Source organism: Helianthus annuus, chromosome 13, assembly GCF_002127325.2.
Source record: "Helianthus annuus cultivar XRQ/B chromosome 13, HanXRQr2.0-SUNRISE, whole genome shotgun sequence".
NCBI lineage: Eukaryota > Viridiplantae > Streptophyta > Magnoliopsida > Asterales > Asteraceae > Helianthus > Helianthus annuus.
This window is the reverse complement of record NC_035445.2, coordinates 63,825,849-63,897,937: the sequence shown is the minus strand read 5'-3', so window position 1 is coordinate 63,897,937 and position 72,089 is coordinate 63,825,849. Positions and strand designations below refer to the sequence as shown.

Here is a 72,089-nt window from a genome sequence, read left to right as displayed (position 1 = left end):
GCCGATACGGGTCAAACTATATTATTTTGACCCCAAAATACAGAGTGTGAACATTGAACCCATATAAAACAAGTCTCTGAACTTGTTTGGGGCAGAATCACATTCCATTCTCGGTTTTCGCCTTTCACGCGATTAAACCATATCTATATATCGGAACCAACCGGTCTAGGCTACGCCTAATATAAGACCCGTTAGGATTCTAAGAGGTTAATTAAAACCTTCGTTCCAGATTAGGAGCCCCAGTAAAAGCTATCGGTGATTTAATCAAATTAAGGAATATACTTGCAAAGGTAAATACTTTTAACTTATTTCCCCTATATGGGCTTGGGATACGGTATAATATTTACCGCTTGATTGAGCATCATATCTTCCATCGCTTAGGTGGTTAATTAAATATTATGGTCGGCTCATTTAAACAGTTTTGTTTCTTAAAAGCCTTTGGGGGGTTAATGACCGTTGTCCCGGATATCCTTGGCATCATTTTACGAAATGGCCACGACCTCGACATCCCGGTGTAGGCGTACACCCGGTATATATTGTCGACACTTAATTAAAAGACGTAGCCGTTGGTTTCTATACTACGGTTTTACGCAATGTGGTGTGTCTATTAATCTTTAACCCGGCACGATCCGGGCTACTGAACGCATAAAAGAACATGTAATACGTTCACAAGATTTTAATAATTTTCTCAAGTTATAAAAGAGTTTGTGCCTTGTGCATTCAAATCAATTTTAATAAACATTTTCAAATGTGTCAGTTGAATGTATTTACCAGTGTAAACTGACGTATTTTTCCCAAAAGATTAAGTGCAGGTACTATACGAAATGGGCTGGTAATAGCTTCCTAGGCATCACGAATAGTCTCGCAAACTCGATGCCGTATCTGAATGAACAATATTTTATTATTATTTTGATCCGCTGTGGATACATTCGACTTCTGTAATACATTTGATATTACCACCAGAGGTTGAAGTATATATTTATCTTTAAAGCTTCCGCTGTGCATGTATATAATTGTGTGGTTTGACTATATTGTTGCCAACTACGTCACGGTAATCCCCCACCGGGCCCACCGGTGATACACGTGGAAATCGGGGTGTGACAAGACTTGTCAATTGGCGGCTTCACTGGTCCCTGCGAACGCGTGTGGGGCATGAACTGCAAAACCAAGAACAAACAAGTAAGAAAAATCCAACAAAAGACTCGAAGAATACAAAAAAGACACTAAAATTACTTGGACTCCTACGACTCACAAACACACAAAAAGCACGTAACGATATTAGTTGAAATCCAAACGAAGCAGTTAACGTAATTGCCAAGAAATCCCCGGCAACGGCGCCAAAAACTTAATGTGGAAAAAGTAGTTCAACTAAATAAACTAAAATAACCCTAAATTAAGACTCAAGTAATAATAATCTAGACTCTCTAACTTGACTAAATTACTCACCGGCAAGTGAACCGGCCGACTCTAGCAAAGAAAAGTAAGTCCGGATGTCGGACCCACAAGGACTCTAATTAATTACGTTAACGACTATATTTGGACTAGACACTGACACGACTTAACAATTGTTGTGTTTTAAGGGGGGTTTTACTAAAATCCTAAAATTGAAATTAAAATGAAATTAGACTATGAACGAACAAGAACTAAGGTTTAATTCAGATGAGATTAACGACTACCTAGGCTTGAATCCAGTTTAACTAGGAATGGACTTCTAACGGCATAATTGTTGTATGAAGTCGGGATCGTAAAATACTAAACCTTAATGTATTTCAATGCTAAGACTTCCTGACCCTTCTCAGGAAGAAACCTAGGAAACCTTACAAGGCTGTTTTGTATACGATTGTTAGACTTCCTCTCAGTCCTCTAACGACTCTAAAAGTGCCCTAATACGACTATCTACCTCTCAGCGCGACAATCTAAGGCATATCTAGGTTCTAACTTGGTTTACTAGACACAAATGCAATCAGGGAACTAAAACCGACTTCTCTCAAAATCTATCTTAGCTATATATATCGCACTGAGACCTAATAACTAACTCGAGCCTCTCAGCGACAAGGTAAACAGAATATTTAATTCTAATTGTATTTTAATTACTGTTTCTAAGGCTATTGGCCAATTTACCCAAAGATCCCTCGAACCCGCAAGGATGCAAATAATTAACACAAATTTATTATGTGAAAGACATTCACCAAAATCTATGTGAAACAGTAAATAATCAACAATCAAAAGTAAATACGCATACGCACCAAATTAGAAATTCTAGAACACTTTACTTTTAAAGATCAATCCATAAACAAACAATAATAACCGTTAAAAATCCAAACTTCATCAAACCATCATCTTGTCTAGGTAGTATCTAAGGTTTAGCCAAGAAACATGTTGTCTATAGCAAACAAATCAAGTTCAAAACAAGAATTCATTAGAAAAGTATTGAAACACAAAAATAAAGAAAACCGAGAGATAAAACCCGAACAATCTTCACTTCCACGCTCCAAGCTTCAACCGGATGATTCCCGCTAGCCAAAATGCTCCGAAAACCGTAAAATATGCTCTGAAAATCGCCTCAGGGTTCTTCAGTTCGTAACTAGGGTTTTGTGGAAGTTTATGAGGTATATATATATGTTTGGAATAAAGATCCAGCAACAAAAATCAACTTTTCCCGGAAAGTACCCCTAGGTGATACGCGACGGGTATTGAGTACAGGCTCCGCGCTACACCTAGACCCTAAAACTCAGCAAATCCTTCCCAAGGGTCTAGGTATTGCATGTAGCTCCTTGCTTGAGGGGCAGGTGTACCACCTAGGCCCCATTTTCACAGAAAGTTCCGAATTTTCACAAGCTTCAACATCCTAAAAATTCCAGAAATTATTCTAACTCTTTTTTACTTGTTCCAAGACTTGGTGTTTCATCATTGTAGCTCGTTTTCACTCCATTTTCATCAACTCTTAGTACCAAGACCTGGAAAAACACAATCTAATCAATAGCACGCAATTTTAACTAAAACGAAACTAGAAATAACGGAAATATATACAAATTATACACGAATAAAGGATGTATTTTGCAATACATCACACAGCGCCCGGTGTCACGGTAGTTGACACATCGTTCCTTGCCGTTAAAAAAAATATGGATACCTCTAATTTAGACGGTGAGCATTTATGTGGGCAGTTGGGCTATAGGGAACTTGGGTCACTAGGAGATGTTTACTAAATAACTTAAAAGCATTTGAACTGCCACCCTAAATAGGTTGTGCATCCACCACTGATAATATATTATGCATCATAACGTTTTTTCTTTGACATTCTTTTATAACTAGCACCAACATATATTACTTGTACACTCATTCCCCTTGATTAATTAACATAATTGCATTTTTTAAATACCCAAATACGATTGAATTTATTGGTACAAATTGAATTGATCCATCAGTACTTAATGAAACATTACTTAGGTGTTGTTTGTTTTTTCAGATGTAAAACATCTGCAGTCTGCGGACTACATCTACAGACGTTGAAGAGGTGGACCAAACCTCTGCAGTCTGCAAGGAGAAGACTGTTTGTTTTTTTAACTTTTGCAAGCTATAATCAACTTATTAACATAATCAAAATTTAGAATTTTTTTTATAATCAACTTATTAACATAATCAAAATTTAGAATTTAAACACCTATAATCAACTATTAACATAATCAAAATTTAGAATTTAAACAACAATAATCAACTTATTAACATAATCAAAATTTAGAATTTAAACACCAATAATCAAGTTATTCACATAATCAAAATTCATAATTTAAACATAAACCTAATTAACACGAATAATTCCTAACATTAAACAAAAAAAAAATCTTAAACATACCTGTTAGCATTAACGTGGAGCAGGCATAGGAGGAGGAGGATTGTGGCCAGCGGAGAGGAAGGAGGATGAGGGGTGGCCAGCGGAGAGGAAGGAGGAGGAGGTCGGTCGGCAGAGAGGAGGAGGAGGAGTGGTGGTGGATGAGTTGGATGAGATGGAGAAGGAATTAGGGTTTCAGTGTGTTTGTTGCATCTGGGGAAAAAAAGAATGGAGGAGAGGTAAGAAGATATTGATGGGAATCAGGGTATCAAAATAATAGCAGAAGCGGTTTATATAATTTACCAAAAGCCAATTATATAAATTTGATTTATTAATCCGATTAATAAATATTCCCAATCAGGATCAAGGTTATACGCGTATAAACAAATAAACGGAATAAACAACCATAGAGGGTTTTAGTAATCAACATTTGACGACTACACCGGAATTGTAACACGCGGGTTACAACGAATCCTCGCTAGTAGGAAGTTCACAACCGAGCACAAGATACCCGAGAGTAGAACCGGCCAAGAAGGAGGCGGCGGTGATGCTTGGTCGACGGCAAGAGGATGGCGGCCAAGCTTATGAGGGTGGCTAGGGTTTTGTGTTTTATAAAAGTGTGTCTAGGGTTTCCACCTTAAACATCCTTTTATAAAACCCAATCTTACATTAAGGCCCTTTAAGATTATACAATTATAATCCTCTTAATAATAATCTAATTAATATTAAGTTCCTCAGGTTTAAACTATTATTATTTCACAAATAATAATCTACCTACTCGTGAACATATACGATTCGTGTACCAACGTGTAACTCATCGGATCGTACCGAGTTAGTTACGTTGACTTTAATTACGGTCGGACATACATATATCCAACAATCTCCCACTTGGACGATTTTAATTAAATGAGTCAACGTGTGCAGAGTTGGACGCCTAGCTGCATCGCACTGCTCTTAACACGGCATGACACTTTACAGTCGTCAACTAGTTCTTTGCGTTCAAGTAACACTTTACTTAACCAAATACTATAGCCCTGATAATTCTATCGATAAGTCCCTTCTGTATAGAACATTCGTTGATCATAAGACATGGATCATTCATTCTTATATAGTGATCAACCATTCTCTATTCTCGTCTTTAATTCAAAGTGGTCTAACGAACTACTTTTAGTCCGAGCATGGCCACGCGTTTATTCCATTTTGAGTTAACGAGGGCGCCAGAATGTCTAAACTTCTAATCCCATAGAAGTACAGAATTCCATCAGCATCATACAACTCCCACTTAACCTTGGATTCCTCCCAATGCTACCCGGATTACTACCCATGTTTCAGGACAATGTTAGATAACATCAAAGATTGTCCTTGATCAATGCAGTTTAATATGTGCCTAAGGAAAAATGACAGATTGAACATATCAATATCAAAACATCTCATGACTTAGATCCATGGAGATCGTTTTGAAGCGAGTCACATCCAATATCATTCCCTAATGATATCAGTGAATTTTGATTCTCAAACTCTTGAGTTATTCATCTCATGAATACAATCATCTCAATTCACAATAGTCTTACATTCAATTCATTCCCATGTAATTTGACCGATTATGGATATTTTAGAATACGCTTATTCAAGGATATAAACATACAAATAACGAACACAGTTACAAAATAATTAAACTTTCATTTAACCAATAAATCAAATAATGATTTTAGTGTAACTGTTGTAGTTCAAAATTAAAACACCAATACTAACTACAGATCATTCCCACTGTCTAGCAAATCTAAGCCCTATTTTTCCAGCATGCTCCTCATGTTTAGCTTGAGGTATAGTCTTAGTAAAGGGGTCAGCCAGATATAGATCCGTATGAACTTTGCTTATTACGATGTCTCCACGCTCTATTATCTCTCTAATATAGTGGAATTTTCTAAGTATATGCCTTGTAGTTTGATTCGACCTTGATTCCTTTGCAAGAGCAATGGCACCAGTATTGTCACACAGCATCTCGATTGGTTTCTTTATGCTAGGCACAACGTCGAGATCAGTAATGAACTTCTTCATCCAGGCAGCCTCCTTAGCAACATCCGATGCAGCATTGTATTCTGATTCACAGGTGGATTGAGCAACTACACTTTGCTTCGGGCTCTTCCAAGTAACAGCCCCACCATTCAGAATGAAAACATATCCCGCTTGTGATCTTGAATCGTCACGATCAGTCTGGAAACTTGCATCAGTATAACACTTAACTGATAGCTCCTCATCCAGTCCTCCATATATTAAGAACATGTCCTTAGTCATTCTTAAATACTTAAGAATGTTCTTCACTGCAGCCCAGTGACTCTCTCCTGGATTCTGTTGATATCTACTCGTCATGCTAAGAGCATACGAGACATCAGGTCTGGTACATAACATGGCGTACATGACGGAACCGATAGCAGAAGCATATGGAACTCTTTCCATTTTCTTCTTTTCCTCTTCGGTCTTAGCACACTGCTCACCATTAAGAATGGTTCCATGTGCCATGGGCAAGAGCCCCCTTTTTGAGTCTTGCATTGAGAAGCGTCGTATGACCTTATCAATATATGTACTTTGACTTAAACCTAATAACCGCTTTGATCTATCTCTATAAATCTTTATTCCTAGAATATAAGCGGCTTCACCAAGATCTTTCATTGCGAAACATTTTCCCAACCAAGCCTTAACTTCTTTTAGCATAGGGATATTGTTTCCAATGATTAGTATGTCATCTACATACAGAATTAGAAAAGTGATATAGCTCCCACTGGATTTCTTGTAAACACACGGTTCATCTTCGTTTTTAATGAAGCCAAACTCTTTAATTTTCTGATCAAAACGAAGATTCTAGCTGCGAGATGCTTGCTTCAATCCATAGATGGATTTATTTAGCTTGCACACCTTATTAGGATTATTTGGATCGACAAAACCTTCAGGTTGAACCATATAGACATCTTCAAGTAAGTGTCCATTAAGGAACGCGGTCTTGACATCCATTTGCCATATCTCATAGTCATAATATGCAGCAATGGCAAGTAGAATTCTAATAAACTTAAGCATGGCTACTGGCGAGAAAGTTTCCTCATAATCAATTCCTTGAGTCTGAGTGAACCCTTTCGCTACGAGCCTTGCTTTGTAGGTTTGCACATTTCCATCCATGTCGGTCTTCTTCTTGAAGATCCATTTGTTTCCTATAGTCTGACCTTCGGTAGGAAGATCAACCAAAACCCAGACTTGGTTATCATACATGGATTGCATCTTTGCATTCATGGCTTCTTGCCATTTCTTGGATTCTGAATCCAACATTGCAGCTTTGTAAGTAGCAGGTTCAGCTTCATCAATCATGAAGATATCGTCATACCTTTCAGGGGCATGACGATCCCTAATACTTCTTCGAACACTTGGTGTTTCTGTTGTTTCTTGAGTCCTCTCAGGCTCAACTTCAACAACTAGATCAGTTACTTCTGGTTCTGTCTGAACAACTGGTTCAGTCACTTGTGATTCTCGAATTTCTTCAAGATCCACATGGTTTTCTCCAATCCCTCATGCCAGAAGCTCTTCCTCCAAGAAAGTGCCTCTGCGTTTAGTGAAAATCTTATTTTCAGTGGGGTGGTAGAAAAGGTAACCGATCCTTTTAGCGTATCCGACGAAAACCACTTTTTCGCCTCTGGGATCTAGTTTATCCGAAGATTCTAGAGTGACATAAGTGTTACATCCCCAGACCTTGAGATAGGATACTTTTGGTTTCTTTCCATGCCATATCTCATAAGGCGTTTTGTCAACCTTCTTCGTTGGAGCTATATTCACAAGTTTTGCGGCAGTTTCCAGAGCATAACTCCAAAAGGAGCGTGGGAGGGTTGTTCGACACATCATTGATCGAACCATATCTAATAGAGTTCGATTTCTCCGTTCAGACACACCATTATGTTGTGGCGTTCCAGGTGGAGTGAGCTATGAAACTATTCCACAATCCTTTAGATGGTCGATGAACTCCTGACTAAGATATTCACCGCCTCGATCTGATCGAAGCATCTTAATAGTTCTATTTAGCTGATTCTCTACTTCGTTTTGGTACTCCTTGAACTTTTCAAATGTCTCATGTTTATGCTTCATAAGATAAACATAACCATATCTACTGAAATCATCAGTGAATGTAACAAAGTATCTTTCTCCATGTATTGACTGTTCTGAATGGACCACATACATCTGTATGTACAAGTCCCAACAGATCATTAGCTCTTTCTCCAACATTTGAAAAAGGTGCTTTTGTTAACTTTCCACTTAAGCATGATTCGCATTTGCCAAACGTTTCTGAACCCTTAGAATCTAAGATTCCTGCGGTTTTAAGTTGTTTAACACGGTTCTCGCTTATGTGACCAAGTCTACAATGCCTCATATACGTATCGTTGAAGTCCAACTTATTACGTTTATGGGAGATGTTGTATAATATGTTATTGTTTTGGATTTCTATCTCATAGATTCCATTGTTTGGTTTTGCATCAAAGTAAAATACATCATTAAAATAAGCAGAAATAAATTCACCATTAAAATGATAATTGAAACCTTGTCCATGCAAAGCAGAAACCGAAACAATATTTCTAGTAACACTAGGAATAAAATAAACATTGTTCAAAACAAGTTGTAAACCAGAAGGAAGTAAAAGAACATATTCTCCAATCGCCTTCATAGCAACTCTTTGTCCATTGCCAACATGGACCTCCAAGTCGCCTTGTTTCAGCTTCTTAATCTTTCTTAGTCCCTGCAAAGCATTACAAATGTGAAAACCACATCCTGTGTCAAACACCCATGTTTTGCCAGAAAAAGAAAAGATTTCAATAACATATATACCTGAGGACTCTCCTCCTAAAGCCTTGGCTTGCTTCAGTTCAGCTAAATACTTAGCACAGTTCCTCTTCCAGTGCCCAATTTCATTACAATGAAAACACTTGGCATCCTTCTGAGGCTTCTTGTTTGCAACTAATTTGCCTTTGCCCTTCCCTTTGCCCTGATTGCCCTTTTTCTTGGTGTTAGGTTTCTTAACATGAACCTCCTTGATCATCAGCACTGGTGCAATCTTGCTGGGTATATTCACCTCAGCAGTTTTAAGCATCTGATGCAGCTCTGCAAGTGTCTTCTCCATCGCATTCATATTGTAGTTCATAGTGAACTGATCATATGACTTAGGCAATGAGTTGAGGATGATATCCCCAGCTAATTCATCACTCAAGGGGGATTCGAGACGAGCCAAGTGATCAACATATGCCTTCATTTTTAGCACATGAGCGCTAACTGATGTACCCTCTTGCATACGAGTGGTTATGAGTGATCTCATCACATCAAATCTCTCATGACGAGCCATCTGTTGGAACATTTCAACCAGGTGCTCATTCATCTCATATGCCATCTTGTCATCCATGGTCCTTTGAAGTTCAGGAATCATGGATGCTAACATTAAACATGAGACTTTCATAGAGTCATCAAAGTGCTTTGCATAGTTTCTATATGCAACAGTTTGCTGATTGATGGGTTCATCAGGGACTGGTGTTTCAAGAACATACAGTTTGTTCTCCGCCTTGAGAACAATTTTCAAGTTGCGGTGCCAGTCCATGAAGTTGGAGTGGTTCAGTTTGTCCTTCTCTAAGATGGACTTGAGAGAGAATTGGGAGGAATTGTTTTCAGTTGACATCTACAAAATTCAAAATTAATTAATTAGTATTTTATGTTTTTAATATCTTAATTTAATTTTATGACCCAAAAACAAAATTTTAATTAAGATGAGATCCCGATTCGTCATATGACAGTGAATTGGCTTAAGCACTATCCACTGGTATGATTATGTAGGTAAACAAAGATTGTTAATTGTGTCCACTACACAACTCTCCATTTGGGGTTATCGCTTAAAACGATGTATGTTTAACCCCAACTATGCCCACTTGATGAACAAGCGATGTTTTGTCCTTTACTGGTAACTGTAACACCGGCCTATGTTACACAGGAAACGCGATGATTACCTTCTTTCATGATGGACGCCCAGATGCAGGGTATAGCACTAACATTTGGGTTCGATTTAGAATGAAGTGTTAACTCGTTAAGGGTGGCATAAAACATCAATTTAAAATTTGGGATTTATTTTAATATTTACAAAAATATTTTGAATAACTCGTAGCATGAGGCTAGTTACACAATTATTTATAAAATCCGATTTTATATAATTCGTGATAATAGAAACTCCTTTCCACGCTCGCACGATATAGTTTTAAATACCCTATTAAACTATGTCGATCGTTTTATCGCGAATGATCTTGTTTTAAATATTAATAAAAACCTTTTATTAATTATACTTTTCAGTTTTATAAAACTTGTTTTAATAAAACCGTTGTCTTGATTGTGAAAATTTTATTTATTTTGGGTTATCTAGATTATTTACAATAAATAAAACACAATAAAAAAAACGAATCGAGCCCCTAACAGGTTGGCCATTTCGTTTTAGCCAGAAACGAAACGAACTAGTCAAAAAGGGTTTCAAAAGCTAATTTTTGAAAGCTCCCACTTGACCCGCGATCTCTATCTTCATGGTACCTGTTTGTCATTTATCTTGATCTTGATCTTGTACTCGAAGGATTATAATAATAAATTTGAAAATACAATAAAACCAAATCTATTCTAATCCTATCTATTACATCGGATCCAATATCCGCAACAGAATACAAATAAAAGATACTATTACATCGGATCCAATATCCGAAAAAAATACAAATCAAAATAAAACCATAACCAACACAACCATGACAAAGGTCATAATCTAGGGCTCGATTCATATCACAATCCATAGACAACCAAAAGCTTTTCATCTTTTGTCAAAACAAATATTTTTTGACAAATTAAACATAGATCAAAATTGTAACTTTACCATCTATACGCGTGTAACTGTCACTCTGATACCACTGATGGGAATCAGGGTATCAAAATAATAGCGGAAGCGGTTTATATAATTTACCAAAAGCCGATTATATAAATTTGATTTATTAATCCGATTAATAAATATTCCCAATCAGGATCAAGGTTATACGCGTATAAACAAATAAACGGAATAAACAACCATAGAGGGTTTTAGTAATCAACCTTTGACGACTACACCGGAATTGTAACACGCGGGTTACAACGAATCCTCGCTAGTAGGAAGTTCACAACCGAGCACAAGATACCCGAGAGTAGAACCGGCCAAGAAGGAGGTGGCGGTGATGCTTGGTCGACGGCAAGAGGATGGCGGCCAAGCTTATGAGGGTGGCTAGGGTTTTGTGTTTTATAAAAGTGTGTCTAGGGTTTCCACCTTAAACATCCTTTTATAAAACCCAATCTTACATTAAGGCCCTTTAAGATTATACAATTATAATCCTCTTAATAATAATCTAACTAATATTAAGTCCCTTAGGTTTAAACTATTATTATTTCACAAATAATAATCTACCTACTCGTGAATATATACGATTCGTGTACCAACGTGTAACTCTTCGGATCGTACCGAGTTAGTTACTTTGACTTTAATTATGGTCGGACATACATATATCCAACAGATATTGATCCATGTCTGCATCAAAAAGAGGTCGCGCAGACCTTTTTTAATGAAAGGTTTTCGAGAAAACAAATACACTGCAGACTCAAACGTTTGCGTGTGATTTGTATGAGACAGACATAAGAGATCCTGAATAGCTTTTAAAAAAAAAAAACCCAGCCCCTAAATATCCGATAAAAAGACCCGATGATGAGGTGATATTATTACCCAAGGACCATAACCGTATGTCCGTATCACATATGAGTCTGGTTCCAAAATCTTCTTTTCAATTTTCAGAATGCTTTTCTGTATTGCTCTTATACATACTTTATGTTCAAAGTAATATAACATTTTTTTTCTTAGATGAATAAATGAATTAACCATAATTAATTCCCTGTTAGTAGAAACAGAACTCCAAAAGTATGAGACAGTGAGTCAAAAACGAATCACTAATGTCAAATAAATATTGATGATGTGCTGACTATTAAAATCAAATTTCTCCAAAAGAATGCTCTATAAAATAACTAATAACTTAAAACTAAAAGAATACATTATTCAAAAGAGATAATATTTATATTAAGACACTAATACAGAGAAACATTCAATACAAAACAAATTATAAATAAATAACTTCCAAAAATCGCATGATACACTTGTATTTATTTTATTAATCGTCATACATCAGACGACTATGTAACCATTACACTTTTTTTTTTCTAACTCACCAAACATCATATTCAAGTGAATTAAGAGTTCTGATAACTCAAAATTCTATACTTAAATTGGTTATTTATTGAACTCGAGTCCATTATTATAGTATACGATATCATTATCAACTACACAATATAACTTTAAATTTAATCATACATATAGTCCATTATTATATTATGCAATATCTTTATCAATCAAACAATATAAGTATATAAGTTGAATCATACTTATAGGGGGTCAATTTAGGTCATTTGATTTACTAAAAAAAATTCTCCTAACTAAAATTAAAATGTGGGCCATCTAAATCCCAAATATTTCCCCTCATCAGCAGCTTGGCTTATTTGATAAAAAAGTATACATGCAAAGGGTAAATTGTATTAAAATAACTTGTCATAATTCAGCTAATTTTTAAGGATTCAATAAAAAAATATACATGTGAAGGGTAAATTGTATTAAAATAACTTATCATAATTCAACAAATTTTTACGGATTTGATAAAAAAAGTATACACGCGAAGGCTAAATTGTATTAAAATAACTTATCAGTTCAACTAATTTTTAAGCATAAAATTTGAAACTAGTTAAATAATTAGTTGTTTTTCTCTTTACATAATTTTTTAACACTTTAAACATGATTGAGCTTCACCTAATTGGACATTAATAACTCAAAATATTACATACTAGTTCATCTTGCATCCCCTTTACCGTTCTCCCTCTCATTTGTTTCCTCTAGCCTTTCTTCCTCTCTTTGTCTCACTTGTTCCTTGTTGAATCCATTCCGTAACCCACAATAGACAAGTAATTATGTCTTCCTGGTTTTGGTGTTCCGGTGACAAGACAAAACCTTTTAAAACACTTAAATGTGAGGTCTTAGGTTCAAGTCTCATAAGAAGTAAAAAATTTGCCATTAAAAATTGTGCCTTCCCCTAAGTGAACAATTAACCGACTTTTATCTCAATCATAATGTTGGAATCTGTTTTGAAACAACATCAATGGAAGTAAAGAGTAGCCGGAGTTTGTTAGAATGAGATTGTTGTTACCAACGTAAATCGAAGTTAAACTTATCCGAATGACTTTCTTTAGAGGAGGTAACCGATTGGAGTCTCATTCATCACAAAATGTCATGCATGAGCCAGAGGCTTTACCATAGTGAGACTCTAACGGTAGATTTCCCCTAAAAATGGTGACGAGCCGGTCACCAATGTTGTATGCCATCGCGAACGTGGATAACCTTTTGCCTATAGGTGTCCCAGATAGCCAGACTTTATTGGCCGTTCAAAAAATAAAAAGAAGTTAAAAGTATCACAAGTTAATTTACCGATATTAACTATGGTGCAGTTTATTTTTTAAGAGGTAAATGTCTATCTATGGACCACATCTGTAGACATCTGTAGAAGAAGAGGTGGATCAAACCTCTGCAGTCTGCATGAAGAAGTCTGTTTGTTTTTTAATGTATATAGACTTCTAAAATAAATTGGTGGTAATGTACAGTCAGTGGTGGTGGTGGTGGACAGTGATGGTGTTTAACCCTCTACAACCTTAGAAGATCTTAAAAAGTGTTGGGTCAAGTCTCCACCAAGAAGAGTTCACACATACGTTTTTTAATGAAACGTTTTCGGAAAAAACAAACAGTCTGCAGATAGCAACGTCTGCACAATACATACTGAAGAAGATGCACATATTTTTTTTTTTTTAAAACACAAACACACCTGTACATCCACAATGAATTATATCTTGAAATCCAATTCGTTTCAACATTTATTATTTTTTAAACCAATAGAAGTCACGCGAACACAACTACTAGTAAACCTCCATTTCTATTTATATCATCAGCCCATATTATGTGCTACACACTTCAAAGCTCGTCTGGAAAACCGCTCACCTGCTTCCAATAGTCTTAACAAATTCCTACTTACTCAGGTACGATTACCTTCCAATTCCCTTCAATGACTCTTTTTCCACCGATTTCTGCATGTTTTACGCTTCGATTTTGACTCTTCACTTGATCGGATCAAATTGATTTGATCAATCTATACGCTAATTTACTCGATATTTCCAAGATGTGCATGATTTGATCTGTGTTGCTTTCAATTGAATCCATAATTTATGGTTTTTCATTGTTCAATTCAGTGTGATGAATCAGATCTGGTTATGACTGCAGTGATAATTGAGGGTTTTGAATTAGGATTTGAATTTTTGAAGATCAGGACTATTTGCATTGGTTATTAGAAATGTGATGGATTTGTTGGACTATTGTGATCTGATTTGAGTCATTTGTTGTTGTGTTGTGATCTGATTTGATCTATTTGTTGTGCTATTATGATCTGGTACCGAACCTGTGTATTCGGTACCGATACCACTTTTCCCCATTTTCGGTACCGGTACTTCCGGTACCGAACGGGTACCGTGCTCATCCCTAATACTGTTGTATTTGAAGTATCAAATGTTTGGTTTAAATTATCTTTTCATAAAACTTTTAGTATTAGTTTTTGCAAAAAAGTTATAGTTTTGGGATACAAAAGTGAGATAAACATCATGTGTTATGTTATATAAGTTGTAGAAAATGGTAACAATATTCATTTTGGGATGTTTTATTCAACTGCAAGATCTCTTTATTTGATGCTTTTCGAATCGCAGTGAATATTTAATCATATTTTTTTTGTGTGTTTATTTGAATTTCTTTTTTTTGGTTTGGTTCTTTATATGTGGAAAATATATTATTTACATTCAGGGAGCACCATGGCAACCGGACAAATATTCTCTCGTACAACGCAAGCATTGTTCTATAACTATAAGCAATTGCCGATTCAACGGATGCTTGATTTTGACTTCCTTTGTGGTGTGTGAAGCTTTCCTTATCCCCCAACCATCATTCATTTTTTATAAACTTTAAATACTTGTCTACTCATTACTATTTAGCTTTTGACTAATGTCACATAAACTGTTTAATAAATGTTTTAGGGAGGGAAACACCTTCAGTTGCTGGAATCATCAACCCAGGTTCCGAGGGATTTCAGAAATTATTTTTCGGCCAAGAGGAAATCGCCATACCAGTACATTCAACGTATGTTTTATCTAAATATATATATATATATATATATATATATATATATATATATATATATATATATATATTTCTGCTTGTAACACTATCAAACCTTATATTGGCAAGAACATTATAACAAACTATTTTACATCCATATTGCAGCATTGAAGCAGCTTGTGCTGCCCATCCTACTGCTGATGTATTCATAAACTTTGCATCATTCCGAAGGTTAGTTCTAAGTTAATTTAAAACCTTTATTATTATGTTAATTTACGATTATTGATATTTTGGAAACGTATACAGTGCTGCTGCTTCATCGAAACTTGCTCTCAAACAGCCTACGATCAGAGTTGTGGCTATTATTGCCGAGGGTGTTCCGGAATCAGACACCAAGGAGTTAATTTCGTACGCGAGGTTAAACAATAAGGTTGGGATTTTAACTGTTGGTTAGTTGGTTTGTCTAATCTACAGACCTGTGTACCTAAGTTAGGTAGTGATGGTGATTGCAGGTAGTTATTGGGCCCGCGACGGTTGGTGGGATTCAAGCTGGAGCTTTCAAGATTGGTGACACTGCTGGAACAATTGATAATATTATACAATGCAAATTGTACAGGCCTGGATCTGTTGGATTCGTATCCAAATCTGTGCGTAAACATGCTTGACATTTATGTTGTTGACTTGATAGAAGTGGCGTAATTGGTGGGTCGGGAAACGGGTCAAATTGGATTCGTTCCTAAAAAAAGTTCATATTTTTTTTATAAATAATTAGTGTGTGAAGTATGGTAAGAAAGTTCTAATATTTTAGTAATAGTTTATTTTTTTAATCAAGATTATACAGGAGTTTTCATGCATAAAAACCCAATTTAGACAGCGACCCATCTGATGTGATGGGCTAATTTCCTTTTTAGCTATATCTAATTTTATATTTATTTTTCTCGTTAGATCAATTAGAGATAAAACATAACTCCAATCAATTCATGCATAAGTAAGGCGATCGGAAATGCCACCTCCGCTATTGACTATCTCTATCTTCTAGTCATAGGAACACTACATGTCTCAATCAACGTTTTATACGTAAATGTAAGAAATATTAATGTGCTTTTATTAAACTACAGGGTGGCATGTCTAATGAGATGTACAACACCATTGCACGTGTGACTGATGGAATCTATGAAGGTACTTATAACATAAACGTATCTTTCTGTACACTTGTTTATTCGATCCTTTGTTTTGTGCACATTTAAGCCTCGTTTGATTACACATGTTCTTCATAATTCCTGTTATGTGATGATACCTAACAACATTATAAAAATTGAAAATTGCAGGTATTGCTATTGGAGGAGATGTTTTTCCTGGTTCTACTCTTTCTGATCATGTTTTGCGGTTCAACAACATTCCCCAGGTATATTTGTTACAAACTCCATAAAAAACCGAAACGTTTAAATATCTGTTTCTAACTTGCATTATTTTTATTTTGGTCTGATTTAGATAAAAATGATTGTTGTGCTTGGGGAACTCGGTGGTCGAGACGAGTATTCCTTAGTCGAAGCACTTAAATCGGGAAAAATAACTAAACCCGTATGTGCTTGGGTTAGTGGAACATGTGCACGCCTCTTTAAATCGGAAGTCCAGTTCGGTCACGCAGTAAGCTTATTATTTTACTTTATCATAACTTTTTGAAACATGAAAGGGCAATATGGTAATTTCCTTCGTGGTTAATATTTATCCAACAATCAGGGGGCCAAAAGTGGCGGCTTAATGGAGTCTGCACAAGCTAAAAACAAAGCACTTAAAGAAGCCGGGGCAGTGGTCCCCACTTCATACGAAGCATTCGAAAGCGCAATCAAGGAAACATTTGAGAAGTTGGTAAGCCTCAATTCTGAAATCTTATATTTTTCTGAGTAAAATGCCATTTTCGTCTCTAAAGGTTTCGCCAGTTTTGCGACTTTCGTCCAAAGGTTTGTTTTTCCGCATCTGGGTCAAAAAAGTTTGAAATTTTGCCATTTTCACCCGGCTCATTAACTCCATCCATTTTTCTTCGTTAAGTCAGGGGTATTTTCGTCCTTTTTAGTTATTTTAAAGGACAATTTGGTCTTTTTCACTTTATGGCAAGATTTCAAACATCTTCGAAAGTCGCAAAACTGAAAAACCTCAGGGACGAAAAATGCATTTTACTCTATCTTTATTTTCCCTTTTTGCTCTTTACGAACTCGAGTTTCTTTCGAGTTTTTATAGTCCGAAGAGGGCAAGATTGCCCCCGTCAAGGAAATAACCCCTCCGCAAATCCCCGAGGACCTTAACACAGCAATTAAGAGCGGGAAAGTACGGGCTCCTACTCATATTATTTCAACCATTTCTGATGACAGAGGTATGAAATATGAATGTGTTGCATGAGACTTTTAGGGGTATGCATTCCTTAAATGTTTTTAGGTAATGATTATTATTATTATTTTTATTTGCAGGTGAAGAGCCTTGCTATGCAGGGGTACCGATGTCCACGATCGTGGAAAAGGGAATGGGCGTCGGTGATGTCATCTCTCTTTTGTGGTTTAAACGTAGTCTTCCCCGCTACTGCACACAATTCATTGAGGTTGGTCAATGTTGACCTTTTTATTTTGCAAAATACTCCACCTGTTCTGTGGAAATTGAGTTGTTTGAATAGTTTCAGAGGTAGTTTTAATATATGCATCAGGTAATAGTATTTTTTGACAAGAAATAAAAAGCATTAGATATAAAAAAGATGCTTAAAATTTTCTATAATTTCGATAAATGGTAATCAGATGAAGTGTCTTAAGTTTTGACCATGTTGACTTTTGCTGACATCAAGGTTGAAAATTACCAAACTATTTTGACTTTTGAGGACTCTTTTCTGGAAAATAAAAAAGTTGGTATTGCAAACTAAAGTTGGTTGTCTTATGCAAGTTATCCATTTGTCAGTTAACGGTATGATCATAAAATATGGGAATATTGTGACCAAATATGCTATTGTAACATGAAAACTTTCAATAAATGGAAATGTTGCTAGTTTAATTTAACATTTCTAAATAAAAATGTTGCAAGTTTCATGGGACCAATGGAGCGATTAAATCTCGAATTTTCTGGCTGTTTTCTCACTAATTATTGTAACAATTTCTCAGATTTGTGTCATGCTATGTGCTGACCACGGTCCGTGTGTGTCTGGTGCTCACAACACAATTGTAACTGCAAGAGCGGGAAAAGATCTCGTATCAAGCCTTGTTTCTGGTAAGTTCATATTGAGCAAAAGCAATCAAATTTTATCAGTAACAAAGAAAATAATCAATAGGTTGTTTAATTGCTTGTGTGATTTAATATTACTAAAAAAATATTTGAGTAATTTATTTTTGAAACAGGTTTACTAACAATCGGTCCGCGTTTTGGCGGTGCCATTGACGACGCTGCTCGATACTTCAAGGATGCATATGACAGAGTAAGTTCAGAAAAGTAATTCTTAAGTAGTTTCAGTTATAAGAGTTCATATGACTAAATCTTTGCATTTTCTTTTTTCTAACCAAATTTAATTGGCAGAAACTTACGCCATACGAGTTTGTTGAAGGCATGAAAAAGAAGGGTATTCGTGTACCAGGAATCGGGCACAGGTTTGTCCGTTTTTACTTTTTACCTCCAGTTTTAAAAATAAATTTACTCGGAACCAAATTAAAATATATTTTGTTTTGGTTAAAAAAGGATCAAGAGAGGTGACAATAGAGATAAGAGAGTTGAGCTACTACAACTATTTGCTCGCACGCATTTCCCGTCAACGAAGTACATGGAATACGCGGTTGAAGTTGAAACGTACACTCTCTCAAAGGCAAACAATTTAGTGATGAACGTTGATGGTGCCATTGGTACCCTGTTTTTGGATCTTCTCGCGGGTAGTGGAATGTTCTCCAAACAGGAAATTGATGAGATTGTTTCCATTGGTTACCTTAACGGGCTTTTTGTTTTGGCCCGTTCCATCGGTCTCATCGGGTGAGTTTTGTTCATATTTACATATTCGTTGTGTTTGGCAGTGCGCCTTTTGAAAATGATGGTTTGATTATTGCGTTTATAAGTCACAAAAAATACATGAAAAAGTCCCTCAACCTAATTTATGATTCTTTTTGTATATTAAAGTCCGTCAACTTGTGAAAAATACATGAAAAAGTCACTAAACTAAATTTTGTATATGAAAGTTTTTAAATTTGTCTAAATTGCACGTATTTGCGAATTTTTATAAACAAATGACTTTGTTACTCTTAAATTGGTCAAAAATATGATAAAAGTGACATTAAACACTATTGTAAAAGAAAATTTATGGCTTCTTTTTTTGACCCATGAAAGCGGCAACTTTTCATAATTTATAAAAAATTATCAAAATTACGTGCATTTTTAACACTTTTAGAGACTTTAATTTACCCAAAAGAGTTTTGTGATTTTTTGTGTATTTTTTACTCGTCGAGGGACATTAATAAACCAAAATTCGGTTTAGGGATCTCTAAAAACAATAAAGATGTTGATTTTTATGGTATTAGGGGCCGTTTGTTTACCTCTTAATGGTTCAGACCTCTTACTGGTTCAGCACTTAATGGTTTAGACTGTTTGTTTCACGAGCAGTTATCTGAATGGTTCAGACATTTGCCTCTGAACGGTTAAGATTTATACAGAGTCTGAATGGTTCCGACCTCTAATCTGAATTGGTCAGACATTTGCCTCTGAACGGTTAAGCATTATACAAGCTCTTAATGGTTCAGACCTCTTACTGATTCAGCACTTAATGGTTCAGACCTCTTATTGGTTCAGCGCTTAACCATTCAGATGTTGCCAAACAGCCCCTAAACAATCAAAATTTGCAAAGCATTCAACAAACGCTATCATTTGTTGTACTTTTGTCACAACTGATTAATTGTGTATCACATGATCACTTCTTAACATTCAGAACTTGTGGCTGAACATTGAACCTGTGTACAGCTGTTACTGCAAGATGTACCCGTCGCAAATTATTATTGCTGTAGCATTTGACTAATAAATCGCTTGTTTTGAAATATGCAGGCATACGTTCGACCAAAAGAGGTTGAAGCAGCCGCTATACAGGCACCCATGGGAAGATGTCCTTTACACCAAATGATCATTTTCAAAAGTATACACATCATTCAAAACAGGTTATGTTCAAAGTTTTTCTGTTGTAATGACATTTTGGAGTGTTTTTCTTTTGTGACGGTTGTGTTTGTATTGGTCGCTGTAAGTTCATTGATAGACAACTGGCTCTTTTGATATTCATAGACAATAGTTTCCCTTCCAGGCTTTATATCTTTACTCTTTCACATAAATAATTGGTATTTAGGCTATTTAAACTAAATTCATTGAAGTGATATTATTTTTTTCTGATTTCTGATTAACTATTAGTCAAAATTATCATACTAGTATTTTAAACCTGCTTTATCATTACTAAGCTTGTATTATTATACATTTAAAGTCATTTGTTTTGAATAAAAGGGTTAAATTTAATATTATAAGTAGCAGTAATTATAAAGGGTTAGCTTCATAAATGTATTTAACCATGGTACTATATGTATTAACCGTTAAAAACTTAGTTTCTAATGTACAGGACTTTCGATTTTTGTTATTATACGAGTTAACGTTGACCCGCGTTACGGCGGAATGTTGATTATGAATGTCTTTAGTATCAGTGTATATAGGAGGTGCAAAGCCTTCTTTCATTATGACACCGAGCATGAAATGCTTTATAGATTGTCCAAGTATGATTCACATTGCAAAATTACATTTTTTTTATCATTGTCACACGAAAACATAAATGATATAGTAAGAAACGTTGTTTTTCCTATATATTGGTAATGGTAATGGAAATGTATCGGATGGGTTAATTAAAATTGGACTATAATGAAATAGGTTAAAACTCCATTATACTTATAAGAGTGAATTTCAAGGATTGTCCTTTATCTTTATGCTCATTTTCAGGCGCTGTCCTTTATGTTCAAAATTGACGAGTTTTGTCCTTTATGTTTTCATATCATACACGTTTTGTCCTTTAGTCCTAACCCAGTTAATTTTTTCAGTTAGATTTGGTCATATGCTTTGTACATAAGAGCATTTTTGTCAATTCAAAGGTAAGTTCAACGGTAGATTTACAACTCAAAGCTTCTGCAACCTTTGAATTGACAAAAAATGCCCTCATGTGCAAAGCACATGACTAAATTTAACTGAGAAAACTATCTGGGTTAAGCCTAAAGGACAAAACGTGTATGATATGAGAACATAAAGGACAAAACTCGTCAATTTTGAACATAAAGGACAGTGCATGAAAATAGGTATAAAGACAATCCTTGAAATGCACTCTACTTATAATGTTTACAATATTTTAAACCATTTAATCAAAATAGGTTTTGATATGTTACTCATCGGTTCATTTTAAACCATTTAATCAAATATATCAGTTCGCGCGTTGCGGTGAGATTTTGATTATAAATGTCTTTAGTCGACATGGGTTGATGAACCATAATAGAGATCCCACGCCGCCCGAGCATTGCGTCAAGTCAATTCTAAGGAAAACATATATAAAGTGCAAAACGTTTTGGGGTTGTAGACTTTGTATGTATCTTTATCAATTCAAGAATTTCCATAACAAATCCACATTGCAAATTGCAATAAACATTAACATATTCTTTGGCCACGCCACATGGGTTAGTGAACAAAAATAGAGATTTTTGTCCCTGTTTTGACTTATTGAACCGAAAAAGAGATTAGTGTCCATGTTTTGACTTACTGTACTTGATAATCAACCAAAACAGTGATTGCATTAGGGATTAGTTTGTCAATTTCCTTGTGTTTTCTTCTTCAACCTGCCAAACCACCATAACTTCAATCATCTGAAGCTCTTTATCCACAACTATCGATGAAAAACTAAAATCACTACAAAACACACCTTCACTTCAGTTTCAGTTCCTTATTTCTGATGGCTTGTTGTTCTTCTTGCTCATCTCCTCCTTGACCGCCACAGTTGACCACAAAAAGCCAACGTCTAGTCTAACTCGTCCAATTTGTCACCTTCATGTTACACCCTAAGACGCTTTAACTGAAAAGACGCAGCGGAAAATACATGCCATAAAATTTCTTTCATTATGAACGTCTTAACTTACTTGAGGATTCATTTTAAGGTGACACATTTACAATGAATACATCAATCGAAACTCATTTACGAAATAGAAACATAAACTATGTTTACTAAATTAGTTATTCAAACATTCCCGTACAATCTAACTTGTGACTCGGTCTTCGATCTCCACACCTCAGTGATCCTCCGTGACTCGTACAACCTACACTTACCATACAAAATTCAAACGTTAGTACACATTATGAACGCAACAAGATTCATACACTTTTACTTTCTATTCCGTTATTCCTTTGCACTTAGGCATTTCCATCTGAGTATCCATTTCCCGGTGAGACTTCAACATTGTACCTGCATTATTCTTCATTCTCAAGGTACACTGTTATTAGCATCAATACTCAATCGTATTGAAAACATATGAGCATACGTAATTACCTACTGGCATACGGTTATACATACATATTGGCATCCACATATATATACGTTCACACCTACACGCGTATGCACCTTCACACTTAAATACATATTACTTACACCCATACATATCTACTCGCGTACGCACTTACACCATTACCTACATATATATATATCTACCTACGTACATATCTACATACTTACACCCATACTCAAAACGAAACATAACTATACACTTGCATACATTCACTAATGAAATCTATACATACATACCCACGTACTTAATTCATTACCCTGCATACTCGCTTACATACCCCGTTCTTATTCGCACATCTTAAACGCTTTCAAAATATCTATCGGGTATGTTTCGGATCTTAAAAATGAGTTTCATACTCATCCGTAACTTACCAAGCCATTTGGTAGGGTTAAGGAACATTATAAAAACTTAACGAGGCTTGGAATGGGTTCATGGGGTTCGAAAAGCTTACGGTATAAATAGTCTGCCTTATGGCAGAATTAAATGTCCAGCACCCACCGTAGCTTACGGTGGGCACCGTAAGCTACGGTGATGCCCAGTTCAGCCTTTGTTTTTAATACTAAAACTCGCATAACTTACTCGTTTTTGATCTGTTTTACCCGATTCTTTTTCCTACGCGACCGTAATTTAATTCTCCATCACATGGAGTGAAAATCCAATATTTGGACTACCTAACTTTATGACTTTTATGCCTTCGGCTTATTTCCCTTTTACCAAATTTTGACCCGTTCATGCATATTTCAACATAACTTGTTTCTAATTGTCCGTAAAACCTTTCCCTGCATTTTAGACTAAGAATCTTTGCCCCGGGTCCGTAATCTTTACGAATTTCATTACCGCTACCTTACTTATACATAATTATTCGACCCGTTTAAACCCATTAATTTACCTTAATACTTTCATCATTACATAACCTTACATAATATCCCCACAATCATGAACATGAAAATTCTACATGCATACTAAGAAGTGAGTCGGAAGTCACTTACCTTGTGCATCCGTGTTCGTGACCGCTTCCCTGCCTCATCTTGACCCATTAGCCTTCCATGCTTGGTCCACGCTTGTGTGTTTCCTATTCTTTCATGTCGTCATGCATGACAATGTTAGTATTCATGCTCATTCATATTAACACACATTTTCCAACTCTTATCTATATTGACTTTCACTAACACGCATAGACATGATTTGTCAACCACATTATTCAATATCTTCGAGTTCCAAATTCATTACCACACATAACACATAATCAATTCTTACATACTTATACTTTCATAATTCTACATTTGACAACCACTTCCTATAATAATCAACTTAACATAATCGTAACATCATCCTTTGCTAGTGAGGTCATATGCTATATATATATTTAGTACATGTTCACTTTTGACCGTAATTAAGGGATTAGTAGACCACATAGCAAACCTTACCCGTTCAAACACAATGTACAAGCTCCTAATGTATAAATTTGACCAACATATACCTTCAACCCGAATTCATATACGAGTTCCATCTAAAGCACATTTTTCAAGTTAGTAACTACTACTTTCATCACAATCGCTTTCTTATACATGTAAACTTACAACTTGCATACAATTTCACTTTCTACTTCACCTAGTCATTTTGTCAAACACTTGGCGTGCGTACTAACATTTAAGCACATTGTACAAGCAATTTAAGCATATTCTCCCCATATTCACCTCATGAATCCTTTCATTCAAACAAGATTACATTATCACCTTCATCATATTACTATCAAAACCTAATACATAACACATGCATCAGCATAATCAAATTCATCACTAAACACATGTTTGATTCTAAACATCATTAACATAAGTAAATCATCAATTTACATCACATTATCTAAAACCCACTTCACTACTACATTATTAATCACTTACTAGTGATCTAAACTTAAGTTCTTCATAATATCATCATGCCTTTGGTGTATGTACTACCTTCTAAACATAAAGTACAACTAGTTCATGCACAATCTCCTAATCTCATACACAATTCATCAAATTCCACTTCCTAATCAACACGAATCATTCATGCATAAACATCAAACATACTAGTATTACATTTCTTTTAATTCCTCTAACAAGAACCCATCATGCAAATCAAAATACATCAATATTAAGCAAAATTGGACATGGATGATTCACCCATGTCATCATCTTCATCATAACAAATGGGTTTCATCCAAAAACATCGAATTAACCTAAATCATGCATAACCCATGTCCAATATGATGATTCTAACACACACCCATTCTCAATTTCATACAAATTCGCGATTTACATCAAAACCCACTTCATGAAAGATCACCAATCTAACTTCTAAGACATACCTTACGATCCCCTTGTGATGGTGATTATTATTCCATGTTTATTTGCGAATTTGAGCCTTGAATCATCCCTTGATTTGAAGCTTTTGAAGAATTAGGGCTTGGCTCCTATGGAGCCCCTTCTGATCGTTCCAGAACACACACGAGATGTGTGTGTTTGTGTGTGTTTTTATTAATTTAAAACATAACTTTCCCCTTGTTCATCTTTGGTCCCTCAAGTTTATACCTTTGCTTGTTTTGCTAAACATTTGAATAGGTATAATAACGTAGTTATTACATTCTATTTTATTAGACATGGGGTCTTACTAACAATTTTAATAATTCGAGTTTTGGGGCGTTACAAGTCTACCCTCCTTAAATGAGGTTTCGTCCCCGAAACCTTCCTTATTCGAATCAAACCAATTCTACTCTTACCCCTTTCAAGTTGTTCATTCACAATACTTATGTAAGACTCTATTCCAGAGCTCTTATTAGTGTCCTTCATTTCATATTGCTAGTTTCTAGCACATATCATCCCTAGCATTTCATTCATTGGACTTATTCCAAAAGTATACAATTCTTACTCGTATTGATTTTAAGTTTACGGCTTGTCTCTAGCTTCCTATTTAAGCATATTACCTTCATATATCGAAATAAATCGATTTATTTCATTCTACTCATACATCATGTACAATCTTTCATTTTATTCGCTTTGAGACATCCTTAGTATTCCATTACTAATGTTACTTCTAATTATCTTAATGTTTATACGAGAGGTCAACATATCATCATAGGCATACTATAATCATTTATTTATATCAATACTTACTTATAATCACAAGCTAAACATCTTACTAACCTTGACTTCGTCGTGTATGCCAACGATTTGTGGCCCGAGTCGGCCCGTTTCTTCATGGGTTCATGTAATACTTACATTGATTGCTTCCATTGATTTGTTGAGCACCCGCCTATGCGCATCCTTTCAACAATGCCTTGTTCAAATGAACATGGCCAACAAGCCCAACATCAAAATTAGCACTTTCCATCGATACTCGTCATTATTACTTCTTCTCCATACTTATTTTATTTGGGGTTTTAAATGCTCCTAATTCTTTTATTCTTAAAATTATTTCATTAACCTTTTTGCAAAACTTCCCCTTCCCGGCCATACTTAAGTTATCGTTCGGGTTGTATCCCGTCATTCATTCCGACTCACACGAGTCAATTAACAACGTATCTAATATGTGGCTTAATCAAAATTTTCTTTTCTTAACTCAAATTTTAAGTTCGCATATCATTTATGGTCATTCTTTCGTCCTTAAATACGTCTCGCAGATTCATACTTATCATTCGTACACTTAATTGCTTTTATGTTTGAATCCGTCTCGCGGATTCAGATATTGCATTCATATCCTTCATTCCTTGAATCCGTCTCGCAGATCCAAATTTTCGCATTCATACATTTCATTTCTTGAATCCGTCTTGCAGATCCAAATTTTCGCATTCATACATTTCATTTCTTGAATCCGTCTTGCGGATTCAAGCATTGCATTCACATCTTTCATTCTTTGAGTCCGTCGTCCGTCTCGCGGATTCAAGCATTGCATTCATACATTTCATTCCTTGAATCCGTCTTGCGGATTCAAGCATTGCATTCATACATTGTTGATCCGTACCGTCTTACAGATTCAACATTCTTCATTCTTATCATTCACACTTTTCATTCTTACATAGTACTCTCAATCTCCCGAGAGTCTTATTACTCATTTCACCCACACGCCCACCAGCTACCTAATTCTAACGGGCATACCTGTGACAACTATCACGGTCTCACGAACGTCATATGCTTCTTGTGTACTGGCCGGGTACACAATCCACATACTAGTTTCGTGTCTTCGTGTAATCACCACCTTATGTCCGCAGAATTAAGTTTCGGCACGTGTACACTTCTAAAACTTCCTTACCATACCATTATTATATTTCATTTAAAATTTTCTTTCACTTGCTTAATTATATACCATTTCATGCACCCATAAGCTAAATCTACGTACCTCGGTCAATATGTCATATTACATACCTTGGTGCCGGCGCTAGACCGCATTTACAGATCATCCCTTCCCAGCAATCATGCTGACCTTACACATAACATACTGTTAGTTATCCTCAAATGCATACTTAAGCATATACTTACCTTGGCTTCTACCCTTAGATCTTGATCGAGTCTTGGATTGTACGGGTCCTTATCACAAGAGCACACAGGTTTGAGTTCAAGTATTTACCTCCTCATACTTGATTTCCCTCAAACCAGGGCTCTGATACCAACTTGTTACACCCTAACACGCTTTAACTGAAAAGACGTAGCGGAAAAGACATGCCATAAAATTTCTTTCATTATGAACGTCTTAACTTACTTGAGGATTCATTTTAAGGTGACACATTTACAATGAATACATCAATCGAAACTCATTTACGAAAAAGAAACATAAACTATGTTTACTAAATTAGTTATTCAAACATTCCCGTACAATCTAACTTGTGACTCGGTCTTCGATCTCCACACCTCAGTGATCCTCCGTGACTCGTACAACCTACACTTACCATACAAAATTCAAACGTTAGTACACATTATGAACGCAACAAGATTCATACACTTTTACTTTCTATTCCGTTATTCCTTTGCACTTAGGCATTTCCATCTGAGTATCCATTTCCCGGTGAGACTTCAACATTGTACCTGCATTATTCTTCATTCTCAAGGTACACTGTTATTAGCATCAATACTCAATCGTATTGAAAACATATGAGCATACGTAATTACCTACTGGCATACGGTTATACATACATATTGGCATCCACATATATATACGTTCACACCTACACGCGTATGCACCTTCACACTTAAATACATATTACTTACACCCATACATATCTACTCGCGTACGCACTTACACCATTACCTACATATATATATCTACATACGTACATATCTACATACTTACACCCATACTCAAAACGAAACATAACTATACACTTGCATACATTCACTAATGAAATCTATATATACATACATACATACCCACGTACTTAATTCATTACCCCGCATACTCGCTTACATACCCCGTTCTTATTCGCACATCTTAAACGCTTTCAAAATATCTATCGGGTATGTTTCGGATCTTAAAAATGAGTTTCATACTCATCCGTAACTTACCAAGCCATTTGGTAGGGTTAAGGAACATTATAAAAACTTAACGAGGCTTGGAATGGGTTCACGGGGTTCGAATTCGAAGAAAAACGAAGAAATTACATAAACCATACTTTTACACCTGACCTCCACCGTAAGCTACGGTGGCTACCGTAGCTTACGGTGGCCCCAAAAGCTTACGGTATAAATAGTCTGCCTTACGGCAGAATTAAATGTCCAGCACCTAACGTAGCTTACGGTGGGCACCGTAAGCTACGGTGATGCCCAGTTCAGCCTTTGTTTTTAATACTAAAACTCGCATAACTTACTCGTTTTTGATCCGTTTTACCCGATTCTTTTTCCTACGTGACCGTAATTTAATTCTCCATCACATGGAGTGAAAATCCAATATTTGGACTACCTAACTTTATGACTCTTATGCCTTCGGCTTACTTCCCTTTTACCAAATTTTGACCCGTTCATGCATATTTCAACATAACTTGTTTCTAATTGTCCGTAAAACCTTTCCCTGCATTTTAGACTAAGAATCTTTGCCCCGGGTCCGTAATCTTTACGAATTTCATTACCGCTACCTTACTTATACATAATTATTCGACCCGTTTAAACCCATTAATTTACCTTAATACTTTCATCATTACATAACCTTACATAATATCCCCACAATCATGAACATGAAAATTCTACATGCATACTAAGAAGTGAGTCGGAAGTCACTTACCTTGTGCATCCGTGTTCGTGACCGCTTCCCTGCCTCATCTTGACCCATTAGCCTTCCATGCTTGGTCCACGCTTGTGTGTTTCCTATTCTTTCATGTCGTCATGCATGACAATGTTAGTATTCATGCTCATTCATATTAACACACATTTTCCAACTCTTATCTATATTGACTTTCACTAACACGCATAGACATGATTTGTCAACCACATTATTCAATATCTTCGAGTTCCAAATTCATTACCACACATAACACATAATCAATTCTTACATACTTATACTTTCATAATTCTACATTTGACAACCACTTCCTATAATAATCAACTTAACATAATCGTAACATCATCCTTTGCTAGTGAGGTCATATGCTATATATATATTTAGTACATGTTCACTTTTGACCGTAATTAAGGGATTAGTAGACCACATAGCAAACCTTACCCGTTCAAACACAATGTACAAGCTCCTAATGTATAAATTTGACCAACATATACCTTCAACCCGAATTCATATACGAGTTCCATCTAAAGCACATTTTTCAAGTTAGTAACTACTACTTTCATCACAATCGCTTTCTTATACATGTAAACTTACAACTTGCATACAATTTCACTTTCTACTTCACCTAGTCATTTTGTCAAACACTTGGCGTGCGTACTAACATTTAAGCACATTGTACAAGCAATTTAAGCATATTCTCCCCATATTCACCTCATGAATCCTTTCATTCAAACAAGATTACATTATCACCTTCATCATATTACTATCAAAACCTAATACATAACACATGCATCAGCATAATCAAATTCATCACTAAACACATGTTTGATTCTAAACATCATTAACATAAGTAAATCATCAATTTACATCACATTATCTAAAACCCACTTCACTACTACATTATTAATCACTTACTAGTGATCTAAACTTAAGTTCTTCATAATATCATCATGCCTTTGGTGTATGTACTACCTTCTAAACATAAAGTACAACTAGTTCATGCACAATCTCCTAATCTCATACACAATTCATCAAATTCCACTTCCTAATCAACACGAATCATTCATGCATAAACATCAAACATACTAGTATTACATTTCTTTTAATTCCTCTAACAAGAACCCATCATGCAAATCAAAATACATCAATATTAAGCAAAATTTGTGACAACTCGAACTTTAGACCTATCATTGTGTAACATATGTGAACTTGATTGACTAAGTGAACGATTATTAAATGTTATGTGATATGTGTTTTGATAATTGTGTACATGATACGTTATGTGTTGTATGTATATAAGTTACACGAAACCCGAACGCACAACACTACACACAATCGCACAAGCCATTGGGCTTTACACTTGCATGCGGACCATCGCACAAGCCCACTAAGGGTCGTATTCCTTGTTTCCGGATCAAGGGCAGCCCAAGCAAGGGCCGGCCCATTACTCTTTCTCTTATGCGTACAACCCACACACTAGGAAGGATTATTCCTCATTTGTTGCTAAACACGTTCACACACAAAAGAAACCCTAGTTCTTTCTCTCTCACCCTCACGAACTCACGGCAGCCGGTTCTAGCACCTCGAAGACTTCCTGTTTGTTGATCGGATCACCCTCTTCATCGGTTAGTGTTTTGATATTGATATCTTGATTGAATGATGTTATGATTATTTGATTTTATTAAAAACCATTAGCGTGGATTGTTATGATGAACAATATGAACCGTATTTGGTACTCTTGATAAATCGGTTTACATGTTTAGTATGTATGGATCAATATAGGTTGATAATCGTATTATGATGATGATGATGATTTAGACCGGATGCATGATTAATCGGCTGTGGTGTGTTTGGTTTCGTATAATTAGTAGGATTTGATAATGAGTTGTTGCATGATGAATTAAGGACTTGATGTTAACCTTACGGTTTCATTTGATGATGTTAATGAGTTGTTATGATTAAATGAATTATTAGGGTTCATGTGAAATTAATGTAAATTGCTTGATTTGATCGAATATGGCATGAAAGGAAACTGTTAGTGGTGATTTAATGGATAGAGTGTAAATTGGAAACTTGTTAAATGTGTAACCGAATGACATAAAACCTGGATGTGGAACTAGTCGCACAAGCACCCAAACACACAAGCCACTCGCACAAGGGAGCCCATTCGTACAAGGCCCCTGGTCACACAAGGCCTGTGTGTTGGGCCGTGGTTCAGATTTGGACTGTTAGAGCCCTGGGCCGGACAGCCCAAGACTTCAGTCGCACAAGGTACCCTAGCCGCACAAGAGAACCTGAATCGCACAAGTCATACGTTTACTTAACTGTTGGGCCGGATGGTTATTTGGGTTGGGCTTGTTTGGATCGCACAACCCGTCCGGGTCGCACAAGATCGACCGGACCGCACAAGTTGGTTGCATGCTATTAGGGCCGCATTGTTATTAGATCATTTATGATATTGGACTTCTTTTATGTTGGGCCGATTACATTTGGGCTAATGATTAAAACGCACAAGTATGGTTTCGTTGTGCTCATTGACTGTTTACGTGTTATACGTGTTTGCTATAGTTATTACGTGCACGTTATTTACTAACTTATGTGATTCATACGTGCATTACTTGAAGTCAAAACCTGACTTGTGTGGTAACCCTGTTAGGACGTGGTTGACCACCCTTAGTTCAAGAAACCCTCTTTGTGTATCTGCCGAGCAATCCAAGGTGAGTTCACACTCTTACCAAGGCATGGGATTCCCGGGGTGTTGGGAATGGGATCGATAAGGATAAGGTTGAATAGATTCATACGGACACTGTTACTAGACTACCAAACCATCGTCCTCGGTTGTGCAGGACACATACGTAAAACCTACGTATAACTAAGTTACTCACTATCCTCGGTTGTGAAGGATACTCACGTAAAACCTGCGTGAACGGATACTCACTACTGCCTCGGTTGTGTCAGGCACTTACGTAAAACCTACGTAAACCCCAGGTACCCTATCCTTGGTTGTGAAGGATACTTACGTAAATCCTACGTAAACTTGTACGTATTACAGTTCTCGGTTGTGAAGAACACTTATGGTTACGCATAGTCTAGTGGATTAATAACATGGGAAGCCCCCACCAATAGAAACCTATATTGGCCCAGTAGAGCCACTTGATACTCATGAACTTACTGTTACGCATTTACTTTCTGTGAACTCGCTCAACTAGTTGTTGACTCTCTGCTGCATGCCTTGCAGGACCTTAGGTACTTATGGAGCTTGCACAAGGAGGAGCAGGTCGTTGTGGGCAGATGGATCGTGATTACTTATTTATGACGTTACAAAACATTAATACTTATGTTGGGTTTTACATAAATGCTTCCGCTACATTTACTTATGTTGGTTTTGATAAACACCTTTCGTATTGATGGATAACTTTTACTATTTAATTACATGTTCAATATGATTGGTGGCTTGATCCTGGTCAGTCACGCTCCCAAGCGGTGGTACTCCGCGTGTGGGATTTTGGGGGTGTGACAGATTGGTATCAGAGCCATTGGTTATAGAGAACTTGGTTTTAATATGGGGAAAACGTTTTATTAAAACCAGACTATAACCAGAACAGTGCTCTCAACGATCCACAACGACGCTTCGCTCCACGTGCAAGACTCGACATCCTAGGTAATAAGGTTTATGTTTATTGCCTGTTTGCTAGAACTGCTTAGAACTTTGCTCGCATTACGCTTAGATACACATGACTTTATTACATGAGAATACCTACGTGCTTACACTTTTCTGTCATCGCCTTACCCGTGAACCATTCTCACTTACGCTACTTTTACAATGAAGATCATGTCCGGACGTGTGAACATGACTCAAGCCCAGCTAGAGGCTCTCGTTCAAGCTCAAGTTGCTGCGGCACTTGCAGCTGCTCAAGCAGGTAGTATACCCCGCAGTATAGACTCATACTAGGATCCTTAGATCCTGCATTAACTCTCGTATTTAATCTCGTCCTATTCGTACACAATAGGTCAACACGCGCAGCAACCTGTCTGCACTTTCAAGAACTTCATGGACTGTCGTCCAAGTACTTTCAGCGGCACAGAGGGGGCAGTTGGACTCCTCCACTGGTTTGAGAAGCTCGAGTCAGTTTTCGAAATGTGTGAATGCCCTGAGGCTCGCAGGGTGAAATACGCCACTGGCACGCTGGAAGGAATAGCACTAACTTGGTGGAACGCCCAAGTTCAGATCTTAGGGTTGGCAACTGCTAACGTCACACCCTGGAATGATTTCAAGGAACTGATCAAGAGGGAGTATTGTACTCGGGAAGACATCCATAAGCTGGAGGATGAGTTTTACCATCTGAAGATGACTGGATCAGAGATTGAAGCTTACACCAAAAGGTCAAACGAACTGGCCGTGCTGTGTCCAACTATGGTGGACCCTCCAATTAAGCGCATTGAGTTGTATCTCAAAGGGTTGGCGCCAGAGATCCAGAGCCACGTTACTTCGGCTAATCTTGATAACATCCAGGATATTCAACGCCTCGCTCACCGCATCACAGACCAGGCAGTGGATCAGAACAAACTGCCTAAATGTATCAGCGCTACTGCTACCGTTACTACTTCAGCTACTCCTGCTACTCCCAGTGACAGTAAGAGAAAATGGGATGGGGATTCCAGCAAGGGATCAGCTTCAGTTCAGTCTCAGGCCCAGCAGCGGAAGACTGACAGTTATCAGAGTCCCAGCCAGCATTCCTCAGGTAGTCACAGGCAGGGCGGATATCGAGGAAACCTCCCAAAGTGCAACAACTGCGGCAGACAGCACGGTGGCCAGTGTAACAAGGGTCGCTGTCAAAGATGCCTCAAGATGGGTCATGAGGCTAAGGATTGTAGAAGCCCTCGTCCTGCGAACCAGAACCAGCAGCAGCCACAGGCACATCAGAATCAGCAACAGGGCAACAAAGTATGTTTTCAGTGTGGGGCAGAAGGTCACTTCAAGAGGCACTGTCCTCAGCTAAACAGGAACCAGAACAACAACCATAACAATCAGGGCAATGGCAACAACAACAACGGGGGAAACAACAACGGCAACAAGGCAAGGGGTCGTGCATTCGTACTAGGTCGAGGCGACGCAGTGAACGATCCCAACGTAGTTATGGGTAAGTTTCTCCTCGACAATATTTATGTTACTGTTTTATTTGATTCGGGCGCGGATACAAGTTATATTTCTGTGAAAGCTAGTAAATTGTTAAAACGTACATCAACACCTCTAAACACCAAACACGTCGTAGAACTAGCTAATGGTAAAAGTTTAGAAGCCACGCAGATAGTCAGGGGTTGTAGTATCGACTTAGCCGGTCAAGTTTTCTCCATCGACCTTATTCCCATAGTCTTGGGAAGTTTCGACATCGTCATAGGGATGGATTGGTTGTCCCAACATCAGGCAGAGATATTATGCAGCGAAAAGATCATTCGTATTCCACGTTCTGGTCGAGAACCTCTCGAAGTCCAGGGCGACAAGAGTGGTGCTGTGGTTGGCATCATCTCTTTCTTGAAGGCTCAAAAATGCTTACGAAAGGGGCACACTGCCATTCTGGCACTCGTTACAGACGCATCAGTAAAGGAAAAGAAATTGGAGGATATTCCAATTGTACGTGACTACCCTCAGGTGTTCCCTGAAGACTTACCTGGCTTACCGCCTCACCGTCAGGTCGAATTTCAAATCGAGCTCGCTCCAGGAGCAGCACCAATAGCTCGCGCACCATATCGTCTAGCTCCATCAGAATTGGAGGAACTGTCAAAGCAGCTACAAGAGCTCTTGGAAAAGGGCTTCATTCGTCCAAGCTCTTCGCCTTGGGGAGCTCCAGTACTTTTTGTGAAAAAGAAGGACGGTACGTTCAGAATGTGCATCGACTACCGTGAACTCAACAAGGTGAAGGTGAAGAACCGTTATCCTCTTCCACGCATAGATGACTTATTCGACCAGTTGCAAGGGTCGTGCTACTATTCGAAGATAGACCTGAGGTCAGGTTATCATCAGCTGAGAGTCCGGGAGGAGGACGTCTCTAAAACCGCTTTCAGAACACGCTACGGTCACTACGAGTTTCTTGTCATGCCGTTCGGGTTAACGAACGCACCTGCCGTATTTATGGACCTTATGAACTGGGTGTGCAAACCCTATCTTGACAAGTTCGTCATTGTCTTCATCGACGACATTCTGATTTACTCCAAGAGTCAGGAGGAGCACGAGCAGCACTTACGCCTTATTCTGGAACTCCTACGGAAGGAACAGCTGTACGCTAAGTTTTCGAAATGCGACTTCTGGCTTCGTGAAGTCCAATTTCTAGGCCACGTAGTGAACAAGGATAGGATCCATGTCGATCCATCCAAGGTAGATTCGATCAGAAACTGGCCTGCACCACGTACTCCAACGGAAATACGCCAATTCTTGGGTTTGGCGGGTTACTACAGACGGTTTATTAAAGACTTTTCAAAGATTGCTCAGCCGCTTACGCTACTGACACAGAAGGGTGTCACCTACCGTTGGGGAGATCCCCAGGAAACTGCTTTTCAGCACCTAAAGGATAGGCTTTGCAGTGCACCTATCCTCTCTCTGCCAGAGGGCACAGATGACTTCGTGGTTTATTGTGATGCATCCATTCGGGGACTTGGATGTGTGTTAATGCAGCGCGATAAGGTTATTGCTTACGCTTCGCGCCAACTCAAGATTCACGAACGGAACTACACGACGCACGATTTAGAGCTGGGAGCTGTTGTTTTCGCGCTTAAGATATGGCGACACTACCTGTACGGTACCAGGTGCACGATTTACACCGATCACAGGAGTCTCGAGCATATCCTTAAGCAAAAGGATTTGAACATGCGTCAACGACGATGGGTTGAACTACTGAACGATTACGAATGCGCTATCAAGTACCATCCAGGCAAAGCCAATGTTGTGGCTGACGCCCTCAGTCGGAAAGACACTTTACCTCGGCGCGTGCGGGCGCTACAGCTTACGATTCAGTCTAGCCTTCCTGCACAGATACGAGATGCTCAGGTAGAAGCATTGAAACCAGAAAATGTCAAAGCTGAAGCCTTACGCGGCTCACGACAACGAATGGAACAAAAGGCAGACGGCGCCTACTATGTAACAGGGCGTATTTGGGTCCCACTTTATGGCGGTCTACGCGAACTTGTGATGGACGAAGCTCACAAGTCTCGTTACTCGGTACACCCAGGGTCGGACAAAATGTACCACGACATCAGAACTACTTATTGGTGGCCTAGCATGAAGGCCCACATCGCTACTTACGTTGGCAAGTGCTTGACCTGTGCGAGAGTCAAGGTTGAATACCAGAAACCAGCGGGCCTACTTCAGCAGCCTAAGATACCTCAATGGAAATGGGAAGAAATTTCCATGGATTTCGTTACAGGCCTACCTAGATCCCAGCGTGGGAATGATACCATATGGTTGATCGTAGATCGACTCACCAAGTCTGCACACTTCCTAGCTATAAAGGAAATGGATAAGTTCTCCACTCTCGCAGACATCTATCTCAAGGAAGTTGTTTCGAGGCACGGGGTGCCCACCTCCATTATTTCGGATCGGGATGCACGATTCACGTCAGAACTATGGCAAGCAATGCACAAATCTTTCGGCTCACGATTAGACATGAGCACAGCATATCATCCTCAGACGGATGGGCAGTCTGAGCGAACGATTCAAACTCTTGAAGACATGCTTCGGGCATGTGTTATCGATTTCGGCAACGGCTGGGAAAAGCATCTCCCTTTGGTGGAGTTCTCGTATAATAATAGTTATCACACCAGCATTCAAGCCGCTCCATTCGAGGCATTGTACGGACGCAAATGCCGGTCACCTCTCTGTTGGGCAGAGGTGGGGGATAGCCAGATCACGGGTCCAGAGATTGTAGTGGACGCCACAGAAAAGATTGCACAAATAAGACAACGCATGGCGGCAGCACGCGACCGTCAGAAAGCCTACGCGGACAAGCGTAGAAAGCCTTTGGAATTTCAGGTCGGGGACCGGGTTTTACTAAAAGTCTCACCCTGGAAGGGTGTGGTACGTTTTGGCAAACGGGGCAAACTGAATCCGCGATACGTCGGACCATTCGAAATCATAGAAAAGATTGGCAAGGTAGCCTACAGATTGAACCTACCAGCTGAACTCGGGGCAGTTCACAATGTTTTTCACGTGTCAAATCTGAAGAAGTGCCTATCAGATGAGACCCTTATCATTCCTTTCAAAGAACTCACTATCGACGAGCGGTTGCAGTTCGTCGAGGAACCAGTTGAAATCACGGACCGGGATGTGAAGGTCCTCAAAAACAAGAGAATCCCTCTTGTTCGAGTACGTTGGAACTCCAAACGTGGCCCAGAGTACACTTGGGAACGCGAAGACAGGATGACAGAAAAGTACCCCCAGTTATTCGGAACCAATGCAACCACTACTGAGGCTGAAGCTACTACTGCGGAATTTCGGGACGAAATTCCAGATCAACGGGGGGAGGATGTGACACCCCAGGAAAATCAGTGAACGAACGATTGAACTTACCTAGCTTCCTCAGTGAGTGCGTACCAAATTTCGGGACGAAATTTCTTTTTAGTTGGGGATAATGTGACAACTCGAACTTTAGACCTATCATTGTGTAACATATGTGAACTTGATTGACTAAGTGAACGATTATTAAATGTTATGTGATATGTGTTTTAATGATTGTGTACATGATACGTTATGTGTTGTATGTATATAAGTTACAGAAACCCGAACGCACAACACTACACACAATCGCACAAGCCATTGGGCTTTACACTTGCATGCGGACCATCGCACAAGCCCACTAAGGGCCGTATTCCTTGTTTCCGGATCAAGGGCAGCCCAAGCAAGGGCCGGCCCATTACTCTTTCTCTTATGCGTACAACCCACACACTAGGAAGGATTATTCCTCATTTGTTGCTAAACACGTTCACACACAAAAGAAACCCTAGTTCTTTCTCTCTCACCCTCACGAACTCACGGCAGCCGGTTCAAGCACCTCGAAGACTTCCTGTTTGTTGATCGGATCACCCTCTTCATCGGTTAGTGTTTTGATATTGATATCTTGATTGAATGATGTTATGATTATATGATTTTATTAAAAACCATTAGGGTGGATTGTTATGATGAACAATATGAACCGTATTTGGTACTCTTGATAAATCGGTTTACATGTTTAGTATGTATGGATCAATATAGGTTGATAATCGTATTATGATGATGATGATAATTTAGACCGGATGCATGATTAATCGGCTGTGGTGTGTTTGGTTTCGTATAATTAGTAGGATTTGATAATGAGTTGTTGCATGATGAATTAAGGACTTGATGTTAACCTTACGGTTTGATTTGATGATGTTAATGAGTTGTTATGATTAAATGAATTATTAGGGTTCATGTGAAATTAATGTAAATTGCTTGATTTGATCGAATATGGCATGAAAGTAAACTGTTAGTGGTGATTTAATGGATAGAGTGTAAATTGGAAACTTGTTAAATGTGTAACCGAATGACATAAAACCTGGATGTGGAACTAGTCGCACAAGCACCCAAACACACAAGCCACTCGCACAAGGGAGCCCATTCGTACAAGGCCCCTGGTCGCACAAGGCCTGTGTGTTGGGCCGTGGTTCAGATTTGGACTGTTAGAGCCCTGGGCCGGACAGCCCAAGACTTCAGTCGCACAAGGTACCCTAGCCGCACAAGAGAACCTGAATCGCACAAGTCATACGTTTACTTAACTGTTGGGCCGGATGGTTATTTGGGTTGGGCTTGTTTGGATCGCACAACCCGTCCGGGTCGCACAAGATCGACCGGACCGCACAAGTTGGTTGCATGCTATTAGGGCCGCATTGTTATTAGATCATTTATGATATTGGACTTCTTTTATGTTGGGCCGATTACATTTGGGCTAATGATTAAAACGCACAAGTATGGTTTCGTTGTGCTCATTGACTGTTTACGTGTTATACGTGTTTGCTATAGTTATTACGTGCACGTTATTTGCTAACTTATGTGATTCATACGTGCATTACTTGAAGTCAAAACCTGACTTGTGTGGTAACCCTGTTAGGACGTGGTTGACCACCCTTAGTTCAAGAAACCCTCTTTGTGTATCTGCCGAGCAATCCAAGGTGAGTTCACACTCTTACCAAGGCATGGGATTCCCGGGGTGTTGGGAATGGGATCGATAAGGATAAGGTTGAATAGATTCATACGGACACTGTTACTAGACTACCAAACCATCGTCCTCGGTTGTGCAGGACACATACGTAAAACCTACGTATAACTAAGTTACTCACTATCCTTGGTTGTGAAGGATACTCACGTAAAACCTGCGTGAACGGATACTCACTACTGCCTCGGTTGTGTCAGGCACTTACGTAAAACCTACGTAAACCCCACGTACCCTATCCTCGGTTGTGAAGGATACTTACGTAAATCCTACGTAAACTTGTACGTATTACTGTTCTCGGTTGTGAAGAACACTTATGGTTACGCATAGTCTAGTGGATTAATAACATGGGAAGCCCCCACCAATAGAAACCTATATTGGCCCAGTAGAGCCACTTGATACTCATGAACTTACTGTTACGCATTTACTTTCTGTGAACTCGGTCAACTAGTTGTTGACTCTCTGCTGCATGCCTTGCAGGACCTTAGGTACTTATGGAGCTTGCACAAGGAGGAGCAGGTCGTTGTGGGCAGATGGATCGTGATTACTTATTTATGACGTTACAAAACATTAATACTTATGTTGGGTTTTACATAAATGCTTCCGCTACATTTACTTATGTTGGTTTTGATAAACACCTTTCGTATTGATGGATAACTTTTACTATTTAATTACATGTTCAATATGATTGGTGGCTTGATCCTGGTCAGTCACGCTCCCAAGCGGTGGTACTCCGCGTGTGGGATTTTGGGGGTGTGACAAAATTGGACATGGATGATTCACCCATGTCATCATCTTCATCATAACAAATGGGTTTCATCCAAAAACATCGAATTAACCTAAATCATGCATAACCCATGTCCAATATGATGATTCTAACACACACCCATTCTCAATTTCATACAAATTCGCGATTTACATCAAAACCCACTTCGTGAAAGATCACCAATCTAACTTCTAAGACATACCTTACGATCCCCTTGTGATGGTGATTATTATTCCATGTTTATTTGCGAATTTGAGCCTTGAATCATCCCTTGATTTGAAGCTTTTGAAGAATTAGGGCTTGGCTCCTATGGAGCCCCTTCTGATCGTTCCAGAACACACACGAGATGTGTGTGTTTGTGTGTGTTTTTATTAATTTAAAACATAACTTTCCCCTTGTTCATCTTTGGTCCCTCAAGTTTATACCTTTGCTTGTTTTGCTAAACATTTGAATAGGTATAATAACGTAGTTATTACATTCTATTTTATTAGACATGGGGTCTTACTAACAATTTTAATAATTCGAGTTTTGGGGCGTTACACTTCACCTCACCAATTTTGTTCGCGCTGTTAAACCAAAACAATTGCACTACAAATTAGAATGCAGTTCAGAACTAAGACCAAACCCAATGCTACATGCAGACTCTTTTTTTTATTAACCCGGTCAACGCCGAATAACACTCCTCTATGTATTTCTCTTCTTTTTAACCGAAAGTGGGTTCGTTTGTGAGTTTGTCAATCCCTGTACCCCACGCAAGATGCTTGCATGTTACCCATCCGCCATGCTTAAAGATTGTACCCAACCAAGAAATTACATAAGCTCACACACCACCCCCAATAAATCATTTCTCTCTTAACTAAACACAGTACATTACAAAGGCGTGGTTTGTAGGGTGATAATCTGAAATACAATATACAAACTTGTTCTTCGTATATCATAATACGCTATAACAAACACAACCGCTATCATATTAGTGGTTGATGATGGCGCTAATTTACTTGAAACCACGGCATTATTAAACAAACTGCCTGATTCACGATTTTGATGAGAGACGAAAGTGTAGAAACATAAGGATTTAAATGATATGCCCATTGTACGATGAAGAAGATTGTAGAGGGTGTTCAATGATGATGATGTAAGGTTAGTCAAATCATCATGAATTCAACTGATACAATTGTTCAATAAGGGTTGCGACTTTTGGTGAAGCGGCGCATCCATAAAAAGAAACGACGCAACCGTAAACTGTAACTGTTGAGTTCGTGATGAAACAATTGATACGGATGCACCGCTTCACCATGATATATTCTCACCATGAAACAATTGATATAGTATATGTGTCATCTATTAGAAAACGGAGGAGAAATTATATGCTAAAATTTGTTGTGAATATATATAAAAGTTGTGTTTTTTCGTAAGAAGTAATATATTTAAAATTAGTTTGAAGGGTTGTGACTTTTTAAAGGAGTGTGATATATTTGTAAACCCTTCATCCAAACCATTGTGTTTTAATTCTAAAATGAAAGAGTGTGACTTTTAAACAAATAAGACATAACCCAAGTTACTAATTGTATAAGGGTATAATGAATCGATATCTATTCACTTTTTTTTATGAAAGTTTTTAATTTAATTATTATTACGAACCAAATGCAAATTACATTAGAATAGAAGGTAAACGTGCAAAAAGTTGCATTGCTATCCCGTTTTTTTTTTTTTGAAAATTAACTTCATTCACAAACAGGCCGACCCAAACCGGGCCAACCAAAAACCAACAAACAAGCTAGCGATTACATATTAACAAAAGTGTTCCATTCTACCCAATCTATGTCTTTGAATTTCGATCTATTCGAATACCATAAGAAACCCATAGCCTTAACCTCGCTAATGATTTTTTCTATCTTGTAAGGGATGTTAGAAAAAATTAGATTATTCCTGGCTCTTCATAAACTCCAGCAAGCAATCCTCACAATACCTTGAACCGCTTCCTTCTTTTTCTCCGAAGCCCCGAGAGATTTGTGCAAATCAAGAAGATCTTTTATATAGAAGGCAAATATATTCGGAATCTTACACCACACACTAATTCCATTCCAAATATTCGATGCAACATAGCAAGCTATGAAAAGATGATCAGTTGTTTCTTCGTCCGAGCCACAAAAAGGACACAACGAGTCGCCAAACTGGATGTTTCTCTTCTTCAAAGCCTCCCTGGTTGGAATCCTGTTAAGTTCCATCCTCCATGAGTGAATATTGCATTTAGCCGGTATCCACTTACACCACTCCATAACATATCCGTTGAGACTCACGTTTTCAGATTTGAGGATCCTCTTCACGGCTTTCACCAAGAAGGTACCGGACTGATCTGACATCCACTTCCAGGAATCGCTGGAATCCGAAATCAGCACTTGTTCCAGACTAGAACACAGAGTTTGGAGTCTTGCCAGCAGCCCCGAATCGGCCAGCTGGACTTTCCAGCTCCAATCGAAAACCCTGACCGAACCATGCATCGAGATCCTGTCCGCTACCACACACTTCTTACACTTCTTATTTGTTTCCTGTCTGAAAAGATCCGGGTACAAATGCTTGAGCGGTTCGTTAGTAGCCCATGAATCTAGCCAAAATGCAATATCACGACCGTTCCCGGCCACTCCTTTCATGAAGTTCCTAAGCGGTGTGCCTCCAACCTTTGTGTTTATAAAAACTTTAGCAATATTATTCCAGACTCCTGTAAATAACTTTTTAAAAGGGATACATTCCCATCCGACCCGGGAGAAATGAAGCGCATCAATGACTCTTTTCCACAAGAAATTCTTTTCCGTTTTGTACCTCCATCCCCATTTAACAAAAAGAGACGTGTTCACCTCTATGAGCTTATTCAAGCCTAATCCCCCGTCTTTCTTGTGCCGCGAAACCCAATCCCAACTAACCCAATGCATCTTCCTTTCTTCTATAGCTCCTCCCCATAAAAAATTTCTAATCATAGCTTCCAAATCCGATATTACCTTCTTTGGAGCTTTGTAGAGAGAAAAATAATAACAAGGTAAACTTTCCAGCACCGATTTGATAATGGCCAACCTACCCCCAATCGACAAAAGATGGGACTTCCAATTGGCTAGGAGAGACCGAAAAATATCATAAACCGGTTGCCAATTGTTGATTCTATTCATATTGGCTCCAACCTTTAGCCCAAGATACCTAAAAGGAGGAGAATCAGGTCTACAACCAACCTCATTAGCCAAAACCCCGCTTTCTGCCATATCCGCGCCTAACCCATAGAGATTTGACTTATCGATGTTAATTTTTAGACCCGAACACACGAAGAAACACCGAAGGATTCTAACTATGTTCATCACTTCCGATTTAGACCATTCCCCCACTACAATAGCATCATCGGCGTACAGAAGGTGAGTAAGAATCGGCCCATGGTTAGGGGTCGCAATTCCATTAATCATTCCCGCCTCTCTAGCTCGATTCAACATACACGATAAAGCTTCCATAACCACAAGGAACAAAAACGGAGAAAGCGGGTCCCCTTGCCTCATACCTTTTTTGCATCTGAAATTAAAAGTTGGCGCTCCGTTAACTAAGACGGACGAGCTTGCTGACGTTAGAATTCCCGAAATCCAATTGCACCATTTATTCGAAAATCCCATTTGCTGAAGCGTATTGATCACGAACCTCCAATTAACGTTGTCGTATGCCTTTTCAAAGTCTATCTTAAGGAAAAAAGCTTTCGAGTTCCTTTTCTTGATCCAAGAGATGAGTTCGTTAACAATGAGGGGCCCGTCCAATATGAATCTTCCTTTTAAAAACGCCGATTGGGATTCGGATATAAATCCATCTAAAACCTTCCTCATCCGATTAGCCAACACTTTGGAAATAGCCTTGCTGATAACTCCGACCAAGTTTATCGGCCAATAGTTGTTTAAAGATACCGGGTCGGAAACTTTGGGAATGAGAGCAATGTACGAACCGCTACTTCCTTTACTTATCTCTCCTGTGTTATGAAACCAGACAAAGATTCTCGCAAAATCTTCTTTAAACAATTCCCAAAAATGCTTAATAAACTTAAAATTAAAACCATCGGGTCCCGGTGACCGGTCGTCTCCACAATCAAAAATGGCTTCCTTGATTTCAATCTTCGAGAATGGATCATCAAGCATACTACTCTTAACCTCTGAGATTTTTTTAATGTTGTGACATAATAGAACGGGTCTCGTCTTCATTGACTCCTTGAATTTATCTCGAAAAAAAGAAAGGACTTGTTTCTTAATCTTTGCCGGCTTGGTACACCATTCTCCATTAATTGAGAGACCGTGCATATTGTTCGAGGCTTTCCTATTATTCACCAAAGCATGAAAAAAATTGGAATTCTCGTCTCCATCAATCGCCCACTTGGTCCGAGCTCTTTGTTTAATATCCTGGTTCTTCCTATCTTCAATCTCTTTGATAATTTTCTTGTTTTCTGCCAGAACCCACTCTTCTTCTTCTGAAAGGTCCCTAGATTCCATGTCAATTTCCATCTGTTCCAGTTCAGAAAACCCCATCTTTTCGACTTCATTTTCTTTAGCCAAAAAATCATCCCGCCACTTTTTGAGGAACGATTTAATTCTAGCAAATTTAGCGGTGAGACACTTATCAGGAGGATCAAAATTCTCGAACCCTTCCACTGCCTCCTCAAAACCTGGTTTCCCAATCCAAGAACTGAAAACCCGAAATGGCCGTGGCCCGAACTTTAAATCAACCAACTCAAGGATGATCGGACAATGGTCCGAGTGACGATATGGCATAACTCTAACATAAGCCGATGGCCATTTGTTGAAAAATTCAGAACAAACCAGGAATCGATCCAACTTACTAAGTTTTCTCCCATTATCCCTTAAACATGTAAGCTTCCTACCCTGCATCAGATATTCCAACAAACCGTTGTCAAAAATGAAATTGTTAAAGTTCTCGGAACATACCGGCTTAAACTTGGAGCGTTTCCTTTCCTCCTGAGAACGCATAATGTTAAAATCACCAACAATAACCCACATTCCTTCTGCTGGATCAATAGAATTGGATATCTCGTTCCACAGATGCAACTTATCCGATGTATTTTGTGGAGCGTAGACCTTGATTAGGTTAATTGGATCACCACTACCCACCACCAAGCCTTTAATGGTTAACAAGAATCTATGCTGAATGACAGACACTATCTTCAGAACCTTAGGGTCCCAAATCCACACCAGACCTCCTGAGAGACCCATCGGATCTACTGAAGCAGACTCGAACTTCCTATTACCCCACATTTTAGAAAGGACAGAGTTAGACACCTTCGAGACTTTCGTCTCCTGGAATGCAATAACACTAATTTTATTGGCTATCCTCAGATCTTTCACCCAAGCTGCTTTAGCATCCCCCAAAATTCCTCTGATGTTATAGACATAAAATTCATTGGTCTACCACATTGATCCCTTCTCCTCTAATTGACTTACCAATAAGGCTGTTGTGATTGACGAGATCTATTCCCACAATGTTCCCGATGTTTATTGTCTCCCTAATTTCCTCTTCAACTGAAGCTTCATAAGAGTCTTGCACAATATCCACCAGGCAAACGTCTGTGTCTCCACCCCCATCTGGATTTCCGTCATGACTCGAACCCGGATCCACTACAACATCCGAGGCTTCCTGCTCCACAATAATTTCTGGATTGGCCATACTGTTACTGGGAAAGTTCCTTGAAGATTGTTCCACCTGCTCTTCAGCAACGTTTTTATTAAGGTCAAAAGCGAAAAAAGAATCCCCATCCTCCCTGCTACGTTTTTTGGGTCTATTCTCCGAGCTTGGGCTGGCACAGTCTGTTTGGGTAGTGGCCCTGTTTTTGGGCCTGATTCTACTAGCTTTCCTTTTGGGCCTACCACTATTGTCAGTAGATATAAAATAATAAATACTATTATTACAACTGGTGACCCTTCCATCGTTATCTTGGGCCCCACGAAGATTTTCCTGCACATCAACATTCTGGGAGATTGAAACGTCGCCCACAACATTAACTGTTTGATTGAAATTTCCTAGAATGTTCTCTTCTCCCAAGACCTCAGTCCCTTCGTTAATCTTTGTCGGTTGGCGTATCTCCGGGGAGTGCTTATCCATTCCGACGACATCATCGTTAATACCCTTATCTGGTCTGACTTCTTCCTCCTTTCCCCGGCTCACCATTTCCCCGACACTATCCGGAATCCATTCACTTAACTCTTCCTCGATCCAGACATGAAACTGTTTTTTCTTCCAACAAACTGTCCTGTGCTCTTGAATCCGATCTCCCACTCCGACCAAAACACCAATCCAACTAGCCGAAAGGTTGTTGTCGTCCGCCGTAATTTGGGACCCGTGAACTATTTTCCCGAACTGCCCAGCTATCGAGTCGAAAACCTTATTGTCTGCCAAGTGAATCAGTAATCCCTGAACCCTAACCCATGCCAACCTTTCGAATGGAAGAGATTGTCCGTTCCAATTGTCAAGAGACGAAAACCAAGGATCCCAAACTGAATGGTTTAGAAGAAAATCGGTACAAACAGACTCATCCACAAACTTTAAAAGCATTGAGAGACCACCGATGTAACTTAACGAAACTCCTTGAAGATCACTTCCAGCTAGTAAAACATTTAGCGTTCTTAAAGTCGTTAAATCCCTGCATCTGCCCACAAGGGCTTTACCCATAATTTCCTTGAATGCCAACGTGTCATCAGGTTTAGAAATCATACTCCCGGTCCCGTCTTCATTATGCTTCGGATAACTCGATTCACCTACACCTCCATTTGAACCGGTGAAAAGGTCTTTGAACGACTTACCCCCTTCGTTATTGACGTAAGCGTGATTGAAAATGTTGTTAACCTGCGGCTGTTTGTCGATAACCTTGGACTTTCCTTTGTCTTTCGTTGGAACTTCACCATGCAGCCCCTCGTTCTCCGTGGCGAACTTGGCCAAGTTAACCTTGAGTCTGTAACCCCCCATCTTCGTTCCGTTTAATGCGCGTTCCATCTCTTTCACGTCGACGACATTTCTAAAGCTAATAAAACCAAACTTTCTCCCCTCTTTGTCTTTTTTCTTGGCTATGTAGACCCCCGTCACCTCCCCAAAAACCCTAACAAACTCTGAAACCTCCCATGGGATACATCCTAAATAGGGCTGTAAACGAACCGAACGAACACGAACGAGGCCTTGTTCGTGTTCGTTCGTTAAGGAAATAAATGTGTTCACGAACAGTTCATGAACACTTACCGAACGAGATTTTATGTTCGTGTTCGTTCATTAAGGAAATGAGCGTGTTCACGAACGGTTCACGAACACAAGCGAACACAAATAAATTTGGCGAACGCGATGAAGGATATAGGTGGATGGCCCAGAGAATAGCACTAGAACTTGAATCCCTTATTGTGGAACGGAGGTAGATCATATTCAAAATGAGAAAAGAAAGGGAAATGGTGCATAAACAAGGTGAAAGAGGGTTTCCTAGTTTAATTGTTAGGGTAATGATATAAATAAAAGTTTAATAGTATAAAAAGTATAGATAAAATATATGAAAGTATAAAAATCTTTAATTAAAACATGAACATACGAACATAAACGAACGCAAATGAACGAATGTTCACGAACACCTTACCGAACGTTCACGAACACAATTGAACGAACGAGACCTTTGTTCATGTTCGTTCATTTAACTAATCGAACGGAATTTCTTGTTCATGTTCGTTCGTTTATTCAACGGACGAACATAAACGAACTTCCCGCCGAACGGTTCACGAACTGTTCGCTGAACGTTCGGTCCGTTTACAGCCCTAATCCTAAAGGAAGGTTTGTAACGTAAAACTTCGTTATCGGCCCTTTGAAGTTGCTGTCTCCTTTTACTCCTTTTCCTCTCCTGATCTTTTTGACTGGAACGTCTTTCCAGCTGCCTTTTTCGTCTCTCTCACTCATCGCTTGACGTCACTGAGGGAAACCCTAGAGGCGAATGGAGTAGGCAAACACTAACTAGACTAAAAGTTTAGATCCAGATTTGTCCCTTAGACAGATCGATTAAACCTCGCAGGCTAGCCCGAGCAAGCTTCTTCGTCGAGCCTCACGGCGAATTCCTCAGCCGGAGAGAGAGAGTTAGAAGATCTGTTGGAATTATTTTGTAGGTTCCAAGTCTCTTAATCCTAACCTTAATACCATAGCTTTGTTCACTATAGATCTAGAGCCCTCAAGCGTTAAAGGAGGACCACCATTATACACATATAGATATCGCTAGTTGTCTATAGGCCATTTGGTATCTTCGCTTTATCGTAGGTCTCAGGCTACAAAGCCGTCATCACAGAAACTACTACCTCTAACTTGGGTAATTGTTTCCCACACTAATTTACACATGGTTAACTAATTGGTGAGTTGCTTTATGGACAATCCGGTATTTGTTTAATCATGTCTAGAAGCTTTTTAGGGGACTTAGACAAGGTGACCCTTTCTCCCCTTTTCTATCCATGCTCATGTTGGAAGCGTTAGAAGTTATTATGAAGAGAGCGGTGGATACGGGTTGTTACAATGGGGTGAATCTACCCAATGGTGGTCCTACTTAAACTCATCTTTGCTACGCTGATGATGTCGTGTTCATTGGAGAGTGGTCGGAAGAGAACATTTTGAACCTTAACTCGATCTTAAGATGTTTCTTTCTTTGTTCGGGGCTTAAGATGAACCTTAAAAAAAGTTGTGTTTTTGGGCCGAGCATTGGCGAGGAGGAGGTGGGCTTTATGGTGATTTTAATTCATTGTAAAGCCGGCTCTTTCCCTTTTACATACCTCGGTCTCCTTTTGGAGCGAATATGAAAAGTGTTAAATATTGGAAACCAACCATGGACAAGTTTAATGCCAAGCTTTCCGGCTGGAAGGCCAAAAATCTTTCTTTAGCAGGTAGGGCCACTCTTGCCAAAGCGGTCCTTGGAGCGCTGTAACACCCTTGTTATTAATTTACGGTTTTCGTATAGTTTACGAAAACAAACATGTAATTTTGATAAATAAGGTTAGTTAAAACTTTTACAATTTAAAAGAATATACAACTTAATGTAATTGAATTCGTCATTTAAAAGATACGACGAAGCGCCGCGCGGAAGCTTGTATTTTATCGTGTTCGGTTCCCCATCGAGCTTGATCTTCATCCGGGCACTCTTAACATTCACCTATGATCAAAACCAACTTAAAAGTTAGTTTTGATAGTTAAATAACAAGTTTAAACAAGTTATGTGGGTCAAACAATCAAAATTAAACAATTTTGGGATTCAGGGGGGGCTAGACGCCCCACCTAGCCCCTTTTTTGAAAGCAAGTTCCTTTATTGTTGCTGCACTTTGCCCAGCTACGAAAATTCACCATATATTATCTTAGAACTTGCATAACTTTCACTATACAAGTCCGTTTTACGCGATTCTTTTTCCTACGCGTCCGTAATTTAATTCTCCATCTCATGGACTTAAAATCCAATATCTGGGTTAATAAAATTTCAGACTTTTAAGTCTTCGACTTATTACCCTTTTTACCAAATTTTGACCCGTTCGTGTTTTTATCAAACAAACATGTTTATTTGATCTATAAACTCATGAGATTCATCATTTCAATATTGACTATCATATTAGGTTCGAATCACGTGTTTCTTACGCATTTTTAACCTGTTTTCGCTCATATGCTTATTTTGACCCGTTAAGGGTATTTAAGTATATTTTAAACATGATTCGCTTTCATTTGTATCTAGCTTTATATTTCCACATTTCTTACCAAGTAATCTTCCACCACAACTATATTTGTGGTGGATTTAATGTGGAGATCTATATATTCTGATTTTTATCCCTCGGTCTATCATTTTACGGCAAAGACCCATATAGAGTCATTTGACCCAAGATTTACCCCTTTCACTTTTTATACTTATTCAAAGTATTTGCTTGATCATGTAACTTATTTTTAAACAACTCTTAAGATTCGTTTGCTCGATTTAGCTTACGAGGGCGTTTCGGTCATCTTAAATCCTTTCTTTACAACAAAAGACTTTTAGTGTCGTAATTGACCAAAATTCCACTTTTAAACTAGGATCTTGTTTAAATAGCCATTATGTTTTCAAAACATAATGACTATAACTTAAATCGTTTGGTTTACTTAAAAGATAACCCAATGTCCATTTTAACTTGTTTAGCCCTCATTGAACTTCAACTTCTAATGATGAATTGACTAATTATACATACCTGGCTCGAATCAATATATTGACCCGTTTTGATACCTTGTCTTAGTAGCCGCTAAGTAATAGCAATGTCAACATTCAATCGATATTTATTCCTGTAATCATGTAACTCGACAAAAAATTAGCCGATATTGTCAAAGGGTGATATTTTCACCTTTTGACCCGTTTGGTCTAAATGACCGTTTACTTTTGCGAGATGGATTTATTATCATCTCGTCTACATAACTTGTACCGGTTTACACCGTACGGTCAGTTTACTTATAAATCTATTTCTTGATTATTTTTGACCCCTTTATATCTTACGCCATAAGGTGTCCTTCAAAACTAACGGTTATCGTCAACGAGTGACCACATTACCGTTTTACCCTTATTAATTGTATTGATTTACCTTATTAGGTAAATCATTCAAAACTCGTTATTTATTAGTCATTACATGACTAAATGACCTTATTAGCTCTTTTTAACCATTCAACATGGTTTATCATTATTGTCTTTTGTCCCGAACCGCGCATGTCGGGTCGAAACATCATAAGTCAAATGGGACTTTTGATTATTCAAAATCTATAAAACCAATAGATATTAAATAAAAGGTGTAAGCTTTAACTTACCTCGCATCCCGAATACGCCTTTCTTCTCATGCTTGATTCGTTTGACCGCTTCTTTCCCAAGCCTCCACCTAGCTCGTTAGGCGTCAAACTATTGTCAACATTTACGAGGTGGTTAAGTTAGTCATTAAAAATCACGACTATTCCACCTCACCTATTTTCTATGTCGAAACTTCTATTCGACTTCTTCATTAGTTAACTTAACTTATCAAAAGTTAACTACTTTGATCATTTACACAATTAAGTCTAGATTAACTTTATGCTTTGAATCCTTATCGGTTCATACTTCGCATAATTTGTCATATTATTCAAATATGTGTTTCACCCGAAATTTCCACATTTTAGCATTCATTTAGGCATTTTATCAAACACCTAATGGGCATACTTTTACACATTTACAAACTAGTTCATAACTAGTTATTTTTACCAAGGTTAACATCAAAATTCAAACCTCCTTGTCTAGTGTTCATGAACTATACCTAGTACTAGTATCATAACATCAACTTAACACTCTAATTCAAGTGTTCATCTTCTTGTCATAAAACCCACTTAGCACACATATGGGTAATCATCAAATCCCTAGTTTTTAACACTAATTCATCAATTTTTCAACTCGGGTTTGTTTCTAAACATGAATTTCATCACAACTATGTTCATAGATTCATCATTCATTCCAGAATTTCGATTATGATTGTTCATCATAATTTTAAAGTATCATAAAATGGCAAAATTAAACATACCTTGTGATCCCCATGACTAGGTGATCACGAATTTGTGTTCATGCATTGATATGGGCCTTGATTTGAGCTTCAATTTGGAGCATTTGTTGAAGTTAGGGTTAGAGCTCCATGGGAGCTTCCCCTGGTCGATCTCTAGGCACACAGTGTGTGTATATATTTTTTTTGTTTTGTTTTATTAATTAACTTTTCAAGTTATCCCACATTGGCCCCTCTTGTTTGGTTAATTTATTTAGTAGGCTACAACCTACTTATTTCTAATAATATTTCGTCTTGTTAACTGGGTTAAACACTCCTAGGTAACTTAGTGGGTTCGAGTAGATTATAAATCGTTTTATTTTAAGTCCCGTCAACTCGGGCTTGTTATAGTTTGTTTTCTCAAAGCATTTATTTTCCTTTTTAATTTAATATTAGGATTATTGTGTAAGTCCTAATATTCGTCGGGTTAAATTTTACCACTAACGGTATTTTACCCGTCTCTTAGTATTAACAGGGTTTGATTACCAAACCCGTTTTCGGGGTGTTACAAGTCTACCCTCCTTAAAGAGGTTTCATCCTCGAAACCTTTTTCTTACATGATTTATCGAGTTTAACTCCATGCATTTTATCTCGATAATCAATTGAGCATTGCTCATATTTTAACCAATTGTTGGTATTACCCGAAAAGTATGATAATATCCTTTTAGTTACTAATCATCTACGTATCTCATACGACATAATGCAACTTGAAATAACGTAATTTCGTTACTTCTACTAGTTTAGTTAACTTAGCGATATCCATCGCTTTTATATATTATCGAACTCTTTATGAATCCGTTACTTTGACCTGTTTAAAGGTCTTTAGTGAAATCTTTCACCTTTAGCAACCATTTCTTTTGTTTTCAATTTCATTTATTCGGTTCAATTATACCGAATCCATCGCTTACAAGCGACCAAATTTATTTAAATGACCTTAATCGGTCTCACTAACTAGACTTATTAGTCCAGTTACTTTTTACCGCTCGCTTGGTTATAATGTGATTCTACTTCACATTGCATTTCTTCACCGTGATCGTGTCACATCATGTTTAATTTATATCAACCTTTCATTTTTCGAAAATATCTCTTTTCGAATATATCGTCTTGCGCCTATCAGTGTCAAGACTTGTATCTTTTATGCTTACTATTTAAATTCCTATTAGAATTTATATTTGTAAAAACGTTATTTCTTATCAGAACTGAAGTTTTAGTTTAGCATCTTCTCTTTAACTTTTGTCAATTATCCATACTAGGATATTGACAGTCCAAAATTTATTCTTTTACAGTCTTTGTTTTATGCGGGGATCCTCAGTTTATTCCCTCGCTTTGTCTAATTAACCCGTAGGTTTTATCACTTTGCCTTATAGGCTATTTTATTAGACTTTCACCTCTTTAAGGCGAGGTCCTTATAATCTATTTCTTTCTAGTCATGACCCGTGGGTCGTTTTAGTCTTGTAGACCTTTCCATTGTTTATAACCCCAAAGGTTAGGTTGATCCCGTAGATCATTCCTTACTCATGTCATTCTTAAAATACATGTTTGGTGTCAAGGCATCCTGTTTTTGTTTAAAATCATTTATTTTCGCCTTGGTATTTTCTTTGACCTTGACCGTAGTCTAAGGCTACATTCGTGAACAAATTTTCCGACTTTATGACTTCTCACGTCATTTACGCGTCGGTTTATCTTATGTTCACCATTATCCAGTTTACATACATTCATATTTGATTATGTCCCATTACCGGGCTCATTATTCTTTTGTTTTTAACGCTACCATTATCCTGCTTGCGTTTACTCATGTCGTCCGGCATGATATTATATTCGACCCGTTCAACTTTAAAATAGTTGAACATATTTATTCAAAATTTCTTTTACGAAATTTTATAGTCATAATTCATAATCCAAGTCTTTTGAATTTTCAACCCGCGTTCACGTCTCTTGGTTTACGCATGTGTTTAATTCTTACCCATCAACCGGGTGTTTTACCGAAGTCGTTATTATTGCAACCGTCCCGGTATGCATTAAGACCTCGCTTCATTTTTATATTCCGACTTTGTCCTTAAGTTTGACGTTTTACAAAAACGACCCGTTAAGGGACATATTTGCATTTTCCGGGTCCGAGTGTAAGTACACCCCTCCCAATGCATATCTTAATCATTTCACATGTTTTGCATCCTCCGGGTTCGGGTGTAAGTACACTCCCTCCCAATACTTGTCTAAATCATTTTACATGTTTGTGTTTTCCGGGTTCGAGTGTAAGTACACTCCCTCCCAATACATGTCTAAATCATTTTACATGTTTGCGTTTTTTCCGGGTTCGAGTGTAAGTACACTCCCTCCCAATTCATGTCTAAATCATTTTACATGTTTGCATTCTCCAGGTTCGAGTGTAAGTACACTCCCTCCCAATACTTGTCTAAATCATTTTACATGTTTGCGTTTTCCGGGTTCGAGTGTAAGTACACTCCCTCCCAATACATGTCTAAATCATATTACATGTTTGCATTTTCCAGGTTCGAGTGTAAGTACACCCCCTCCCAGTGCGTACTTTAATCATTTTACATGTTTCATTGTCCCTTCACTCGGGCTCATTATCCTAATGTAATACGCTTTCGTCACTCGGCTGTGCGTTTACATTATTATCAAATATTTTGCTTATCTAATTCATTTGGGTACTTTTTAATTTGTCCCACTCACCCCGTCCTTACTACATCGGGTGTAAGCGTGTCCATCATAAAAAGTTCATGGTACCACGTACTCACCACTTACTTGGCCAGAGTAAGCGACCAATATCTGGTATACATGACATTTTTATAATTTTCACATTACACCCCATGTAAGTAATGCCTCTATTTGTTTCTCTTGGAAACAATATCTCGGATAGATTTTCTATTCGGGTTTTTCCAAGTTTTAAATCTACATATGCAACTTTCAATCTCTACGTATTTGTTGCATATTACTATTTGTGCAATTAAATTTAAAATTTGCACCTGGTAATGCTTGCCCTAACGGGCTTCTCTTGCCATTAGCCTTGTTCGCAGTCGCTACGCGATTTAGGTCCTTGATGAGCATACTCCTTGGACTGTTCCTCTTTCAAATCCACGATTTGTTAGACTCTCTCTATCTTCATATGCGAGTGTCCTTTAACTAAGACATTTACAAGAGTTAATAATATCAATTTTCAATAATCGCCGGTAATATAATACAAGGCTTTTTCTACTATACGCGTCAACGCGCGTATTTTCGTCAACTATTTCAATCTTTTTAATTAGGGTAACGTGTATTACACGATAACCATATGTGTTCTTCTCAACACTTTAATCATACCAGCCCATTGACATACTTGTACTTACCGGATTTGCGATCAAGCCTCGAACCGAACACTTTATTCTTTTAACCTTGAGCTCTGATACCAACTTGTAACACCCTTGTTATTAATTTACAGTTTTCGTATAGTTTACGAAAACAAACATGTAATTTTGATAAATAAGGTTAGTTAAAACTTTTACAATTTAAAAGAATATACAACTAAATGTAATTGAATTCGTCGTTTAAAAGATATGACGAAACGCCGCGCGGAAGCTTGTATTTTATCGTGTTCGGTTCCTCATCGAGCTTGATCTTCATCCGGGCACTCTTGACATTCACCTATGATCAAAACCAACTTAAAAGTTAGTTTTGATAGTTAAATAACAAGTTAAAACAAGTTATGTGGGTCAAACAATCAAAATTAAACAATTTTGGGATTCAGGGGGGGCTAGACGCCCCACCTAGCCCCTTTTTTGACAGCAGGTTCTTTTATTGTTGCTGCACTTTGCCCAGCTACGAAAATTCACCAAATATTAACTTAGAACTTGCATAACTTTCACTATACAAGTCCGTTTTACGCGATTCTTTTTCCTACGCGTCCGTAATTTAATTCTCCATCTCATGGAGTTAAAATCCAATATCCGGGTTAATAAAATTTCAGACTTTTAAGTCTTCGACTTATTACCCTTTTTACCAAATTTTGACCCGTTCGTGTTTTTATCAAACAAACATGTTTATTTGATCTATAAACTCATGAGATTCATCATTTCAATATTGACTATCATATTAGGTTCGAATCACGCGTTTCTTACGCATTCTTAACCTGTTTTCGCTCATATGCTTATTTTGACCCGTTAAGGGTATTTAAGTATATTTTAAACATGATTCGCTTTCATTTGTATCTAGCTTTATATTTCCACATTTCTTACCAAGTAATCTTCCACCACAACTATATTTGTGGTGGATTTAATGTGGAGATCTATATATTCCGAGTTTTATCCCTCGGTCTATCATTTTACGGCAAAGACCCATATAGAGTCATTTGACCCAAGATTTACCCCTTTCACTTTTTATACTTATTCAAAGTATTTGCTTGATTATGTAACTTATTTTTAAACAACTCTTAAGATTCGTTTGCTTGATTTAGCTTACGAGGGCGTTTCGGTCATCTTAAATCCTTTCTTTACAACAAATGACTTTTAGTGTCGTAATTGACCAAAATTCCACTTTTAAACTAGGATCTTGTTTAAATAGCCATTATGTTTTTGAAACACAATGACTATAACTCAAATCGTTCGGTTTACTTAAAAGATAACCCAATGTCCATTTTAACTTGTTTAGCCCTCATTGAACTTCAAGTTCTAATGATGAATTGACTAATTATACATACCTGGCTCGAATCAATATATTGACCCGTTTTGATACCTTGTCTTAGTAGCCGTTAAGTAATAGCGACGTCAACATTCAATCGATATTTATTCCTATAATCATGTAACTCGACAAAACATTAGCCGATATTGTCAAAGGGTGATATTTTCACCTTTTGACCCGTTTGGTCTAAATGACCGTTTACTTTTACGAGATGGATTTATTATTGTCACAGCCACCGATCCCTAGTTCCCGGGAACGGGCGGCCGTGAACCAGTTTCGGTGGTATCACGTTTATTTATTCAATTTGGCAGTGGAAATTTTCATCAGGACCGTAGTTAGGAAATGTTAAATCAGAGTAAACCACCTCGTTTAATAATATTAAACATATGGGTAAAACCCAAGTTTCCAGTACACACATTTTATAGGAAAAAATCCTATTTATTTAATAAAAACATCCATTTTATTCTTAGGTAACTTTATTGCCACTTTTCCAAGCCTTCAGTGCTGTCCAGCTGGCTTCTATTTGGCTTTCACATTTTGTTACCTGAAACGCGTTTTAAAAATATTTTGTCAGTGGGAAATACTGGTGAGTGAATCCCAGTTTAATCAAGTTTAAGTAAAAACCAATTTGCAGTATTGAGGGCACATCCGCAATTACATTTGTATCCAAGACATCACAATTAACATCAGTGGTACGGTCATACTCAACTTATGGGATGTTACCACGCCAGTAACCAATTTTGTATACAAAACCCCAACATACCCACTATAATTGTATTCTTTACAAATACTCAATAACTGCTTTGTATATATTTAATTAAGTGAGGTTTTGTAAAAACAGTAACAAAAAGGTTTACAAAAAGTGAATCAACTCACATTGCTGTCTTAGGTTATTCTTTAGGGTTTCCTGGTGAATATCTATAAATTACACAAATGCACGTGTGTTAGTATAATAACCCATTTTAACATTAGTAATACCCTCCCCGAGACGGCATTCCAACGACTACGTCGGGCAGAACCACGACAGCCGTTACGGAACCCTAGATCAATCGGGCAGCGTATCTAATACGTCTCCAGGGGTTATAATACTTACATCGTAGCAGAACCTCGCTATTTTAGGGGGTATAACCCCCGGGTATAGTAACGCCACTATAGAAATTTAAGAAAGAAAGAAAGGAAATGAACGACAGACTGAAGGCCCGTTGCCTTCTATTTATAGTGCTGAATTCGGACTTCCAGGCGGCCCGCGTGGGATATGGGCAGGGCTTACGCGGCCCGCATTGACTCCGGTCAACTGCGTAGCTTGGACGGTCATCGTATAGCTCCGCCGTGTGTTGGGCCACGTGGCGGCCCAAGGCTGCGCCACAATTCAGGACACTCGCGGCCCGCATGGACTTAAGCGAGATCATACGCGGCCCGCATGAACTTAAGAATTCAGCGGAGTCTGGTTACTTCCTAATGCGGCCCGCGTTAAGTTGAGGTGAGGTCAATGCGACCCGCCTCAACTTAATAATTATTGTTTTTAATTTACTTTACATGTTATATTGTATTTTGGGCTCGGTTTTCACATACGGGGTGCATATAAAGACATGTTGAGATATTTAAAGATATATTAGGGTGTCAGAACTATTATGAGGGTGTCGGTTTTACCGAGGGTTGTTATATCCTCCCCACCTTGTTTTAGAGCTCGTCCTCGAGATCTACTAGAACAAGTGTGGATATTTCTTTTGCATTTCCGATTCAAGTTCCCATGTGTATTCAGGTCCTCTTTTGGAGTCGCACTTTACTTTGACCAGTACTAATCTCTTATGCTTGAGATTCTTAATTTTCCTATCTTCAATTTGTAGAGGCCTCTCTACAAATTTGAGTTGTTCATTAACCTCTATATCCTTGAGAGGTACTACGAGTGATTCATCAGCTAGACACTTTTTGAGATTAGATACATGAAATACATCATGTATTCCTGCGATTTCCTCTGGCAGTTGTAGCTGATAAGCTATAGGTCCTATTCTTTTAAGAATTTTGAAAGGTCCAATATACCTGGGACTAAGCTTTCCTCTCTTGATGAATCTTACCACTCCTTTCCAAGGAGAGACTTTTAATAATACTCTATCTCCTACTTGAAATTCTAATGGTTTACGTCTGTTATCAGCATAGCTCTTTTGTCGATCACGTGCTGCTTTCAGTCGTTCCTTGACTTGAATGATTTTGTCAGTTGTTTCTTGTACTATCTCAGGTCCAGATAATTGTTTTTCCCCAATTTCTGCCCAAAGACTGGGGTTCTGCACTTTCGTCCATAGAGTGCTTCGAATGGTGCAGCATTGATACTTGTGTGATAACTGTTATTATAAGAAAATTCTATTAAAGGTAAGTGTTCGTCCCAATTACCTCCAAAATAAATTACACAAGCTCTACGCATGTCTTCCATTGTCTGAATGGTTCTTTCGCTTTGCCCGTCTGTTTGAGGATGATAAGCTGTGCTTAGATTTAACCTGGTTCCCATTGCTTCTTGGAAACTTGACCAAAAATGAGAGGTAAATCGGCTATCTCTATCAGAAACAATTGATAAAGGAATTCCATGTAATGAAACAATTTCATTTACATATAATTTGGCTAATTGTTCCATACTAAAGGTTTCCTTCATTGGTAAGAAATGAGCTGACTTAGTTAGCCTATCTACAATCACCCAGATTGTATCATTACCTTTTCTTGTTTTGGGTAATTTGGTAACAAAATCCATTGTTATCAATTCCCATTTCCAGACTGGCATTTCTAATTGTTGTAACAATCCTGAGGGTTTCTGATGTTCAGCTTTAACTTGTGAGCAAGTTAAACATTTAGAAACATAAGCTGATATGTCCTTTTTCATTCCTATCCACCAGAAATTTTTCCTTAAATCCTGGTACATTTTATCATTTCCTGGATGCATCGTATATTTAGACTTATGGGCTTCTTCTAATATACGGTGACGTAATTTTCCTAATTTAGGTATCCACATTCTCTTTTTATGGAACCTCCAAATTCCATCTGTTCCTTGTTCTAATTCTTTAATCATTCCTTTTAATTTTTCAGTATCTTCCTTGATTACTGATTCTTGAACTTTCCTAATCTGATCATTTAAATCTACTTGAAGATTTAATTTAAGAGAACATACCCTTTTTGGCTTTTCATGATACTTTCGACTTAAAGCATCTGCCACTACATTTGCTTTTCCTGCATGATACTGGATATCACAATCATAATCACTAAGTAACTCCATCCAGCGTCTTTGTCTCATATTTAACTCTTTTTGCCCGAAGACATATCTTAAACTTTTATGATCTGTGAAAACAGTAAACTTACTACCATAAAGATAATGTCTCCAAATCTTAAGGGCAAAAATTATAGCTCCTAGTTCCAAATCATGGGTTGAATAATTTTCTTCATGATTCTTAAGCTGTCTAGAGGCGTAAGCTATAACCTTTTGATGTTGCATTAATACACATCCATATCCTAACTTTGAAGCGTCGCAAAAGACTACAAAGTCTTCAGTTCCTTCTGGTAACGCTAGTATGGGTGTATGGGTTAATCTTTGCTTAAGGATTCTAAAAGCTTCTTCTTGTTTTGGTCCCCATTCAAACTTAACAGATTTACAGGTTAACTTAGTTAAAGGAATGGCTATTCTAGAAAAATCTCGAATAAATCTTCTATAATAACCGGCCAATCCTAAGAAACTTCTAACCTCAGTTGGTGACTCTGGGGTTTTCCATTTGGTAATTGCCTCGATCTTTGTTGGATCTACATGAATTCCTTCATGGTTAACTAAATGTCCGAGGAATTTCACCTGTTCTAACCAAAATTCACACTTTGAAAACTTAGCATAAAGCTTTTCTTTTCTCAATAAACTTAAAAGTAATTGCAAATGCTTTGCATGCTCCTCTTTACTTTTAGAGTAAATTAGAATATCATCTATGAAGACAATTATGAATTTATCCAAATATGGCTTACATATTCGGTTCATCATGTCCATAAATGCAGCTGGGGCATTGGTTAAACCAAATGGCATGACAGTAAATTCATAATGACCATACCTCGTTCTGAATGCGGTTTTAGGAATGTCCTCTTCCTGTACCTTTAATTGATGATATCCTGATCTTAAATCGATTTTAGAGAAAAATCGAGCTCCCTGAAGTTGATCGAACAAATCATCGATCCTCGGTAATGGATACCGATTCTTAATCATGACTTTGTTTAATTCACGGTAGTCAATGCACATACGCATTGATCTGTCCTTCTTTTTAACGAATAAAATCGGCGCTCCCCATGGCGATGAGCTTGGCTGTATGAATCCTTTCCCCAACAATTCGTCTAGCTGTTTCTTCAGTTCTTGCATTTCAGCGGGTGCCAAACGATAAGGTGCTTTGGCAATTGGTACTGTTCCTGGTAACAGGTGAATTCTGAATTCAACTTCCCTGTCTGGCGGTAGTCCTGGCAATTCTTCAGGAAAGACATCTGAAAACTGGGACACTATTGGAATGTCTTTTAATTCTTTTCCTTTCGTGTTAGTGATTATAGAAATCAAATACACTATAGATCATTTCCTTATATAACTTGCAGTTTTCATCACAGAGATGAATTTAGTGGATCTAGATGGTTTATCTCCTTTAATTGTGATCTTTTCACCTCTTGGTGATTTTATCTGTATTGACTTTTCATCACATAAGATATTTGCTTTATTGGCTATTAACCAATCCATTCCTAACACGATATCAAATTCTACTAGATTCATTGGGTAAAGGTTTGCAATAAATTTTTGATTAAAAATTTTTATTCTTGCTCCTTGCAAGACTTCAGAAATCTTAACGGTTTCTCCATTTGCTGTTTCTACTAGACATTCTTGTGGTAGTTTAGTTAATGATTGATTTAGGAGTTTGCAAAATGAAGTATTAATAAAACTTTGGTTGGCACCAGAGTCAAATAATACTTTAGCAAAAATATCATTAACTAAAAACGTACCAGCAATGACGTCTGGAATCATCTTGGCTTCATCTGCAGTTAGAACAAAAGCTCTAGCATTTTTAGGATTCTTGTTATTTGCAGCTGGAGCCAATTTCGGACAATTTGGCCTGATGTGACCTTTTTCTCCATAATTGAAGCAGAATCCATTACTGGATTTCTTCTTGCAATTCTCTTCCTTGTGTCCTGGTGCTTTGCAGAAATTGCAGTAAGTAGAGCATCTTCCGGAATGCTTCTTTCTGCAGGCTTTGCAGTATGGTGCAGAGGTAGAACCTACATTCCTACGATTGGAATTCCCAGAACGGAATTCTTGAGTAAGCTTTTGGGTTAGGTTTCTCCTGTGATCTTCTTCTCTAGTTCTCACTAGTTCATCAGTCAAGGTATTGGCTAGTTCTACGGCTTCTTCTATGGTTTGGGGTCTAGCTGCCTTGACTACATGTCTAATCTCTCCAATTAATCCCCAGATGTAACGGGAGATTAACACTGGTTCAGGTGATGCAAGGGTAGGTACTATCCTAGCATATTCAAAGAATGTGGTAGTGTAACCCTTACTGTCTACCCCGACCATTCTAAGATTCAGAAATTTATTTGCTATTTGTTCTTTTTCATTAGGAGGGCAGAATTTCCTTTCTACCATATTTTTGAATTCCTCCCATTCCATGCTATAAATTCTATCACTTCCTCTTGACTGGAGGATAGTGTTCCACCATTCTAAGGCTGCGTTTTTAAACAGATTTGAAGCAAACATTATCTTATCTTCTTCAGGACATTTACTTATTTTCAGAACAGCCTCAGTTTTCTCTATCCAGCGTAGGGCTGCAATGGGTCCTTCATTGCCCGAGAAATCTATTGGCTTACAGGACCAGAATTCTTTGTAAGAACAACCATATGGCATGGTTCTTCTTCTTTTGGGAATGGGCGCTTGAAGTACGGGTCCATTGTTCACGCTGTTTTCCAGTTCACTTGGTCGTTTACTACTATGCTTACTTTTATTATTTGCTTCTTGAACTGTTTGAATAATAAATGGCATTGCATCTATAATTCCTTGTGCCACTATGTGTTAAACGGCACTATTATCCATTTGATTTCCATTGTTGTTTGGATTCTCATTAACCACGTTATTGTTACTCTGGTTATCGTTATTCAGATTATCCTGATTTTCCTCGTCGGCCATCTGAATTTTACACAATTACCAAATATTAATATCACAAATAATATTTGAATATAGCCAATCACATGACACGCACTTTTAACCAAAAGCGTCGAGCATTGCGACTTTTACTCTATTTATATAGTATGCATCATTACACACTAGTACTGAAATTTAAATTACAATACCGACTGAAATGTAAAGCTACAATACTAATAGTAGGCACCCGTATTGTTTTTTTTTCTAATACATACACACATATATTATTTTATTATTATTATTACTATTACTACCGTTCCTGCCATCACCTTCACTGATATGGATTCATCCAAAAATCCATATTACGCTCATCGTATTTCCATACGAGGCGTTCTCCCACCTGTCGCATTCTATCACTGCTTTCTGAAATTTCCTCCCCAAAAGTCCTAAGTTCTTGGACATTTTCTGCACTCATTGGGGGTGCAGGTTCTAGGACTGGGTTTGGAATTTGTGGTACGGGTTCCTGATACGGAGGCATAGGGGCCTGGTACGGGTATGGATTCTCTAAAATTTCCCTAACATATGCATCACTAATGTTGTAGGGATCTTGAGGATCTAACCCTGGGTAAGCTCCTAAGTTGGGCATTGGCATATTTTCCTGTATTGGGTTTTGTTGCACGTAGTCCCTAACATCGTCCCACCAGGGGTCGTAGTTGTTTGGGTCAAGGGGATCTGGTGCAGGTACCCTAGGTATCTCCTCCGGGTTGTAATCAGGCATTTCTATCTGGTTTTCTACTTCCATGGGTTGGTCAGGATTTTGTGGTTGGGGTGCTAGCATTTGTTCCAGGTTTGGGTCAGCAGCAGTGGTTGCTAAAATATGGATATTAGTGATACCCCTATTGAGCATATCCTGATTATAAGCATCAGTCTCTCTTTTTGCTGCGGCTAACACTCGCTGCTCCTGCAACTTTTTCATTCTTTTCCTACGCTCGTGCGCTCCCCTACTGAACCATCCCCTCTTTTTCTGAGGAAATGGCTCTTCAGACTGAGCCTTAAACACAAAGATTCCTTCTTCTGTGTCAGCACAATACCCTGAGAGGGCAGGCTGAGAAGAGGAAGTGCCTTCGCTCCTAGGTGAACTAGACAGTTGACGATAGGCGTCAGAAGGTCCTTGGTCGCTCATACTGTAAACTAACAATTAGTCAGATAACACATAGCAAGAAATATAATTATACACGTATTTCCATAATTTATTTCCTAACACTTTGAATTTTGATGTCAGCAGAACACTTCTGTGGCTGAATCAGTGGCATAGCTTTGATACCACCTTCTGTCATAGCCCCCGATCCCTAGTTCCCGGGAACGGGCGGCCGTGAGCCAGTTTCAGTGGTATCACGTTTATTTATTCAATTTGGCAGCGGAAATTTTCATCAGGACCGTAGTTAGGAAATGTTAAATCAGAGTAAACCACCTCGTTTAATAATATTAAACATATGGGTAAAACCCAAGTTTCCAGTACACACATTTTATAGGAATAAATCCTATTTATTTAATAAAAACATCCATTTTATTCTTAGGTAACTTTATTGCCAATTTTCCAAGCCTTCAGTGCTGTCCAGCTGGCTTCTATTTGGCTTTCACATTTTGTTACCTGAAACGCGTTTTAAAAACATTTTGTCAGTGGGAAATACTGGTGAGTGAATCCCAGTTTAATCAAGTTTAAGTAAAAACCAATTTGCAGTATTGAGGGCACATCCGCAATTACATTTGTATCCAAGACATCACAATTAACATCAGTGGTACGGTCATACTCAACTTATGGGATGTTACCACGCCAGTAACCAATTTTGTATACAAAACCCCAACATACCCACTATAATTGTATTCTTTACAAATACTCAATAACTGCTTTGTATATATTTAATTAAGTGAGGTTTTGTAAAAAACAATAACAAAAAGGTTTACAAAAAGTGAATCAACTCACATTGCTGTCTTAGGTTATTCTTTAGGGTTTCCTGGTGAATATCTATAAATTACACAAATGCACGTGTGTTAGTATAATAACCCATTTTAACATTAGTAATACCCTCCCTGAGACGGCATTCCAACGACTACGTCGGGCAGAACCACGACAGCCGTTACGGAACCCTAGATCAATCGGGCAGCGTATCTAATACGTCTCCAGGGGTTATAATACTTACATCATAGCAGAACCTCGCTATTTTAGGGGGTATAACGCCCGGGTATAGTAACGCCACTATAGAAATTTAAGAAAGAAAGAAAGGAAATGAACGACAGATTGAAGGCCCGTTGCCTTCTATTTATAGTGCTGAATTCGGACTTCCAGGCGGCCCGCGTGGGATATGGGCAGGGCTTACGCGGCCCGCATTGACTCCGGTCAACTGCGTAGCTTGGCCCGGTCATCGTATAGCTCCGCCGTGTGTTGGGCCACGTGGTGGCCCAAGGCTGCGCCACAATTCAGGACACTCGCGGCCCGCATGGACTTAAGCGAGATCATACGCGGCCCGCATGAACTTAAGAATTCAGCGGAGTCTGGTTACTTCCTAATGCGGCCCGCGTTAAGTTGAGGTGAGGTCAATGCGGCCCGCCTCAACTTAATAATTATTGTTTTTAATTTACTTTACACGTTATATTGTATTTTGGGCTCGCTTTTCACATACGGGGTGCATATAAAGACATGTTGAGATATATAAAGATATATTAGGGTGTCAGAACTATTATGAGGGTGTCGGTTTTACCGAGGGTTGTTATAATTATCATCTCGTCTACTGTCACACCCCCAATTTCCACGTGTCACCGGTGGGCCCGGTGAGGAGTATAGTGACGTAGTTGGCATCATCATAGACAAACAACACAATATAATAATGCACAGCGGAAGCAAAGATAGATTCATTTCAACTTTAATAAAATGTAATATTAAATATCACTGATAGTTGAAACGGATCCACAGGCGGATCAAAATAAAATATGATATTGTTCAACAGTTTTATTGTCGTCCAAGCTTGCGAGACTTATTGTGGACGCTCTAGAAGACAGCCAGCCTAGTACGTGTAGTACCTGCACTTAACCTTTTGGGAAAATACGTCAGTTTACACTGGTAAATACAAGTTAACTGACTCATTTTGAAAATGATTGAAAATTGATTTAAATGCACATGGCATAAAATATTTTTATAACTTGGGATAATTATGCAATATAATCTTGTAATGGATTTACATGTTACTCCGCGTTCAGTAGCCCGATCCGTAGACCGGGTTAAAGATTAATAGACACACCACAATATAGAGTTATACACTGACGGGTGTACGCCTACACCCCGTGCTCAGGTCGTGGCCATCTCGTAAGATGATGCCAAGGATATCCGGGACATGGTCATTAACCCCCCAAAGGCTTCAAGTAATAAAACACATTCAAAACAAGGTCATCTCAATGAATTTAACCACTATACGATTAAAGAATTCGATGCCGGACCAAGCGGTATTTTATATACCTTACCCCAAGCCCGTATAGGGAAAATAAGTTAAAAGTATTTACCTTAGTAAGTATGAATCACAATTGGCAAGTGGAGGTAGCTTTTACTGGGTCTCCTATTCTGGAACAAAGGTTTATAATAACCTATTAGATTCCTAACGGGTCTTTATTTAAGCCTAAGCTTAGGCCGGTTAGTTTTAAGGACGATACGGTTCAAGCGCACGATTAAGCGAAGACCGGATAGAATGTGATTTAGACCCGACAAGTTTGAACACTTGTACAATTTGGGTATGCTAAATACATTCTGGATTTTGAGACAAAAATAATAACGTTTGACCCGTTTCGGTCAATTTATGCAAACTAGTTACATAAACCGAACCGAACACTAAAAGAGCGTTTACGGGTAACCAAAAGAGTCACATGCAAGTTCCCTGAGATAATATGCTTTAAATATGTTATAATATCAGCAAGTTATGTTCTATTATGCCCCGAATGAATTTAAACTCAATTTATGCCTTATAAGGGCATTTTGGTCATTTAAAAGATTATAAAAGAGTTAAATTGGAAATCTGAGTTACAGGTCTGGTTTATACAGTAAATATACTTAATTTGATATATTATAACAGTAGGGTATGACCCATATACAAAACTTATCATTTAAAATCAAACTATGCACCGTAGGGGTATTTCGGTAATTTCACAAGGGCTTAAACGGTCAAAACTGGAAGTCTGAGTTCAAAAACTTATACTTACTGTTATTTTATAAAAATATGCTAAATACATCAGTAGGTATAATCCTTATATGCTTAATATGGGTATAGCGCATACTATGCGTTAAAAACGCTTAGAAAGGCGATTTAGAGCCGTTTCCGGGTTTTTAAAAGAAAGCTGAGATTTTTATATTTCCAGAATGCTCAAAATAATTTATTTAACAAATAAAATCAGTAGAAAAAGGTTTGGGGTCAAAAGGATTTATAAAACTCATTTTATGGCTTAAAAGGTCAAAACCGGTATTAACCGAATCAAGCTTAGAGACCTATGATACGATCAGCCAAAAATTAGATAAAAATCTTCAAAAATCCCAAAATATTATATAACATCAGTGGGTAAAAAGTTTTATATCAAAAAGTGGGCTTAAATAGGTTATACGCTAATTACGCCGTTTATTTAACATAAAGCTTTAGTTTTACGATATCGAGCATAACTCTAAATCTGGACCTCCAACTGATATCAATTTTTCGGTGCAAGTTTATAAATTAGTAATAAAGGTTTCTACTCTTTCACTTTTCCGAAAATCACGTTTTATAGCAAAAAGGGCAAAATAGTCAACTTTAAGCATAAATCGGAAACATGCATATGAATCGGTTAAGCATGGACTCAAGTTGTAAAAATTCCAGAGAGTTAAACTTAAATAGAAATGGTCCAAAATAAGCCCTAATGCAGATCTCAAACATGCATGCACGGATCCGAATCGAGAGTCAAAGAAAAGTCGTTTTGTAAGACTTTCGGTTCCAATCCGGGCTTATACTAAAGATTGTCGAGTTGATCATGATAAAACATATTCTTACATTCATTACAAAGTTATTTTTGATGATCAAACTGATTGCATGTAATCTACATTACCATTTATGCTAGATTTTGCAAAAACACTTCTTGTTGACTTTTTAAGAACATCTTTGACTCGACAATAATCATGCTTAGGGTGGGAATCAGAAAATACCCTTTTGAGGGTTTGTTTCCCACATAAATACCAACTTGTAGGTACCTTCAATTTGAGAAATGACTGAGCCATTTTCGTTTAATCGAAAAGTCAAACTATAGATACGATGGATTGACTTTCGGCTAATAATCTAAGCTAGAACGAATTAGAGAAGGTTATGAATGCTTACAAGAGTCCTATTGAAGCTTAGAGATCACTATGAAGTAGCCTTGTCGACCAGAAAGCTCCTGAATAGCTCCTGTGAATTTTTGAAAGTTGAAGTGTTCTTGGTTTCTAACACAAGTCCCAAATTATGAAGCTTTGATCTGATTATAAGGTGTTTCTGATGTTGTAAGAGTGCTACAGGTGTCCTATGTTGCATGTAAGTTGATTGGTGCATTTGGGAGGTGATGCAAGCTGTCCTCAACTCGCAAAATGGATCCCAAAGCTGCTGTTCGTGAGTTTCTGCAACTGGGCACGGGTCGCGGCCCGCTTAAGGCTGCCCGGGCGGGCCGCCTGGGGTCTGCAGGCCCAAAATTTTGTTTAAACTTTGCAGTTTGGTCCCTGTTCTTCGTATACGAGATTTTGGCCATTTATTTTGACCCTAAGGCCCTCAAACTTGGTTTTTAAGAACCTTGGAACATTTACCAACATGGTAATGTCCTCGGTTAACTTTGCGCTCACCCGAAAAGTCATGAAATTCGACGTTGACGCTTTTAACCCTTCAAGTACGGTTTTGGCCATAACTTTCTCATACGATAACGAAACTTCATGAAATTTTTACCACATATTCTAGTGAGTATATTTTATCATTACAAAGCTTCGGGGCTGCCAAAAGATCACTCAGAGGTATAAATTCAACATGTTGACACTTTTAGTCCCTATAGTTTGTAATTCCTCACTTTCGTGCATTTTCCGCTTCGTATGATCCATGATCTATCCGTTTAGAGTTATAAACACCATGTAGGGTTATTATAGAGTCCATTTATCCATTGTTGACACTTCGGACCCCTATATTCCATAGTTTTCACTTTTTGTCAACTTTAGTCCCTCTAAAGTATGTTTTCACATATTCAAAGCCTATGACACGTGTCAATGCATCATTGGACGTAAATTTCCGAGGTGTTACATCCTCACCCCCTTAAAAGAAATCTCGACCTCGAGATTTACTGGAACAAATGAGGGTATTTTTCTTTCATCGTGGATTCTACTTCCCATGTGTATTCGGGACCTCTACGGGCATCCCATTTGACCTTAACAATAGGTATGTACTTTCTTCGGAGCTTCTTAACCTGTCGATCCTCAATTGACAATGGTTTTTCCACAAACTTCAAGCTTTCATCAATGTGTATATCTGTATGCGGTATAACCAGTGATTCATCAGCGAAACACTTCTTCAGATTACAGATGTGGAACATATTATGTATAGCGCTAAGTTCTTCAGGCAAGTTTAACTTATAAGCAACTGACCCGACACGTTCGACAATCTCGAAAGGTCCTATGTATCTTGGGCTTAGCTTGCCTTTCTTACCAAATCGCATCACCCCCTTCCAGGGCGATACTTTAAGCAACACTTTATCACCTACATCAAAGCAAAAATCCTTGCGCTTTGGATCCGCATAACTCTTCTGCCTATCCCTGGCAGCTTTCAAACGATCGCGAATCTGAACGATCTTGTCCGTCGTCTCAAAAACGATTTCTGGTCCTGATAGTTGGACATCTCCAACTTCCGCCCAACAAATAGGCGATCTACACTTTCTACCGTATAAGGCCTCAAAAGGCGCAGCTTTTATGCTGGTGTGGTAGCTATTGTTGTAGGAGAATTCGATCAGTGGTAGGTTCTTATCCCAACTACCACCCAAGTCGATCGCACATGCACGAAGCATGTCTTCCAGAGTTTGAATAGTACGCTCACTCTGACCATCGGTCTGAGGATGATAAGCTGTACAAAAATTCAAACGAGTGCCCAAAGATTGTTGGAAACTCTTCCAAAAATGAGACGTATATCTAGTATCTCTATCGGAGATAATAGATACAGGTATACCATGCAGCGCTACAATCTTATCAACATACAATTGAGCTAACATGTCAGAGCTATAAGTTTCCTTGATGGGTAGAAAATGAGCTGACTTCGTCAGTCTATCTACTATGACCCATATAGTATCATTTCCTTTTCTCGTCTTTGGCAACTTGGTGATAAAATCCATTGTCACCATCTCCCACTTCCAGGTGGGAATTTCAGGTTGTTGAAGCAAACCTGACGGCTTCTGATGCTCAGCTTTGACTTGCGCACAAGTCAAACATTTAGCTACATGCTCTGCTACGGACTTCTTCAACCCAATCCACCAGTAGTTTGCCTTTAGATCCTGGTACATCTTATCTGCACCAGGATGGACGGAATATTTGGAGCTGTGGGCTTCCTGGAGGATAACATCTCGAAGTCCTCCATAAACTGGAACCCATATTCGCCCATTCAGTCTTAGCATTCCATCCTTGTCATAGGATAACTGTTCCTCAGTTACTCCTAGCTTTTCTTCAGGATAATTAGCTTCCAACACATCTTCCTTCTGTGCAGCTAACACCCTTTCGTTCAAATTATTCCTTATTTCTATGCGCTTGGCATTGATCCTTATCGGCTTTACTCTTTCTTTTCTACTTAAGGCGTCAGCAACTACATTTGCCTTGCCTGGATGGTATCTTATCTCACAGTCGTAATCATTTAAAGTTTCCATCCATCGCCTTTGTCGCATGTTCAAGTCCTTCTGATTGAACAAATGTTGAAGGCTCTTGTGATCCGAATAAATTACACACTTGGTCCCATACAAGTAGTGTCTCCATAGTTTCAGTGCAAATACAACGGCACCCAGTTCCAAGTCGTGGGTGGTGTAGTTTTTCTCGTGCACCTTTAGTTGTCGTGAAGCGTAGGCAATGACCTTGCCTCTCTGCATGAGTACACATCCCATACCACTGTGTGACGCATCGCAATACACCACGAATTCTTCTATACCATCAGGCAATGTTAGCACTGGTGCATTGCTCAACTTCTTCTTCAAAATGTCAAAGGATTCCTGCTGCTTAGGGCCCCAATCAAACTTAATCTTCTTACGCGTCAACGAAGTTAGGGGCGCAGCAATCCTTGAAAAATTTTCGATGAATCGCCTATAGTACCCTGCTAATCCTAGAAAGCTGCGAATTTCGGTAGGAGTCTTTGGCTCTTGCCAATTCATAACTGCTTCTACCTTAGCGGGATCCACTTGGATACCACGCTCACTTACTACATGTCCAAGGAACTGGACTTCTCGAAGCCAAAATTCACATTTCGAAAATTTGGCATAGAGTTTCTCATGATGTAGAAGTTTGAGAATACAACGAAGGTGTTTCTCGTGGTCAGCCTGGTTCTTAGAGTAGATAAGGATGTCGTCAATAAAGACGATGACGAATTTATCCAGATAAGGCTTGCAGACGCGATTCATGAGATCCATGAATGCGGCTGGTGCGTTAGTGAGCCCAAAAGGCATCACTAGGAACTCGTAATGTCCATAACGAGTCCTAAACGCTGTCTTGTGTACATCTTCATCCTTGACCTTCAATTGGTGATAGCCTGACCTCAGGTCAATCTTCGAAAAGTAGCTTGCCCCTTGCAATTGGTCGAATAGGTCGTCGATCCTGGGTAACGGATATCTATTCTTAATGGTGACTTTGTTAAGCTCACGGTAATCGATGCACAGGCGCATCGATCCATCCTTCTTTTTGACAAATAAGATTGGCGCTCCCCAAGGAGACGAGCTAGGTCTAATAAAACCCTTAGCTAACAGATCATCTAACTGCGTCCTTAACTCCTTCATCTCCGTTGGTGCCAACCTATATGGTGCTCTCGCTACTGGCGCCGCACCCGGAATGATGTCAATTCGAAACTCTACTTGCCTATCCGGCGGTAAGCCAGGTAGTTCTTCCGGAAACACTTCAGGGTATTCCGAAATGACAGGGATATCTTCAATCTTCGGCCTTGGCTCATCAACAGTAACTTGTGCCATGTAAATGACACAACCCTTCTGCAGACATCTGGATGCCTTGAGCATGGACACTTGCTCCGGCAATCCATGCTGGGTATCTCCTTGGATAGTGAGTGACTCACCAGACGGAGTTTTAACTACTACTTGCTTTCTGTTGCACACAAGCTGGGCTTGGTTACGCGATAACCAATCCATGCCTATCACTATATCGAATCCGGCTAGCTTAAAGGGAAGCAAGGATAATGGGAAAGAATGATTCCTAATGGATATAACACATCCATCTAAAACAGTTGAGGCGGTTTCTATGGTTCCATTGGCTAATTCCACCTCATACTTCACATTTAAGGTTTTAACAGGTAGGTTTAACAACTTACAGAACTTATCATCTACAAATGACTTATCGGCTCCTGAATCAAATAGTACTCTAGCAAAAACATCATTTACAAGAAAAGTACCTGTAATGACGTTGTCACTTTGGACTGCTTCCTTAGCGTCCATCTTGAAGACTCTTGCATTGGTCTTCTTTCCATCATCT

General features: G+C 38.3%; 1 protein-coding gene and 2 long non-coding RNA genes across 3 annotated transcripts; 1 reads left to right on the top strand and 2 right to left on the bottom strand.

Moving 5' to 3' along the window:
• The first annotated feature begins 13,875 nt into the window (after positions 1 to 13,875).
• On the top strand, positions 13,876 to 20,457 carry LOC110897788 (ATP-citrate synthase beta chain protein 2). The gene is made up of 17 exons (XM_022144518.2): positions 13,876 to 14,026; positions 14,838 to 14,945; positions 15,068 to 15,170; positions 15,315 to 15,380; positions 15,456 to 15,579; positions 15,662 to 15,796; positions 16,268 to 16,328; positions 16,478 to 16,554; positions 16,641 to 16,796; positions 16,890 to 17,018; positions 17,388 to 17,520; positions 17,615 to 17,742; positions 18,290 to 18,395; positions 18,524 to 18,600; positions 18,699 to 18,769; positions 18,858 to 19,142; positions 20,202 to 20,457. Exons 2-17 carry the CDS (start codon positions 14,846 to 14,848, stop codon positions 20,275 to 20,277), a joined length of 1,827 nt encoding a protein of 608 aa, XP_022000210.1. The 5' UTR covers positions 13,876 to 14,026; positions 14,838 to 14,845; the 3' UTR covers positions 20,278 to 20,457.
• Positions 20,458 to 22,263: 1,806 nt separating this feature from the next.
• Positions 22,264 to 25,229, bottom strand: LOC110902617. Its single transcript, XR_002571272.2, has 3 exons — positions 25,080 to 25,229; positions 23,719 to 23,806; positions 22,264 to 22,483 (listed from the first exon to the last, which is right to left on the bottom strand). It is a non-coding gene; the product is annotated as an uncharacterized LOC110902617 (long non-coding RNA).
• A 2,304-nt stretch (positions 25,230 to 27,533) lies between these two features.
• On the bottom strand, positions 27,534 to 40,310 carry LOC110902618. Its single transcript, XR_002571273.2, has 3 exons — positions 40,161 to 40,310; positions 28,979 to 29,066; positions 27,534 to 27,643 (listed from the first exon to the last, which is right to left on the bottom strand). It is a non-coding gene; the product is annotated as an uncharacterized LOC110902618 (long non-coding RNA).
• Between the last annotated feature and the right edge of the window lie 31,779 nt (positions 40,311 to 72,089).

What these genes read in the sequence shown, in the direction of transcription:
- LOC110897788 (XM_022144518.2), top strand. Translation starts at nt 14,846, where the DNA reads ATGGCAACCGGACAAATATTCTCTCGTACAACGCAAGCATTGTTCTAT. An exon ending in GACTGATGGAATCTATGAAG is followed by an intron (nt 16,329 to 16,477) that starts GTACTTATAACA and finishes TGAAAATTGCAG; the next exon opens with GTATTGCTATTGGAGGAGAT. An exon ending in GGTTCAACAACATTCCCCAG is followed by an intron (nt 16,555 to 16,640) that starts GTATATTTGTTA and finishes GGTCTGATTTAG; the next exon opens with ATAAAAATGATTGTTGTGCT.